Source organism: Typha angustifolia, chromosome 10 (assembly GCF_048772165.1).
Source record: "Typha angustifolia cultivar Huaian chromosome 10, ASM4877216v1, whole genome shotgun sequence".
NCBI lineage: Eukaryota > Viridiplantae > Streptophyta > Magnoliopsida > Poales > Typhaceae > Typha > Typha angustifolia.
This window is the reverse complement of record NC_133248.1, coordinates 5,882,628-5,954,716: the sequence shown is the minus strand read 5'-3', so window position 1 is coordinate 5,954,716 and position 72,089 is coordinate 5,882,628. Positions and strand designations below refer to the sequence as shown.

General features: G+C 39.7%; 2 protein-coding genes across 2 annotated transcripts; one reads left to right on the top strand and one right to left on the bottom strand.

The window, feature by feature from the left end:
- Positions 1 to 22,864: 22,864 nt before the first annotated feature.
- LOC140768398 (uncharacterized) lies at positions 22,865 to 23,692 on the bottom strand. Its single transcript, XM_073108661.1, has 2 exons — positions 23,484 to 23,692; positions 22,865 to 23,264 (listed from the first exon to the last, which is right to left on the bottom strand). Exons 1-2 carry the CDS (start codon positions 23,690 to 23,692, stop codon positions 22,865 to 22,867), a joined length of 609 nt encoding a protein of 202 aa, XP_072964762.1.
- An 8,153-nt stretch (positions 23,693 to 31,845) lies between these two features.
- LOC140768229 (uncharacterized) lies at positions 31,846 to 69,850 on the top strand. Its single transcript, XM_073108425.1, has 15 exons — positions 31,846 to 31,967; positions 32,212 to 32,418; positions 32,539 to 33,262; positions 36,596 to 36,680; positions 36,823 to 36,912; positions 42,465 to 42,538; positions 52,064 to 52,148; positions 52,225 to 52,314; positions 61,502 to 61,626; positions 62,332 to 62,413; positions 62,526 to 62,573; positions 66,519 to 66,591; positions 66,676 to 66,779; positions 68,992 to 69,159; positions 69,450 to 69,850. Exons 2-14 carry the CDS (start codon positions 32,307 to 32,309, stop codon positions 69,106 to 69,108), a joined length of 1,809 nt encoding a protein of 602 aa, XP_072964526.1. The 5' UTR covers positions 31,846 to 31,967; positions 32,212 to 32,306; the 3' UTR covers positions 69,109 to 69,159; positions 69,450 to 69,850.
- Positions 69,851 to 72,089: the final 2,239 nt, after the last annotated feature.

Sequence of the window (72,089 nt, the reverse complement as noted above, 5' to 3'; positions counted from 1 at the left end):
ATTTGTGGATGGATGCACGAGATCCTAGATGATGGTAGTTGGTGGTGGACCGACATTAATGGGGTGGCACCGGTGAAAAGTGGTGGTGGAAGGGTTATGGTTGATTAAAAGGTTAGGGCAAGTGTTGGATAGATTGGAAGAAGAGGGACGAGAGGGCCACCCCTAAAGGACTAGGGTGATTAGCCGGTCGAGGGAGGTTAGAATCGGCGTTGCCGGGATCGAGAGAACGAGAGCGAAGAAGACGAAGGAGGCAAGGCAAAAACTCAATGCATCAATAATGACTCTATGGTTGCCATCCACATCCTTTAGAGGCTAACCAAACAATTCAAAAATAACCCTAAATAGTACATTTTCGCCGACCGCGTTTGAATGTGCTCGATCACGTTCGAACGCACCTATTTCTCTCTTCTCTGGATTTGTGAATGCGATACAGGCGTTCGAACGCGCATCCGAGCGCACCTATTTCCCACTTCTATGGATTTGCGAATGCGATGCAGGCGTTCACAGTGCGTTCAAACACGGCATTTGAACGCACAATTCATACTCTCTGGATGTGCGAACGTGATGCAGGCGTTCACAACCGCGTTCGAACGCACTCCACCCGTGTTCCAACGCAACATACAGAAAAATTATTTTCTTAGGAATTAAACATTAAAACAAGAAACAAAGATACCCCTAAAGTGTATCCGTGCTCGAGATGACATCGATGAAGTCCGAATCGTATCAATCCACCATGCTTCCACAACCTTGTCCTCAAGGTTTGAAATTTAGGAAGCGATCCATGATATCTGACTCTAGCTCCCATGTAGACTCGTTAGTTGGTTTGCCCAGCCACTCGATTAGCACTTCGATCTCCGATCTGGATCCATGGCATCTTCTCCTATGACCTAAGACTCAAACCGGTTCAATTGGGCCATCATCTTCCATTGGTTCGGGCAAGGCCGAACCCACCACATGGTTAGGCCCAATCTAGGCCTTCAATGCCGATACATGGAAGATCGGATGTATCCTGGTTCCCTCAAGTAGGTCCAATAGGTATGCTACTAGAACAATTCGTTGTAACACTCAATACGGACCATAGTACTTGTTACCCAACTTCTGGTTCAAAATTGGCCTCAATGTGGATTGCCGGTACAGTTGAGCTCGAACGAACACCCATTGATCCACCTCAAACTCTCGCTCACGCCGGCCTTTGTCAAGAGTCTGCTTCATGCGATTTTGGGCTGTTGCTAGGTGAATTTTGAGCCGATGGTAGTAGTAGGAATACCCGATCAACCCCAAAAATCCTCTCAATCCAGTGGTAGTAGTAGGAATAAGCCAAGCGGTTATGCATGCAACCTATTGAGGATTCGTCACTACACCATCTGCTGAAATGATGTGACCTAAATACTCCACTTGTGGTACTTCCCATAGGCACTTAGACTTCTTGATCTTCAATTAGTTTTGCTTCAACAAATTCAACACATCTTCCAAATGCCGCCAATGCTCCAATTCAGTCCTGCTATACACCAAAATATAGTCAAAAAATACCAAGACATACCTTCGCAATAGAGGCTGAAATATATCATTCATGAGACCTTGAAAAGTAGCTAGAGTATTGGTGAGACCAAAAGGCATCACCCAAAACTCATAATGCCCGTCCGAAGTCCGAAATGCAGTTTTATGCACATCTGCCGGGTGAACTCTAATTTGATGATACCCGGCTCTCAATTCAAGTTTACTAAATATAGTCGCCCTTACAAGCTCATCTATCAACTCCTCAATAACCGAAATGGGATACCGGTCCATGACGGTAATAGCGTTTAGTGCCCGATAGTCAACACAAAATTGCTATGTCCCATCCTTTTTCCGCACCAATAACATGAGGGATGAGTATGAGCTATGACTTGGTTGAATGAGATCTTGCTCCAACATCTCGGCTACCATCTTGGAGATAACTTCTTTTTGCATATATGGATACCGATATGGCCTCACGTTCACCGGTGCAGTCCCGAGCACAATCTCTATGCTGTGATTCATCATTCTCCTTGATGGTAATTCATTTAGTTCCTCAAACAGTCCAACAAATTTGTCTAATAAATTAGACAACTCAATGGTAGTATCTAGACTCATTTGAGGCTCAACTCCTGCTGGTCCTAACTAAAGAAGATAGGCCAAATCACTTGCACATGGCAGCCCCACCATCGGCTGCATCAGAGGAATCGGTGGAGATCGAACGCTATCAAGTCACACATCTTTGTTTTCTTGCTTAAATTTTATCTACATGCTCTCAAAATCAAAAGTGACGGATCCTAAGCTTTGTAACCATTCAGTGCCAAAGACAATGTCTGCTCCTCGTAGCGCCAATGAATACAAGTCCACAATGATGTCGTGTCCTTGCACCGATATACCGACCCAACGACACAAGCTCTCTGCCTTAAGCTCTATGCCGTCTCCAATAGCAACGTCAAATCCTGTGATCGGTTCGGCATCCAAATCCAATCTCCTCACTAACCTCTCGTATAGAAAGTTGTGTGTACTCCCCAAATCAATGAGGATGTGCACACAATGCTTTTTAACGAGTCCGTCTACTCGTAACGTCCTCAGCGCGGAAGTACCCAAATATGCATACATTGGTATTTTAGCTTGGATATCTTTCTCTGCACCCTCCACAACGGCCTCCTCATGAACCTCCTCTAGACACTCTCCATCATCAACAACCTCATCATCCTCCTCAAGACTGTTGATGAGCATCACACTCCCGATCGGTTTGGAACACTGATGACCGGGGATGAAATGCTCATCACATCGAAAGCAAAGGCCTTCGCTCTTCGCTCCTCCACCTAGGCAGGTGTGATAGTTCAAACGGGGGGTCTTGTGCCTACTCTAACATCGGAGAAGGTCTCAAAGGTAGTCATGGTCTAGTACTCGCAGCGCTATCTTTGAACCCGTAGAATTTCCAACCGACATTCTAGGTGCCATCTTGAGAGCCTTATGCTTTTGCTTTATCCTCATGGCCTTCTCAAAGGCCTCCTTAAGAGTGGTAGGACATAGAGCACGAACATCCGCTGTATCTCCTCTCGTAGCTATGAAATAAATGTGCTCATCAATATCGGTTCGGGCCAAGATGGCTCATAACGACTACTAACTCTTTCAAATTTAGCTTGGTACTCCAATACAGTCATCCTCTGAATCATTTTGTGTAATGTGGTAGCAAAATCTTCATATGTCGCTGTCCCAAATCTATGTGTAATCCTTCTACAAAAGTCAGCCCATCCGATAAATCCTCCACCGCGAATACCCAATCTATATCAATGCAATGCCGTTCCTTGGAGGTGAAAGCATGCCATTCGGACCTTTGTATCCTCTGCTGTCCCTTGACAATCAAAATATTGTTCACTTGAAACACCCAATCCGTTGGAATACTACCTTGGAATTTTAGAAAGTCAAAGCGTGTGGTTCTCCCCCGAATAGCATTGTTGGGTTTGTGAAAGACCCTTAGTTCAGGTCTGAACCTTTGTGCATGTTGATCACTTTTTCTAAATCCTCGAGCACGTCTATCACCATCTCTGAAGGGATCAACCTCATCCTCAAAGTGCCAATCTTCCTCATCGACGAAGTGCACCGATGCCACACGCCTATTGGGTTCCACCACCGTCGGTCTTGGGTTTTGTAACAAAGGTGGGGGATGATGTGTAGGCATAGGTAGGAGGGGATCATTGACACTCACATGTCACACCTAGACCTGTGGGGTATCGGTTCGATGAGGTTCCATCGCTGGTCCTTCTTGAGGCACCGATCATCGTCGAGGAGATGAAGAACCCGATCGGTTCATGACATAATCCTTTAAATCATTGTGATTCTTTTAAATTACATCAACTCTATGCAGCAATGTTTGGAACATGCCCCTAAATTCATCCGCTAAACCCATATTCACACCCATGGACGTTGGTTGACTCGGTCCTACCATGGTCACTCCAAAGGAATCGGCCTCACGGTTAAGGTTATCGTGGGTTGAGTCTTCCCTTATCAGTGTGCTCTCCATAGATCTCCTTGTTGATGTCATCTTCCTTGTTTTAACAATTAATAGATTTCTAAGGTTCCCCTAGCTTTGATACCAAATTGATGGGTTATGGTACCAAAAGATAGGTTACAGAACAATTCCTTTAAGATCTGGAATTATTGTAGGAAGTAGTCCGCATAACCGTAGAAAAATATTCTTCAAAAATTCTCCTATAATCAAAAAATTACAAAACCAAGTGTAATAGATTTAGAACTTCCTCGTCTACAACTTTTGTATTCACATCTTCCACAGATTCAAACTACAACTGGGACAAAAACATGAATAACGTAGGTGATGGTGGTGGTGACGGGTGGAGTGGATGTTAGGATTATGGATAGGTATGGAGATGAAGGTGGATGGTGAATGTGATAAAGGGATGTAGATGAAGGGAATAAAGTGGTCAAGATCTCAAATAAGAGGGGTGACTTGATAGACGAGGGAGATTAGAAGTTAGGAGAAACCTTGCCAACAGTAGAGGTGGAAGGTTGGTGAAGAGGGAGGACGGAGAGAGTCTATAGAGAAGATAGAAGGCAAAAAATTAATAATCTGATACACTTAGTTAGGATCTTTTCTTATTGCATTACGTATTTATTTTTATTAAAATAAAATTTCAGTAGGTCGCGTTCAAACACAGGAGGGGTTGCGTTTAAACGCCTTTGCTAAATACCTGCATTAGGTTCGCATATATAGAGAACGCATATTGTGTGTTCGAACGCGGTCGAGCGAGTTCAAACGCTTGCGTTCGAACGCCTGTACCGTGTTCGCAGAGATAGAGATAGAGCTTTTGGGGTGCGTTCAAACGTGATCGGGCGCATTCCAACATGATCAACGAGAATATTCTAGAATTAGGGTTACATATTGTTTTAGGACTTGTTGGCTAGCCTCTATAAATATGTGGATGGCACCCAACTTCATTATGCTATTGGATCGAGTCAACCAACATCCATGGGTTTGAATATGGATGAACTTAAGGGCATATTCCAAACATTGTTACATAGAGTTGACAACATGCAAAAAGATCATAATGAATTCAAAGAATATGTCGTGAATAGATTGGGTTCGTCATCTCCTCGACGACGAACGGAATTTCAAGAAGGACCAGTGGTGGGACCTCATTGAAACGATACCCTCCTACCTATGTCTTCACATCATCCCCCATCTCCGTTAAAAAACCCAAGACTGGTGGTGGTAGAACCCGAGAGGTGTGCGACATCGGTGTGCTTTGTCGATGAGGAGGATTGGCACTATGAGGATGAGGTTGATCTCTATGGAGATGGTAATGGACGTCCTCGAGGATTTAGAGAAGATGATCAACATGCACAAAGGTTTAGACCTAAACCGAGGATCTTTCACAAACCCGACAACGCTATTCGGGGGAGAACCACACGTTTAGACTTTCCAAAATTCTAAGGCGGTGATCCAACGGATTGGGTGTTTCAAGTTGAACAATATTCTAGATGGCAAGCTTTCACCTCTAAGGAACGGTATTGCATTAGTATAAATCGGTTATTCGTGGTGGTGGATTTACCGAATGGGTAGATTTTTATAGAAGGATTACGTGCAAATTTGGGATAGCAGCATATGAAGATTTTGCTACCACATTAAGCAAGATGGTTCAGAGGACAACCGTATCGGAGTACTAAGCTGAGTTTGAAAGAGTTAGTAGTCATTGTGAGCCACCTTAGCCCGAATAAACATTACTGACCACATTTATTTCGAGGCTGTGAGAGGAGATAAAAGCGGATGTGCGTGCTCTATGTCCTACTACTCTTGAGTAGGCCTTTGAGAAGGCCGTGAGGATGGAAAAAAAAGCATAGGGCTTTAAGAATGGCAGCAAAAAATAATTGGGGCAACCGAGATGGGCGGTTTGCACCTAGAACGCCGGCTAGAAATTATGCGGTTTCAAAAACATCGACTGCGAGGACTAGACCACGACCACCTTTGAAACCTTCTTCCAATGTTAGAGGATGCATAAGATGTCCCCCCTCCCCCTGTTTGAACTCTCACACCTACCTAGGTGGAGGAGTGAAGAGCAAAGGGCATTTGCTTTTGATGTGATGAGCATTTCACCCTCGGTCATCAGTGTTCTAAACCGATCAAGAGTGTGATGCTTATCGACGGTCTTGAGGAGGATGATGAGGTTGTTGATGATGGAGAGTGTCCAGAGGAGGTTCATGAGGAGACTATTGAGGAGGGCGTGAAGGAAGATATCCAAGCTGAAATATTAATGCAAGCATATTCGGATACTTCCACGCGGAGGACGTTATGAGTAAACGGACTTGTTAGAAAGCCTTGTGTGCACATCTTCATTGATTCGAGGAGTACACACAACTTTCTAGACGAGAGGTTAATGAGGAGATTGGGTTTGGATGCCGAATCGACCACTGGATTTGACGTTGCTATTGGAGACGACACGAAGCTTAAGGCGGAGAGCTTGTGTCACCGGGTCAATATACGGGTGCAAGGACATGACATCATTATGGACTTGTATCCGTTAGCACTGCGTAGAGTGGACAATGTCCTTGGTGCTCAATGGTTATAGAGTTTGGGACCCGTCACATTTGATTTTCGGAGCATGTTGATGAAATTTAAAAAGGAAACAAAGATGTGCGGCTTGATGGTGTTTGGTCTTCGTCGATTCCTGCGATGCAACCTATGATAGGGCTGCCTTGTGCATATGATTTGGCATATCTTCTTTAGTTAGGACCAGCAGAAGATGAGCCTCAAATGAGTTCAAGTACTACCAATAAATTGTCTAATTTATTAGATAACTTTTCTAGACTGTTTGAGGAGCCGTAGAAGTTGCCATCGAGGAGAGCGGCGGACCATCGCATATAGATTGTACCCGGGGCTACACTAGTGAACGTGAGGCCATATCGGTATCCACATGTGCAAAAAAAAGTTATATCAAAAATGGTAGCTGAGATGTTGGAGCAAGGCCTCATACAACCAAGTCATAGCTCATACTTATCTCCCGTTCTTTTGGTGCAAAAAAAGGACGAGACATAGCATTTTTGTGTCAACAATCGAGCACTAAATGCTATTACCGTCAAGGACCGATATCCCATTTCGGTTATTGAGGAGTTGATGGACGAGCTTGCAGGGGCGACTATATTTATTAAGCTTGACTTGAGGGCCGGATATCATTAAATTAGAGTTCACCCGACGGATGTGCACAAAACTGCATTTCGGACTCCGGACGGGCATTACGAGTTTCGAGCGATGCCTTTTGGTCTCACCATTTCTCTAGCTACCTTCCAAGGCCTCATGAATGATATATTTTGGCCTCTCTTGCAAAGGTATGTCTTGGTATTTTTTGACGACATTTTGGTGTATAATAGGACTGAATTGGAGCATTGGCAGCATTTGGAGGATGTGCTGAATTTATTGACTCAAAACCAATTGAAGATCAAGAAGTCTAAGTGATTATGGGGAATACCATAAGTGGAGTACTTAGGCCACATTATTTCAGAGGATGGTGTAGCGGCGGATCCACAAAAGGTTGCATGCATGACCGCTTGGCCTATTCCTACTACTACCACCAGATTGAGAGGATTTTTGACGCTGACCAGATATTATCGACGCTTCATCGCTGGATATGGCAAGATCGCTGCTCCTCTCACTTCTTTGTTGAAGAATGACTCTTTTAGATGGACGGATGAAGCCACTTTAGCCTCTAAAAAATTGAAAACAGCAATGAAGACGGCACTCATTTTAGCGCTACCAGACTTCACCAAAGAGTTCATTGTGAAATGTGATGCGTCGAGTGTTGGCATAGGAGCTGTACTAATGCAAGGAGGACGTCCCATAGCTTTTCTTAGTAAGGCTTTGTCACAAAAATCTCAGCAATTATCGACTTATGAGTGAGAGATGTTGGCAATTCTGCATCCGGTGGCAAAGTGGAGGCCTTATTTGATCAATAGACGATTCAGTATCCGAACCGATCAAAGAAGCCTTCAATACTTTATGGGACAGCGTATTCACACTCCGGCATAGCAAAGATGGGTTACAAAATTGCTGGGGTATGATTATGAAATCCAATACAAAAAGGGAAAGGAAAATAGAGCGGCGAATGCACTATCGCACCAACCCGATACCGCAAAGCTTGCAGCCTATTCTTCTCCTACCTTTCCCTTCCTTGATGAGCTGAGGTATGCATGTACATCTTACCCAGATATTTTGAGATTGTTGCAGGAGGTGATGGATGATCCGGAGCGCCATCCCAAATTGGAGAATCAAGACGGTTTGCTGCTGGACCGCGGATACATTCGGCTGGTGATGAGGGTGTCTTGAGGACTTATAGGACCACATCCACCACACTCTAGAGGCTGGTGATGAGGGTGTCTTGAGGACTTATAGGAGGATATCTCAGAGATGCACGTGGCTAGGATTGAGGTGGGATGTGAGGAGTTTTGTCCGTACTTGCTATACCGAAGGGCTAAAGTAACCACCTTGAAATCGACCGGATTACTACAGCCATTACCTATATCGGACCGTGTTTGGGAAGACATTTCTATGGACTTCATAGAGGGTCCTTCACTGGTATGTGGTTATTTCGTTATCTTTATGGTGGTTGACAGATTGAGCAAGTATACACACTTTTCGACATTGTCACATCCGTTTTCAGCCAAGTCGGTGGCTGAAATTTTTATTAGAGATGTTGCTCAGTTACATAGCATGCCACGCACAATTATCTCGGATCATGATCGTGTATTTATGAGCGACTTTTGAACTGAGTTTTTCAGATTATAGGGGACTCAATTGAACTTTTGTTCGGCCTACCATCCATAGATGGACGGCCAAACCGAGATGGTCAATCGAGGCATTGAACAGTATTTGAGGTGCTTTGTGGGAGAGATGCCGAGACGATGGTTGGAGTTCTTACTATCAGCGGAGTGGTCTTATAACACCACCTACCATAGCAGTATTGGCATGACTCCATTTGAGGCGGTGTATGGACGCTCGGCTCCAACGTTACGCGCTTATGATTTAGTACCATCTGCAGATCGGACAGAGGTGAACTTAGCGTTGATGGATAGAGAAGCCATATTGAGGAGGTTGCGTGCTCATCTTAAACTTGCTCAAAACTGCATGAAGCAATTTTTTTATCATAGCCATAGGGAGCAGGAGTTCGACATTGGCAATTGGGTGTTTGCGATGGTACAACCGTATCGATAGTTGACCTTACATCCAATGCTTAACCAAAAGTTAGCACATCGCTACTTTAGTCCGTTTCGGGTGTTGGAGCATATTGGTCTGGTTGTATATCGTTTGGAGTTGCCGGAGAGGTCGAGAGTGCATCCTATCTTTCATATTTCATTGTTGAGAGAGCGCATTGGAGATCATGAGATTGTTGTATTAGTTCTACCGAAGCCATTGGAGGAGATAGAGATCGTAGAGCCAGTTCGAGTACTTGCTAGAGGTCGACGATGACATAGTACCAGATTGGAGATTGAGATTCTAGTTGAGTGGCTTGGCAAGCCATCTGATGAGGCGACATAGGAGTTGGAGACTGATATCTTGGAGGGTTTCCCCGACTTTTCACCTTGAAGGCAAGGTGGGGGAAGCGTGGTGGGCTAATACACCTAGTTAGGATCTTTTCTTATTGCATTAGATATTTATTTTCATTAAATAAAATTCATGTAGATCGCGTTCGAACGCAAGAGAGGTCACGTTCGAACGCCTATATCAGATTCGCAAATACAGAGAATACATATTGTGCGTTCGAACGCGGTCAAGCGAGTTCGAACGCCCGCGTTCGAACACCTGTACTACGTTCACACAGACAGGGATAGAGCTTTTGGGGTGTGTTCGAACGCGATCGACAGAATCCTCTAGAATTAGGGTTACATATTATTTTAGGACTTGTTGGCTATCCTCTATAAATATGTAGATGGCAGCCAACTTCATTATGCTATTGGATTATTGATTTCTTGCCTCCTATCTTCTCTGTAGACTCTCTCCTTCCTCTCTCTTCGCCATCCTTCCTCCTCTACAGTTGGCAAGATTTCTTCTAACTTCTAATCTCCCTCAATTGTCGAGCCACCCCTCTTCTTTGGGATCTCGACCACTTCGTTCCTTTCGTCTACTTCCCTTAATCACTTCCACAATCCACCATCATCTCCATACCCATCCATAACTCTAACATCCACTTGTCACCACCATCATCACCCACGTTATTCTATATTTTCGCTCCTGGTACAGTTTGAATCTGTGAAGGGTGTAAATACAAAAGTTATAGATCAAGAAGTTATGGACCTAACTCAATTAGTTTCGTAATTTTCTGACTACAGGAGAATATCAAACAAATATTTTCTCACAGTTGTGTAGACTAATTCCTATAATACATTCAGATCTTGAAGGAATCGTAGTGTAGCCTATCTTTGATTCCAGATTTTATCAAAGTGGTATCAGAGCTTATCAAAGTGGTCTTAGAGCCTATCATAATCCAAATGTTAATGGCAGCAACAATAGGATCATACTCAGGACCATCATCTTGAGTAATCCGATTATTCTCATCAACTAGTTTTACTACACTCGCAAGTGACAAGAACGTAGCAATAGACATAGCCCCTTTGATGATAGACTGAAGCTCGGTCACCTTCTCCAACATGATCCAAAAGTCACGACTAGTTTCCTTTTTGATGACCAGAGAGAAAACCTCACCGGACAAGGAGTTTAGCCACCCCGACACCAATTGGTCAAGCCTCTCCTATTTTGTTGTTTCTAGAGTATCGGAGGTGGGTGGTTTCGGGTGATACCATTGACGAAACTCAGTAGACGATGACGTGAGCTTTCTAGAGTAGATAGTTGGAGGTGTGTTATGAATCAGTCGAGATCGATTAACCCACTCACTTGGATTCAACACATGAAGAGAGTTAGGGGTTTTCGTATCCAACCCCTCGCTAGTTATCTATTTAATTTTACTCTTGCATTTGTCTTTTAGTTGCTTTTTCTTTTAGACCCTATGTTAGGTGCATTTACTATTTAGTCCCTTTTTCTTATGTGTGAGAGTTGGACTCAAGCTTGTCGAGCTGGCTAGCAAGGTCTAGGGGTGGCAAATATTAACCCGACCCAATAACTCAACACGATGACCTACCTGTTAATCAGGTTTAGATTTAGTCTAATGAGGTTTGAGTCATAAACTAGTCAACCCGCCTAATCTAATTAATAATCTCATTGTGTTCGGGTTTATATAGCTAACCTATTTTGACCCGTTTAACCCATTTAAGTATAAGGGTCAGATCAAGTCAACCTGCCAACCCTTACTAAATAAACTAAACTCTAAACCTAGCCCTACCTCTCACATAATCTCTCACTTCCTCACCCTCACACCAATTCACCTAGCCGCCTCCAATATTACCCCATCTCCATTAGCCATAGCCTCTCGCGTATCTCCATCGCCCACCACCTCTATTTTAAGTTCTCAGCTCTTGTCGAAAGCCCTCCATTCTCCACTATCACCCATGCCACCTTGGATATTCACCCATCTCCACTAGCCACCACCTCTCACCTCTCGCCTATTTCTGCCAGCCACCGCATTTGTGTCAAGCCCTCAACTCTTGCCAAAAGCCCTCCACCTCACACCATTATTCATTCCTATTGAAACTCTCCACCTCATGCTAATCGGCTGGCACCCTCTTCCTCACGTCTGTCGTTGTTGCTGCCTACCGAGCCCTCATCGTTGCTTCCTACCAAGGGTTCCAGCTATATAGCGTATATCTCAGGTTATTACATTGTGAAGTTTTCTAACTAATTATCAAAATTTATTTGTTTACTACACTACTGTGGTGGACTAATTGTAATAACCTGAGTAGTAAAAGAAAAAAAAATCATTAGCTACGCACGACGTGATCGACCATGCTGTGGCTGGCCTCATGCCTAGCATGCTATGGCAGCAGTGGAGGTGCCACGCACCTCCACCGAGCCACTTTTCTCCACGTTGCGACAACGCGTGGAGGTTCGACCAATCCGCCACTGCTATGTGACCACCCTGATCTCTCTTTATTTCTCTCTCTCCAATTTTCTCCTTCCTCTCCTCTCATTCTCGCGATCTCTCTCTCTCTCTCTCTAATTCTCCCCTCTCACTCCCTCTAGTTCCCCAACAGCCATCAACCGCCGAGAAGAGCCGTCGTCGGCCTTCTACCCGCCAGTGAGTCTCTCTCTCCCTCTCTCTTTCTTTAGTTCTTATCGTTTCCTCTTGGGGCCACTAAAGATTGAGCTACCGGTGAGAGGCCGGCCGTGGAGTGGCCACCAACAGCTGTATTCCTCCCCTACGGCCCAGCCCCCTTCCCCTTTCCTTCTTCTTCTTCTTCTTCTCCTCTTATTTTCTCCTCTTGGGCAGGTTGCACCCAGTAGGTGCTGGGCTCGACCCAGCACCCTGCTGCGCATTGACCCAACACCTGTTGTGTTGAGTTGTTGGGCTGAGCTTAACACTTTGTATAGTTTTTTTAAAAAAAATAATATTAATTACTATTTAAATTATATTTGATTATATTATTAGTTATTTAATTATTGTAGTTAATCTAATATATTTAATTTATATAAATTAAATCTAATTATATCATGGTTATGATACGATCTCCCATTGGGCTAAGGTTTGATCTATTCCGTTGGAAGAGGATTCTAAAAGTTATAGCCATCAGATCAACATAAAAGTTTGATATGTTGTAACACTGGAAAAGCGCTTTCCAATGGATCTAATTTTAGGAAAATCAGACGGTAGGATCTGGAGATATTGTTAGATAAGTAGATAAACATCAGGGAGTCTGTCTATGGATCTGTGGATGGAGGCACGAGATCCTAGATGGATTATGGAGGTGGTAGGCCAACGATAATGGTGTGGCACCGATGAGTAAGGTGGTAATGGAGGGACTATGGATGACGAAAGAGCTAGGGTAAAGGTAGAGAGATTTGAAGAAGGGGGAGGAGTGGGCTGCCCTTAAGGGACTAAGGTGAGTGGCCGGTCGAGGGACACTAGAAGCGGCCGAGTCATTGAATGAGGGAACAAGAGAGAAGGAGAAGTAGAAGATTATGGCAAAACTCAATTCATTCAATAATCCCTTTTTGGTTGTCATCCATACCTTAAGAGGCTAACCAAACAATTCAAAAATGACAATTATTAACCCTAGAAACAGTGAATTTTCATTGACTGCGTTGGAACGGGGTTGAATCCGTTCGAACGCCCAAAAGGCGTTCTCTGTCAATGTGAAACTGATGCAGGCATTAGAACGCACCCGATCGCATTCAAACGCACATTTCACGTTCTCTGTTTTTATGAACCTACTACAGGCGTTCGCAAGCTCGTTCGAACGCACCCACCTGCATTCGAACATGACCGACGGAAAACTTATTTTTCTCTAAATAAAACACTAAAATAATAAAAAAAACACTCATAAAGTGTATCTATACTCGAGACAACATTAGTGAAGTCTGAATTGTATCAGGTTAGTAAATAAATCTAATTATATCATTTTAGCAAAATACCTACAACATAAATTACTATATTAATTCTAGCTAGGTATAGGAATTATTAGAGTTATGTACGTATATTCTTATGTAATTATTTACAGTAAGTAATTTAATGCTTATTTTCTTAATTATCAAAGAGAATAATAGGCAGATAATTTTGTTTTATATACATTATTAGATAATATAATTATGGTTAATAAATAACAAAATAAATATATGTACGGTTTCGCAAGGGCGTTCGAATGCGACCCTTGCCGCATTCGACCGCGACCTACAGGAATTTTATTTTAATAAAAATAGCTAATGGAATAAGAAAAGACCCTAACTAAATGTATCAGCCTATCACGCTTCCCCCACCTTGTCCTTAAGGTGAAAAGTAAGGGAAACGCTCTAAAATATCAGTCTCCAACTCCCATGTTGTCTTATCGGATGGCTTGCTAAGCCATTAGACTAGAATCTCCATCTCTAATCTGGTACCCTATCGTTGTCGATGCCTAGCAAGTACATGAACTGGCTCTATGATCTCTGTCTCCTCTAGTGGCTCCGGTAGAACTGATCCAACAACCTCATGATCTTCAATCTGCTCCCTCAGCAATGAAACATTGAAGACAGGATGCTCTCGACTCCTCTAGTAGCTCTAAACGATATGCAACTAGACCTATACGCTCTAACACCTGAAACGGATGGAAATAGTGATATGCTAATTTCTGTTTTCTCATTAAACGCAAGGTCACCTGTCAATACGGTTGCGCTCTCACAAATACCCAACTATCAATGTTGAACTCCTGCTCCCTATGACTGCGATCATAAAATTGCTTCATGCAGTTTTGAGCAAGTTTAAGATGGGCACGTGATAGCTCTGATACCAAAGTGATAGGCTCTAATACCAAATTAATAGGCGTTGATACCAAAGATAAGGCTCTGATACCAATTGATGGGCTTTAATACTAAATGATAGTCTCTAATACCAAATTGATGAGATCTGGAACCAAAAGATCGGCTACGGAATAATTCCTTAAGATCCGAATTTATTGTAGGAAGTAGTCCGCACAACTGTGGGAAAATATTCGTCAGATATTTTTTGGTAGTCAGCAAATTATAAAACAAATTGAGTTCGATCTGTAACTTCTTGATCTATAACTTTAATATTTATGCTCTTCACAGATTCAAACTGTAGAAGGGACAAAAATACAAAATAACGTGGGTAATGGTGGTGGTGACGGGTGGAGTGGATGTTAGGGTTATGGATTGGTATGGAGATGAGGGTGAATTGTGGAAGTGATTAAGGGAAGTAGACTAGGGGAATGAAGTGGTCGAGATCCCAAAGAAGAGGGGTGACTCGACAAACAAGGAAGATTAGAAGCGAAGAGAAACCTTGCTAACCGTAGATTTGGAAGAATGGCGAAGAGGGAGGAGGGAGAAATCTTGAGAGAAGATAGGAGGCAAGAAATCAAGAATCCAATAGAATTCTAAAGTTGGTTGCCATCCACATATTTAAAGAGGCTAGCCAACAAGTCCTAAAACAATATGAAATCCTAATTCTAGAGAATTCTCGTCGATCGCGTTCGAATGCGCCCGATCGCGATCGAACTTACTCAAAAAGCCCCTTATCTGGATTTACAAACGTGACACAAGCGTTCGAACGCGAGTGTTCATAGCGTTCGAACACGGGCATTCATAAGGCGTTCACAAACGCGGGCGTTCACAAGGGCGTTCGAACGCGACTCCACCTGCGTTCGAACATGACCTACAAGAATTTTATTTTAATGAAAATAAACACCTAATGCAATAAGAAAAGATCCTAACCAAGTGTATCAAATCCATAGAAATGTCCTCCCAAACACGGTCCGGTATAAGTAAAGGCTGTAGTAATCCAGCCGGTTTCAATGCGGTTGCCTTAGCATTTTAATAGACTTCACAAATCTCCTCACATCCCGCCTCAATCCTAACCACGTGCAACTCTGAGATATCCTCATATAAGTCCTCAAGACACCCTCATGACTAGCCTCTGAAGTTTGGAGGAAATGCTCCAACAATTTCTGTCGCAATCCATCATTTGTGGGCACCCGAATGCATCTGCGGTCTAGCAGCAAACCACTTCAATTCTCCAACTCGAGATGGCACTCCAGATCATCCATCACCTCCTGCAACAATCTCAAAATATTTGGGTCAGATGTACATGCATACCTCAGCTCGTCAAGGAAGGGAAAGGTAGATAAAGAATAGGCTGGAAGCTCGGCGGTATCGGGTTGGCGCGGTAGTGCATCCGTCGCTCTATTTTCCAATCCCTTCTTGTATTGGATTTCATAATCATACCCCAGCAATTTTGTGACCCTTCTTTGCTGTGCCAGAGTTTGTATTCGCTATCCCGTAAAGTATGGAAGGTTTCTTTGATTGATTCAGATAATGAATCGTCTACCAATCAAATACGGCCTCCACTTTGTCAACATCTCTCTCTCATAAGTCGATAATTGCTGAGATTTTTGTGACAAAGCCTTAATAAGAAATGATATGGGAAGTCCTCCTTGCATTAGTACTACTCCTATGCCAACATGCGACACATCACATTCCAAAATGAACTCTTTGGTGAAATCCGATAGCGCTAGAACGGGTGCCATCGTCGTTGCGGTTTTCAGTTTTTCAAAAGCTATAGTGGCTTCATCTGTCCATCTAAAAGAATCTTTCTTCAACAAAGAAGTGAGAGGAGCAGCGATCTTGCCATATTTGGCAATGAAGCATTGATAATATCCGGTCAACCCCAAAAATCCTCTCAATCTGGTGGTTGTAGTAGGAATAGGACAAGCTTCCGCCACTACACCATTCGCTGAAATGATGTGGCCTAAATACTCCACTTATGGTACTCCCCATAGGCACTTGGACTTCTTGATCTTCAATTAGTTTTGTTTCAACAAATTCAACACATCCTCCAAATGCCGCCAATGCTCCAATTCAGTCCTGCTATACACCAAAATATCGTCAAAAAAAACAAGACATACAATCGCAATAGAGGCCAAAATATATCATTCATGAGGCCTTGAAAGGTAGCTGGAGCATTGGTGAGACCAAAAGGCATCACCCGAAACTCATAATGCCCATCCGGAGTCCGAAATACAGTTTTGTGCACATCCGCCAAGTGAACTCTAATTTGACGATACCCGGCCCTCAACTTAAACTTACTAAATATAGTCACCCCTGCAAGCTCATCCAGCAACTCCTTAATAATCGGAATGGGATACCGGTCCTTGACGGTAATAGCGTTTATGATACGATCTCCCCTTAGACTAAGGTTCAATCTCATTCAATTCTCTGATCTAGACTAGATTTAGCACGGAACTTTGTAATAAGATCCCAAAAGATACTACCATCGAATCGATGTGAAATTTGGATATATTGTAGCCCCTGAAAAGAGTTTTCCAACAAGTCAAGCTTTAGATGAATCAGATATGGGGATCTTGAGATATCGTCCGGTTAGTAGACAAACATCAGGGTGGTCTAATCAGGATCCGTGGATGGAGGCACGAGATCCTAGATGATGGTGGTTGGAGGCGGACCGGCGTTAATGGGGTGGCACCAGTGAAAAGTGGTGGTGGAAGGGTTATGGCTGATGGAAGGGTTAGGGCAAGTGTTGGATAGATTGGAAGAAGGGGGAGGAGAGGGTTGCCCCTGAGGGTCTAGGGTAATTGGCCGGTCGAAGGAGGTTAGAAGCGGCATCGCCGGGGATTGAGACAACAAGAGCAAAGAAGAGGAAGGAGGCAAGGCAAAACTCAATTCTTCAATAATGACTCTCTGGTTGCCATCCATATCTCTTTAGAGGCTAACCAAATAATTCAAAATTAACCCTAAACAATACAATTTCGCCAACCGCGTTCGAACACGCCTGATCGCGTTCGAACGCACCAAGTTTGCTCTTCTCTGGATTTGCGAACGCGATGCAGGCATTCAAACGCGCGATCAAATGTGCCTATTTCTCACTTCTCTAGATTTGCGAACGCGATGCAGGCGTTCACAGTGCGTTTGAACACGATGTTTGAATGCATAATGCACACTCTCACAACCACGTTCACAACTGCGTTCAAACGCACTCCATCCGCGTTCGAACGCGACTTACAGAAAACTTATTTTCTTGGAAATTAAACATTAAAGCAAGAAATAAAGACACTCCTAAAGTGTATCTGTGCTCGAGACGACATCAGTGAAGTCTGAATCATATCAGTTTAGTGCTCGATAGTCGACACAAAAACGCCATGCTCCGTCATTTTCTCGCATCAAAAGCATGGGGGATAAATATGAGCTATGACTTGGTTATATGAGGCCTTGCTCCAACGTCTCGACTACCATTTTTGAGATAACTTTTTTTTAGCCATGTGAATACCGATATGGCCTCACGTTCCCACTGGACACTCTCTATCATCAACAACCTCATCATCCTCCTCAAAACTGTCGATAAGCATCACACTACCGATCAGTTTAGTATACCGATGACCGGGGGTGAAACGCTCATCACATCGAAAGAAAAGACCCTTCGCTCTTCGCTCCTCCCCTTGGGCAAGTGTGAGAGTTCGAACAGGGGATCTTGTGCCTCCTCTAACATCGGAAGAAGGTCTCAAAGGTGGTCATGGTCTAGTACTCGCAACCACTGTTTTTGAAACCATAGAACTTCCAGCCGGCGTTCTAACTGCAAACCACCCATGTCTGTTGCCCCCAATTGGTTTTCGCTGCCATCTTTAAAGCCCTACGCTTTTGTTCTATCCTCACGGCATTCTCAAAGGCCTCCTCAAGAGTAGTAGGACATACAGTACGAACATCCACTTGTATCTCCTCTCGCAGCCCCGAAATAAATGTGCTCCTCAATGTCTGTTCGGGCTAAGGTGGCTCACAACGATTACTAACTCTTTCAAACTCAGCTTGGTAATTCGATACGGTCGTCCTCTGAACCATCTTACTTAATATGGTAGCAAAATCTTCATATGTCGCTGTCCCAAATCTGTGTGTAATCCTAATACAAAAATCAACCCATCAGGTAAATCCACCACCACGAATAACCAATCTATACCAATGCAATGCCGTTCCTTGGAGGTGAAAGTATGCCATTTGGACTATTGCATCTTCTGCTATACCTTGACAATCAAAATATTGTTCAACTTGAAACACCCAATCCATTGGATCACCGCCTTAGAATTTTGGAAAGTCTAAGCATAGGTTCCCGAAAGATCCTTGGTTCAGGTCTAAACCTTTGTGCATGTTGATCACATTCTCTAAATCCTCGAGCATGTCCATCACCATCTCCATAGGGATCAATTTCATCCTCATAGTGCCAATCCTCCTCATCGATGAAGCGCACCGGTGCCGCATGCATCTCGGGTTCCACCATGATACATTTCGAACTTCACCGATGTTGTCTCGAGCATGGATACACTTTAGAGATGTCTTTGTCTCTTATTTTAGTGTTTAATTCTAAAAAAATAAGTTTTATGTATGTCACGTTTGAACACGGGTGGAGTGCGTTCAAACGCGCTTATGAACGCCTGTGAACTGTCCGTTCGAACACTGTGTTTGCCTGCATCGCATTCCCAAATCTAGAGAAGTGCGAAATATGTGCGTTCGAATGCAGTCGGTGAAAATGTACTGTTTAGGGTTAATAATTGTCATTTTTTAGTTATTTGGTTAGCCTCTAAAGGTGTGGATGGCAACCATGGAATCATTATTGTTGAATTAAGTTTTTGCCTTGTCTCCTTCGTCTTCTTCTCTTCTGTTCTCTCATTCCTCGGCGACGCCACTTCTAACCTCCTTCGACCGACAAATCACCCTAGTTCCTTAGGGGCGCGGTCCACTACTCCCCCTTCTTCAAATTTATCCATCACTTGCCCTAACTCTTTCATCACCCATAACCCTTCCACCACCACTTATTCACCGGTGCCACCCCATTAACGCTGGTCCACAACCATCCACCATCATCTAGGATATTGTGCCTCCATCCACGGATCATAAGACAGACCCCCTGATGTTCATCCACTAATCGGACGATATCTTGAGATCCCTATATCTGATTTGCTTGAAACTTAATTTGTTGGAAATCTCTTTTCTGGGGCTACAACATATCAAAATCTCATGTTGATCCGACGATGACATATTTTGGGATCTATTTCCAAAGTTTCGTGTCAAATCCTGCCAAATCTGAAATTCGGAATAGATCGAGCCTTAGCCTAAAGGGAAGATCGTATCACACCACCGCCGATCTTGGATTTTATAACGGAGGTGAGGGATGATGTATAGGCATAGGTAAGAGGGGATCATTGACATTCATATGATGCACCTAGACCTGTGGAGTATCGGTTCGATGAAGTTCCATCGCTGGTCTTTCTTGAAACTCCAATCGTTGTCAAGGAAATGAAGAACTCAATCGATTCATGACATATTCCTTAAATTCATTGTGATCCTTTTGCATGTTGTCAACTCTATGCAACAATATTTAGAATATACCTCTAAGTTCATCCATATTTGAACCCATGGACGTTGGTTGACTTGGTCCTACCGTGATCACTCTAAAGGAATCGGCCTCACGGTTAGGGTCATCGTGGATTGAGTCTTCCCTTGTTGGTGTGCTCTCCATAAATCTCCATGTTGATGTCATCCTACTTGTTTCAACCATTAATAGAGGTCTGAGAATCACTTGCTCTGATACCAATTGTTAAGCTCTGATACCAGATGATAGGTTCTCATACCAAAGATAGGCTATGCTATGATTCCTTCAAGATCTAAATGTAATATAGAAATCAGTCCACATAATTATAGAAAAATATTTGTCAGATATTCTTTGGTAGTCAGAAAATTATGAAACTAATTGAGTTAAATCTATAACTTCCTAATCTACAACTTTCATATTTACGCCCTTCTCAGATTCGAATTGTAGCAGAGATGAAAACATGGAATAACATGGGTGATGGTGGTGGTGACAGGTGGAGTGGATGTTAGAGTTATGGATGGGTATAGAAATGAAGATGGATGGTGGATGTGATTAAGAGAAGTAGACGAAGGGAACGAAGTGGTCAAGATTCTAAAGAAGAGGGGTGGCTCGATAGTCGAGAAAGATTAGAAGTTAGGAGAAACCTTGCCAACTGTAGAGGTGGAAGGATGGTGAAGAGGGAGGAGGGAAAGAGTCTAGAGAGAAGATAGGAGGCAAGAAATCAATAATCCAATAGCATAATGAAGTTGGCTGCCATCCACATATTTATAGGGGCTAGCCAACAAGTCCTAAAACAATATGAAACCCTAATTCTAGAGGATTCCCGTCCTGCATTCGAACGCGACCTACAGGAAATTTATTTTAATGAAAATGAACACCTAATGTAATAACAAAAGATCCTAACTAAGTGTATCATAGTCTTATCCCATAGACGGCTATATCAAATTAGGATATATTATATAATTATGTATATGCATGTTTTGGCCTCCAGCATGATTATATGACTTTATCTAGAAATGATTTCAGTTGAACATATTTTATCATACATTCGATTAGGCTGATTTAGGATATAAGTACATTGGTGATATATAGAGATGATTGGATATGACTATATTGTCATGGTTTTATGCCGAGATGATCTCTATCATGAGTGTGTATATGATAGACTAGCAGGAATATGCATGTGTTAGATACATGGTTAGAGATCACATTAAATCATTTCCTCTTGGCTTCTTTACCACCTAAATTCCTGATTTGCATAATCTATTGTAATACGGAATATATGTATATGATCTATCATGTATTAGAAAATCATGAAAATACGTGTGTATGTGATGTGATGGTTGGATGATGGAAGGGGTTAGGGCAAGGTGATAGATAAATTGGAAGAAGGGGAAGGAGTGAGCCGCCCCTAAGGGTCTAGGGTGAGTGGCCGGTCGATGAGGGTTAGAAGCGGCGACACTGGGGAATGAGAGAACAAAAGAAGAAGACGAAAGAGACTAGGGCAAAACTCAATTCATTCAATTATGATTCCATGGTTAGGATCCACACCTTTAGAGGCTAACTAAACAATTCAAAAATAACAATTATTAACCCTAAAATAGTAGATTTTTGCCGATCGCGTTCGAACGTGCCCGATCGCGTTTGAGCGCATATTTTGTGTTCTCTGTATGTGTGAATGTGATGCAGACGTTCACAACCGCATTCGAATGCATATTTTGTACTCTCTGTATTTGCGAACCTGATGCAGGAGTGCGTTCAAATGTGACATACAGAAAACTTACTTTTCTATAAATTAAACACTAAAATAAGAATAAAAGACATCACTAAAGTGTATCCATGCTCGAGACGACATCGGTGAAGTCCGAATCATATTAGGAAAATCTTCGATTTCTCCATGTTAACTTTTTGGTTGGTTAGCCAAGAATAGGTTGTGAGGCAATCAAGCACACAGCTAGCATTTGACTCCATTGCTTGAACCGTGATTAGAAGATCATCCACATAAAGCAAATGGGTTAGCGTAGCCTCCCCCACTTGAAAGCTTGTGAGTAATCCTTGTTCCATCTTCTCATTTAGCAACCTAGATAGGTTTTGCGAGGCCAAGATGAATAGGTACAAGGAAAGAGGATCTACTTGCTGTAGCTCGCGGCAAGTCTTTAGCCACGATGACGGCTCACCATTTATAAGGAAAGCAAACGTCGGAGAGGTGATACATGCTCTAATCCACAAGCACCATTGCATTGAGAAGCCCATGCAGGACAGGGTTTGCATCATGGCCTCCCAACTGACATGTCATAGGCCTTTTCCATGTCCATCTTGAACATCATCATCGGCGGAGCTCGTCAGTCATTTGCCATTGAATGATCCACCTCTTGAGCAGCTATAGTATTGTCTGTGATGTCCCTACCGACCATAGACGCCACCTGTTCTGGCCCAACCAACCAAGGGAGCAACCTTTGCAATCGATCAACCAAAATTTTAGCTATGAGTTTATAGCTAACATTACGCAAGGAGATCAACCGATAGTCTTTAACTTGGGTGGGAGAGTCTCTCTTCGAGATAAGTGTGACATAGGTCTTGCCCCACTACTGTGGTAGAGATGCATGCCTGAAAAAGTGGCTCACTGCTGTGCATAGTCTGTCATCCAGCACCGCCCAAAATTTAATATACAACTCCACTTGGAGCCCATTCGGCCCTGGTGCCTTACCCTGAGCTAAGCTCCAGAGCATCCTTTTGATCTCTTCTTTCATCATCAGGCTGATCAACTACTCCACTTCCTCTAGGGAAATTGTAGGCAGGGACGGCCACTAGGGGTTACCCTCCGAAGGCCCCTATATCTTTTGGTACGAAGCTTTGAACACTGCCTCCACCCCTTCCTTGTCACTGACCTAGGTCCTGTCTTCGTAAAAGATGCCCAAGATTCGATTCTTGTGTTGTCGGATAGACACCATAAGGTGGAAGAACTTAGTGATCTTATCACCCCCCTGCATCCATTTGAGTCGAGCACGCTGCAGCCACTTGACGTTGATCTGCCTACTGAGTGCAGTCTTATGGTGGTAGAGGCTTCGAAGCCTCCCCAACCCACCCACATCTAGGCCAGTCGTCGCATCCATCTCCTCCAAGGCTTCAAGTTCCTTCCTCACCTCCACAAGTTTGGCTTCAATATCTCCAACTACATCTCTATTCCACCTTCTCATTGCTCTTTGGAGCGTGCAAACCTTATGCATGAGAACATGCATGGAGTTTCCCCTACCCCTTGGGGCCCACACATCCTCAACAATGTGTTCACTATCTTTATACTCAAGACAAAAGAGTTCATAGCAAAAATGGCGAGCGATCTGCTGGCTTGACAGAGGGATAGTGAAAAGAAGTGGTGCATGGTCAGATGTTGCGTGGTCAAGATGGGCCACCCTGCCAAGCGGATGTAGGCCTAACCACCTCGTGTTCACGACCACATGATCCAACCTCACCCAGATGCATCGATCCCCACACTGGTTGTTGCACTACGTGTAAGGCAAGCCATCAAACTCGATGTCACATAGCCCTGCGGAGTTGACAAAGTTTGCAAAGGCTTTCGACTTCGGGCCAAGCTCCATTGCACCTTGGCTCCTCTTTTCATTGACGCTGAGGTACGCATTGAAATCCCTAGCCACCATCCAAGGAATCTCAATGGCCGAGAGCCATAGAAGTTTCTCCCACAAGCTACATTGTTCCATCAGATGGTTGCTGGCATAGACTGCACTAATCATACAAGTCTTTGATAGGTTCTACGGTACCAAATTGATAGGCTCTGATACCAATGAAAGGGCTATGGAATAATTCTTTCAAGATATGGATTTATTATAGGAAGTAATCTGTGCAACCGAGGAAAAATATTCACCAAATATTCTCCCGTAATCAAAAAATTACGAAACTAAGTGGAATCGATCCGTAACTCTCTGATCTACATTTTTTGTATACATCCTTTGCAAATTCGAAATAAAACTAGGACAAAAATATAATATATTATAGATCATGGTGGTGGTGACAAGTGGAGTGGATGTTAGGGTTATGGATGATAATGAAGATGAGGGTGGATGGGTGATGTTGTTTAAGTGATTAAGACGAAGGGAAAAAAGTGGTCGAGATTCCAAAGAAGAGGGAGGACTCAATAGACGAGGGAGATTAGAAGTTAGGAGAGATCTTACCAATGGTAGAAGTGGTAGGTTGGTGAAGAGGGAGGAGGGAGATTAGGGTAGATAGATTAGAGAGAAGATAGGAGGCAAGAAATCAATAATACAATAGCATTATGATTTTAGCTACCATCCACACCTTTATAGAGGCAAGCCAATAAGCCAAAATACAATTATTAACCCTAATTCTAAAAGATTCCCGTCGATTGCGTTCAAACGCACCTAATAGCGTTCGAACGCACAAAAGGCATTCTTTGTATGTGTGAACGCGATACAGGGATTTGAACGCGTATTTCATGTTCTCTGTATTTGCGAACCTAATGCAGATGTCTACAAAGGCATTCGAACGCGACTTATAGAATATTTATTTTAATAAAAATAAATAATTAATGCAATAAGAAAAAACCCTAAGTGTATCAGCCCACCACGTTTTCCCCACCTTGTTCTCAACATGAAAAAGTTAGGAAAACGCTCCAAAATATTCGTCTCCAATTCCCATGTCGCCTCATTAGATGACTTGCTAAGCCACTCGACTAAAATCTCCATCTCTAATCTGGTACCATGTCATCATTGGCGCCTAGCAAGTACATAAACTGGCTCTATGATCTCTGTCTCCTCCAATGGCTCTGGTATAACTGATCCAATGACCTCATAATCTCTAATCCACTCCCTCAGCAATGAAACATGAAAAACAAGATGCACTTTTGACCTCTCTAGTAGCTCCAAACGATATGCAACCAAGCCAATACGCTCTAACACCCAAAATAGACAGCAGTAGCGATGTGCTAACTTTTGGTTTCGCATCAGACGTAAGGTCACCTGTCGATTCGGTTGCACCCTCACCAACACCCAACTGCCAATGTTGAACTCTTGCTCTATATGACTATGATCATAAACTTGCTTCATACGGTTTTGAGCAAGTTTAAGATGGGCATGCAACCTCCTCAATGTGGCGTCTCTATCCATCAAAGCTAAGTCCACCTTTGTCGGATCTACAGATGCCACTAGATCATAAGCGCGTAATGTTGGAGCCGTGCGCCCATACACCACCTCAAATGGAGTCATGCCAATGTTGCTATAGTAGGCGGTGTTGTAAGACCACTCCACCTATGGTAAGAACTCTAACCATCGTCTCGATATCTCTCCAACAAAGCATCTCAAGTACTGCTCAATGTCTCGATTAACCACCTCAGTTTGGCCGTCCGTCTGTGGATACTAGGCTGAATTGAAGTTCAATCGAATCCCTTGTAATCTGAAAAACTCCATCCAAAAGTTGCTCATAAATACACGATCACGATCCAAGACAATCGTGCGTGGTATGCCATGTAACCGAACAATATCTCTAATAAAAATTTTAGCCATTGACTTGATTGAAAATGAATGTGATAATGCCAAAAAGTACACATATTCGCTCAATCTATCAACCACCACAAAGATAACGGAATAACCACATACTAGTGGAAGACCCTCTATGAAACCCATAGAAATATCTTCCTAAATACAGTCCGGTATAGGTAAAGGCTGAAGTAATTTAGCCGATTTCAATATAGTTGCCTTAGCCCTTTGATAGACTTCGCAAGCATGGATAAAGCTCCTCACATCCTGCCTCAATCTTAGCCACGTGCAACTTTGTGATATCCTCCTATAAGTCCTCAAGACACCCTCATGACCAACCTCTAGAATTTGGTAGAAGTGCTCCAATAATTTTCACCACAATCCATCATTTGCGGGCATCCGAATGCATCCACGGTCCAGTAGTAAACCACCTCGATTCTCCAACTCTAGATGGCACTCTAGATCATCCATCACCTCCTTTAACAATCTCAAAACATCTGGGTCAGATGTACATGCATACCTCAGCTCGTCAAGGAAGGGAAAGGTAGGTAAAGAATAGGCTGCAAGCTTAGCGGTATCAGGTTGGCGCGATAATACATCCGCCACTCTATTTTTCGTTCCCTTCTTGTATTGGATTTTATAATCATACCCCAGCAATTTTGTGACCCATTTTTGCTGTGCCAAAGTGTGTATTTGCTATCCCGTAAATTATGAAAGGCTCATTTGATCGATTCAGATAATGAATCGCCTACCGATCAAATAAGGTCTCCACTTTGTCGCCACATGCAGAATTGCTAACATCTCTCTCTTGTAAGTCGATAATTGCTGAGATTTTTGTGATAAAGCCTTACGAAGAAAGGCTATGGGACGTCTTTCTTGCATTAGTACAACTCCTATGCCAACTCCGGATGCATCACATTTCACAATGAACTCTTTGGTGAAGTCTAGTAGTGCTAAAACAGGCGCCGTCATTATTGCTGTTTTTAGTTTTTCAAAGACTGTAGTGGCTTCATCTGTCCATCTAAAAGAGTCATTTTTCAACAAAGAAGTGAGAGAAACAGCAATCTTGCCATACCCAGCAATGAAACAACAATAATATCCGGTCAGCCCCAAAAATCCTTGCAATCCTGTGGTGGTAGTTGCAAGAAGCCAAGTGGACATATATGCTACCTTTTCTGGATCTGATTCGCCGCTATACCTTCCGCTGAGATAATGTGGCCTAAATACTCCGCTTGTGGTACTCCATGTAGGCACTTGGACTTCTTGATCTTTAGTTGGTTTTGCTTCAACAAATTTAGCACATTTTCCAAATACCGCCAATGCTCTAATTCAGCCCTATTATACACCAAAATGTTATCAAAGAATACCAAAATATACCTTCGCTATAGAGGCTGAAATATATCATTGATGAGGCCTTGAAAAGTAGCTGGAGCATTGATGATACCAAAAGGCATCACCTTGAACTCGTAATGCTCATCCGGATTCCGAAATATAGTCTTGTGCACATTCGCCGGGTGAACTCTAATTTGATAATACCCGGCTCTCAAGTCAAGCTTGCTAAATATAGTCGCCCCTGCAAGCTCGTCCAGCTACTCCTCTATAACTAGAATGATATATCGGTCCTTAATGGTAATAGCGTTTAGTACTCGATAGTCAACACAAAAATACCATGTCTCGTCCTTTTTTCATACCAATAGTATAGACGATGAGTATGAGCTATGACTTAGTTGAATGAGGCCTTGCTCCAACATGTGGATATCGATATGGCCTCACATTCACTAGTGCAGCCCTGAGCATAATCTCTATGCGATGGTCCGCCGTTCTCTTTATTGACAACTTCTTTAGTTCCTCAAATAGTCCAGCAAATTTGTATCCGACATAGGCACGTGGCTCACGCAACAGGTCAGGCGACGCCTGTCATGCAACAGATACACTTCTGTGCACATATAATCATGACATCATCAAATAATACTTGCTAACATATTCATACTCACATAATCCAACACCAAATAAATCTGTTAACATATGAATATCTAAGTCCACAATAATATACACTAGACCACTACATAATCTGGTAGGACCCACATAGGCTACAACAAACCATCAAGATACAACTAAAATAACTAATATAAGAGTACAGTATGATTTGACTTGTATTATACAAATTATCGTCTAATACAAAAGAGTTTTGAATATCAAATACTAGTACAACTCAATTTCTATATAAACTATCATCTATACCATTTTGCATCTATAGCTTACCTCATCATCACTTTAAAATATCTTCTCAAGATATCTCAAGTTGCTATCACATACCACATATCTAAGGGGGTTAGAAAAAAAATAAAGAGAGTCATGAGCTAAAAGGTTTAGTGAATAGACCTTACCTCGAATTAGTGATGTCAAATAGAGAGTAAATCATGTACTGGATAATATGAATTAGAAAGAGCATCATGTCATGAATAAGTATATGAATGTGTCCTCAATAATACATAAATGAAAGGTAAATAATATGTCATAATTGATAAAAGTATATAGTCCTCAACAATGAATAAATAAATCTCCATGTCATATAATTATCATAACTCTCTCTCAAATGTGACACATGATGCATGCCGATCATGATCATGCTATGATATTAAATGCAACATATATGATATATATTGATCACTCGATAATTAGGTAATCAGATGATAATGAAAATCATATGCATTTCTCAACATCTCAGTCATCAATGTCAACTCTATATGTTATCATCATACTAGACCACTGTGCACAGTCAACACTAGGTACCCGGTCTCAACATTATGCCCGAAGGCTCAGAGCATACTCTGCCATCCGCTAATGGTATCAACATCTATCCAGACCGGACACCCTTCTAGCTGATAGAAAACTCGTAAGGATAACTCGCCACATATGCCATAGCGAACGACATATGTCCGAATGTCTATTGCGCACACAGACTAACGACCTCGGACGTAAGGCTACAGGATTGCGACTATGTCGAGCAATCAATCATCTACCAAGCGTGTCCTAACCCTCGCGCCCACTTGGGTATCCTTACGCTTTTCTATCAACTATCCTATCAATCATATTTCATGCTTTCCTTCTAAATGACAAATCATATGCATATATCCAATATGATAACAAGTCAATGCATAATAGAAATTTAGGTGGAATAGGAATTAAGAGAAAATGATACAATGCAGTCTCCAACTATGTAGCTAATACATGTATACTCCTGCTAATCTATCACATGCATACTCATACTAGAGATCATCTTGATATAGAATCATAACAGTATAATCATCTCTAATCATCTCTATTTATCATCATCATACTCATATCCAAGATCAGTCTAATCATATGCATGATAAAAATATGCTCATCTATAATCATTTTTAGATAAAGTTATATAATCATGCTGAAAGCCAAAACATGCTTGTACATAATATATAATATATCCTAATTTGAGAAAGGCGTCTAAAGATAAGACTACTCACTCTTGATCAGAAGACACGAACCACGCAACTCTCACGTCCGTCAGTCAGACATCAACTCAACGTTAGGGTCCACGGGGTCTCACATAAGGGGTTCGGGGTCTGAAAATATTTAAATAGCATGAAGTTAGCCGTTCATCTAATTAAAATCCGTTCATGTAATATATGATGATTTAGATGGTTTTAGAATTTCTACTTATCTTTATAACTAGCTAGATTTTTAATTACAGATAAAAAATAAAATATAAATATAGATGAAAACCTAACTATAATTATATCTTGATTAATTAGAGATTACTTTATAAAAATAATAAATAAATACATAAGCCTAGTATTTTATTTGTTACAAAAATAACAATATATAATAAATTAATAGAATTACTTAAAATGTATATCATAAGAATATTAGAATATAAATCTAATAATTATAATTTACAAATCTATCTATTAATCTAATATACATATAGGTAAATAAATAAATATAAGTATTACCTATATTTATGTGTAATAGTTTATAACCTAATTAATCATTAATTAATTATAATTAACAATAATCATAATTATGAATATATATTATTGTTAAAATAAATAATGTCTAAATCTATTTGTATAAATTAAGACAGAAATACCTAAATAAATAAATAATAAAATTAAAAAGAATAAGGGATTACTAGTACTAGTGTTGGGCCGAGCCCAGCACTGTTGCAGAAAAACAAGAAGAGAAGAAGCAGCTGAGGAAGAAGAAGAAGAAAGGAAGAAGAAAGAAGGAAGAAGAAGAGAAGAGAAGAAGGGAAGGAAGAAGAGGGAGGTGCAGACCCGGGCCGGTGAGGAGGGCATCGGCCGCTGCTAGCCAGCCAGCGGTCGGCCTTTAGCCGACAGCTCGGCTTCGATGAGCCCAAGCTCGGGGCAAGAGAGAGAGAGAGAGGAAGAAAAGGAAAGAGAGGGGGAATGAGGGATCTCACCGGTGGTGGCGACTTCAAGGAGGTGGCGGCAGGCCGACGTTGACAACGAGGAGAGGAAGCAGTGCGAAAGAGAGTGGAGAGAGAGTAGAGTGAGAGAGAGACTGAGAGAGACATAGATAGGGAGAGAGGGAGATTTAAAGAGAGAGAGGGAAGGCGGTGGAGGAGGGGGCTCCAGCGATAGCGACGAGGCCCACCGCGCCAGTTGGCCGCAGCCGGTTGGCTGCGACAACAGCAGCTAGGGCGCATGGCAACCCCCCACGTAAGTTGCTCATGCAGCTTGCATGGGCATGAGGCCGGCCACAGTGTGGCTGGCCACAACGTGCCCAAAATTTTTATTTTTTATTTTTTTATTTTTTATTTTTAAGGTCGAGTTGTTACAAAATTTGTCCAATAAATTAGACAACTTGATGGTAGTGTCTAGACTCATTTAAGGCTCATCTCCTACTAGTCATAATTGAAGAAGATAAGTTAAATCACTCGCACATGGTAGCCCCACCATCAGCTGCATCGCTGGAATCGATGAAGATTGAACGCCATCAAGCCGCACATCTTTGTTTCCTTGCTTAAATTTCATCCACATGCTTCGAAAATCAAAAGTGATGGGTACCAAGCTTTATAACCACTGAGTGCCAAGGACAATGCCCGCTCCTCGCAGCGCCAATGGATACAAGTCCACATGATGTCGTGTCCTTGCACCCATATACCAATCCGGCGACACAAGCTCTTTGCCTTAAGCTTCGTGTCGTTTCCAATAGCAACGTCAAACCTCGTGGTCGGTTCAGCATCCAAACTCAATCTCCTTATTAACCTCTTGTTTAGAAAGTTGTGTGTACTCTCTGAGTCAATGAGGATGTGCGCACAATATTTTCTAACGAGTCCGTCTACCCGTAACGTCCTCGGTGTAGAAGTCTTGAATATGCATGCATCGATATTTTCAGCTTGGATATCTTCCTCCGTTTCCTCCTCAACGGCCTCCTCATAGATCTCCTTTGAACACTCTCTATCATCAACAACCTCATCATCATCCTCGAGACCGTTGATGAGCATTACACTCCTGATCGATTTGGAACACCGATGACCGGGGGTGAAATGTTCATCGCATCGAAAGCAAATGCCCTTCGCTTTTTGCTCCTCCACCTGGGCAGGCGTGAGAGTTCGAACGGGGGCCCTTCCCTTTCTTCACTAGTGGTGTTCCATTCTCTGTCGGGTTCTGTTGAGTTCTCTCCTCTTAGTTTGTGTTGATTTTTCCTTTAGCTTGGTGCTCTCTTTCTTTCCTATAGGGTAGAGATCTAGCTTGTGCCCTATCATTCCACAATTATAGCATATCATTGGGATAGATCACCCATTGCTCCAGCTCGTCCTCCTTCATCCCTAACCACACTGCTGTCTTGAGAGGTTTTGACTGGTCTATCTCTATGCATACTCGGGCAAACTGACTTCAAGTATGGTCTAGAGTTATTTCATCCACATAGAGCGGTTTGCCAAAGTACGTCGTCACTAGGATTAGAGCTTCTAGTTCCTAATACTCCTTTGGGAGGTTTGGTAGTTGATCCACATTGGAGCAGTTTCGAAAGCCAATAGGGAAGGTCTAAAATTGTTCCTCCACGGGATCAACTTGGGGACTTTCCCCATTACTATCCGGGGCTCGTTTTGGAGAGCATACTCTATATCCTTCTCATTGTCAAACCTGAACATATAGTATCCTTCGTCCATGTCAGAAACCGACAACCCCTCTAGTCCTTGCCATAACCTGGCCAATAGGCTCTTGAGTCTCTCCAAAGGGATACCCCTTCCTAGGAATCTCCTAAATAGGGATCTCTTCCACTTCTCTCTACATCTATCCAACACCTCTGCTTCCACGATAACGCAGTCTTCAGTTTGTTTCTTCAGTTTAGCTAATATCTCTACTAGGATCTTGTCGTTCAGCTCCTTTGGCCGTCCACTCCTGCAGCAACTGCAGCAATCGCAGCCCAGGATCTGGCTTGAGGTCCTCACGCTCTCCTGTTGACTTGGCCCAAGCTGGTGAGGGAGGCTCTTTCCCTACTCCATCGTCAGAGCTCATAGTGCTTTTTCCTCTCGCATGCTTAGAGTGGTTAATGCATGAAATTCGGCTTGAATTTATTAGGCTTAATATTGCTTATTAATATGCTTTTTTAAGCTCCAGCTAGACTCAAAGCTAAAAATGAACTTAAATTAAAATGACACTGATAAAAAATCGATGCTCGAAATTATTTTCAATTCAACACCCCTAATCGGACGTTTTTAGGTCTAGATAAACCTCGCTCGCTCTCCCGGACTCCCCAACTCCTAGCAGATTCACCGTTAAACGTCATCTCCAAAGCTATCACCTCAGCTACACCAATGGCGGAAAGCACGGGCGTCGGAGTGGGCGGCGACTCTACTCGCCGGAGTACTAAACCTGGCATCAAGCGCCTCCTCCTCACCCTCTCCGTCCTCCTCTCCTTCCTCTCAGGTAAATCAATCCCCTCTCCTTCCGCCTCTATTTCCCATTTCTAGGGTCTCTCTCTCTCCAACTATAATTCTAAATCTCTCTCTCTCTCTCTCTCTCTCTCTCTCTCTCTAACTTCTCCAGGCCTCCCATTTCTACTGAAATCCACAGAGATCTACCGCTCTCTTCTCCCCTTAGATTCCATTTCTTCCCTCTCTTACCGCTTCCAATCCAATCCGCCCTCCATCCCCTGCCGTTTCCATGCTGTTTTCCTCCGCTCCGATCGCCATCACCCCGACCCTTCCCTCGCCGATCGCCTTGAATCCTTGATCTCCAAAGAAATGCGCGGAAGAATTGGCCACGACGACCCCTCCTGTGGCAGCTGCGGGAAGAACTTTAGTGTCTCGGTGACGGTCGATTCGGGAACGGGCTGTGCGCAAAGCCAGAATGGCGCAACTGACGAGTGCCTCTGGAAGTGTGGTGCGCTGGGTTTTTCTAAATTAGCCGATGTTGGCGATGAGGTCTTCGACGAGTTACTGAACTCGGCTCTGAATAGAGGACAAGATAATTGTTTGGGGTCTGGTGGTGGGAGAGTTTACACTGTGGTTGTGATGGAGGAGGCTGATGAGAGGGACGCGAAGTTCGTCATTGGGAAGCATCGACATGCTTGGATAGTGGGGAGGACTGATGAGACAGATGCGGTTTCAAAAATAGGAAAGATATTTGTAAAGTTTTTCATGAATGGTGGGATGGTTGATGGCGAGATGGCGAGGGGGAAAGGAGAGTTCATGCCGGTTGGATCAGATGGGAGCGTTGTTCTTTCATTTAGTCTGTTGCATGCTGATCCTAATGACTGGGTTTATGATTGGTAAGCAAAAATAAAGAAAAAGATAGAATTTTCAATTTTCTTCTTTAATTGTCAATATCTATGCAATTTTTCTCTATTTTGTTGTGAATATAAGAGATATGTCATAGATGGCAGTATGATGGGGAAGAACTATTTAAGTTTGAGTTGTGGAGAATGAGGAAGATATATAAAGTTTATTCTTCCATTCCATGAAACTTTTTATTAAGTTCACATCCATATTATTCTTATTACTGGAGATCTCTCATTGTACTTATAGTACAGAAAAAGGGTTAACTTAGGGCTAATTTGACATATAGGTATATTTTGCATGAAGCATGCTTGGAGTTATAGAGTTAGCATAAGGGAGATGCTTAAATACTTAACCAAAAGATGACAAAGAATGATGCATGTAAACATTTAAGTAATTAAAAAATAGTTCTGAAAGCAAGTTTATATAGCATAAGAGAGATGCTTCAGTGAGTAGCTCAACTTCTAGCTGATAATCAATTAATGAACTCAGATAAAGCAACTGATTTTGCTACAATGATAGTGAAACCAGAAGGATTTATCAGATTGGAAGATCATAAATTTGTAGGTTGATTTTGGAATAATATATACGCTTTAGGGAAATAAATTACTAAGGGGTATTGCTTATTTGAAAAAAATAAAATAATGCTAACATAATGGAATGGTTCAAACTGTAATAACAGATAATACAGTGACAAAAAACTTAGAAGAGAAAAGAATGAAAAAATTGATAGCTAAGTTTAATAGTGAGGAAAGATGCTCTTTTGATTTGTTCTTTTATGCCTCTCCATGTGCTCTCTATAAAGAGTGAAGACTGCAAATGAAAATAACTAAGACCAAGATGGTGAGGTGGATAGGAGTCAAGGAAGATGTTTGGATGGGTTCCTATTCTTTGTTCTCTTTTGCTCAAACAGGAGTATCAAGCTAGCGGGAAGTACCAAAATACTTTAATATTGCAAGAAAGCATAAAGGGTTGGCAATAATCAGTATTTGGAGGATGGTACCCTAAAGTCATTAAGCAATTTGATTACCTGATCAAATAATGCCATTATAAAAATAGAAAATTAGAAAGTCAATCCATTAGTTGATATGATACAAATAATTTACCAAGTGGACATGGACACCATTAAAGCACATAGATCTAATTGTCAATATAAGGAATAACATCTCAAATTAAGCACATGCTTACCTCTCCAGCAAGTCAGTGGAGATAAATAAAGACAGTACAACTTCTAATCTCTATATCTCACTAGCATTTGGGCCATTCTCTGCAGCTTTATCAGCCATAGCTCTATATTCTAGAGATTTAGCTCTCATTTCTTATAAAGCTTTTTTTTTCAATGTTCTTGGATTTTTATTCCATGATAAATATTGCAACACAACTTTCCATTTATCTTAATCAATAATTTTCTATTTATTTTAATCAATTTTCATAGTACTTGATTAGAGTATATGGATAAACTAATAGAAAGAATAAAAATGGTAGAAAATTGCCGTCATGTTTCTAGTTCCATTTGATTAAACGTCTCTCAATGGAGGGCGTTTTCTAAAGGACTGGAACAACTATTCACATAGACTTCGGCCATATTCTTTGTCGACTTGAAGCTTCTTGGGTAGGAAATACACAAATATGCAAGTGAGTACAATCTGAAACCTTTGTTGTTAATCGGAGGCACTTTCTTGCAAATAAATCAATAGGATAGCTTATGGGTCATCTCATTCATATCTATGTCTCCTATGCATATCTGACATTCATATCTATGTCTCCTATGCATATGTGATATTCATATTTAACATTTGACAAATTTGTTAGAATATGAGATTTGCTAGAGGATTGGACACAAGTACAAATAACTACAGTTAGCTTGCATATATAGTTGGATATATTGCAGTGGTCTAATGTTTTAGAATTTTCCCCTATTACATTAAGTTGTAATTTGAACCACCAATCCTGTAATATGGATTATGGAAGTTTTTCAATGCTTCATTTTTATTAGTTTTTCTTACCTCCCCTATAGAATTTTTAATTCTCTATCCATCTAAAGAACCTCTTGTATGAGCGCAAAACTCATTTCTATCCTACTCGTCCTGCAATTTTCCAGTGCTTTTACTTCAGGAGGTCATAAAAATTTTGGTCTTTTTCTCACTCTGTTCCTTTACAGAGCTCCTTTTCATCAATCTCTCTCTCTCTCTCTCTCTCTCTCTCTCTCTCTCTCTCTCTCTCCAAGAAAGTCAAGTCCTGGTCTAGTCACTCTTATCTCCAGTTTAATGTTCCTTGCCAAACTGTTTTCAGGTGACTTTTCATTTTCATATTGCGATCTTCCTATTGATCTATAGTAGTTGTAGTTATTGATAATAAAGATGCTGACATCTAATTTTGTTTACTTTGAGAAAAAGAATATCACTCCCTTTCACTACCATGTGTTGCATTAACTATATTTTGTCTTGGTGGCACGCAAGAAATGCCTATGCTTTGTTTTAGTTAAATTGCTGATTCTCTACAGAGATCTAGCAGTGTAGTTAGATTAAATAGCTTGGGCTTTAACAATTTGGTGATTAGAGCTAATTCTGGTTCTGAAAATGGTTCATGCCTTACATGAAATTATTGGCATCCCTAGTAATTTTATGGTTCTTTTAAGCAACTTGATTCTACCTTTTGGAAATAGAAGCATATTGCTTAGCTGAAAATGGTAGAAGAATTTGGAACAGGAAAGTGTAGGAAGTTTGTTTGTTCTTTTCTGTTGGATCTACATACTCTATTCTGCATATGGAATGCCAGATCTTATTAAATGTTTTCTGATAAGAAAGGCACATACAAACTTTTGAAATGTATGAGCCAAAATTCACTGACAAATGTTCCAACACTTAATCACCTTTTTCTGAAGATTAAACTTATCCCTAGAAAAGCTTGAAATGTGATATACTGTAAAGTAGGTAATGTTTGAAAGTGATAGGATTTGTTATCTCATTGTGCAATTACATGGCACCAACAAAATTACTTGCGTATGTCCAAATTGCTTGGCTAAACAAGGCCACTTATTCATTTACAATTCACAGCTAGATGGCCAATTAATATAAGAGAGTGCAAATTTCTTAACCAGTAAAATAAAATGGTTATTTAGCTTTTCCTTCTATTTCTTCTTGATACCCGTGGCCCCTGGCAAGTAATGAGGTGCCAATTCTTGTTAACCTTTGCTTTCTTATTCAAAAATTTCACTGATTCTTGAAAGAAACATATGCATATTACATAATGTGTGTCTTTATACGGATAATTACTTCTTGCCTCTAATTATTTAGTATCTTGATAACTATACCTTCTATGTTCAGGGAGTTTGAAAAGATAGGCCAGGCCATGTTAAGTCCTGTGGTACAGGCCTTGGCACCAATAGCAAACATAAGCATAGAGAGTCAGGTGGGAGCTCATTTTCAGTTGTGAATATGTGAAATACAACTGAACTTCAATCATATGTTGTTGCATTTATCTTTTATTTTCTTTATTTATGTTTCCAAAGAGCTTCATTTTTTTCCTACTAATCCATTGCTTCTTTTTCAAGATTTTATACCACACTCCGAAGTCATCAATTTCTTCTTGGGATGATAAGCTGGATTGTTACACACTTAGTCTGGGAGACCTTCCTTTCTTTGTATGTTTTTAACTTGCTTTACAGAAGATATTTGATCCATTTCTGGGTTATTATCGTATTACAATGTTACATATATTTCATATTTCATGCACTTATCTCTATCCTTATCATTTAAATCAAATATATTCAATGTTATTTTACTAATTAATATTTTATCAGTTAAAGAGAAATATTGCAGGATGAGAAACTTGATAACCAATTTTGTAATTTTTCTGTTATTATTGCATTAGATGAGTAATCCATGAAAAAATGACATGAAAATTAAATGTGATCATTTGAATATTCTACATGCATTAGCTAATAGTTTTTCAAGATCTACAAAGGTCCATGAGCAGAATAACGATAAAATGTAACATAAGACTTTTTGAATAACAATAAAAGTAACAAAAGACATTCTTTCGGGCCATAGTTTTCCATCGAGTTATTACTTCACAGTTAATATTGTCAGAAGTGTCCGTGGTATGCGGGTGGTCAAGCCTCCACATAACACACATGCAGTATGCTGGCACATATGCAGATGCATATGTGATTTAGCAATACAATTATTTATGCTTATATAATTTACCTATTGAGTGATAGAAAGAACAACAAAATCGACAAATCCTAGCCCCCTGGTTAGTACAGCCAACCTAGAGAGAGAAGAAATAGAGGAAAAACTGTACTTGACCCAATAACTCAAAGAGACTTAAATCCAAATTGACTAATTAAACCAACTAAAGACTCATTCACTAAGGATAGACTTAGTGACAAATAGATTAATCAGATTAATTTGGCCAAACCATCCAACTCTTAGCCGTCCCTTGTGTCTGTCGCCATGTCTTGCATGTCGTTGAACCATGGATGGCCGTGCCCGTAATGGCATAGCACTTGGCGCGGGGTGTGCCAATGGCACACCCTCGTGCTGAGCCGTGCCACCGGCACGATTGTGTGTTGTCCAGCGTGTCGGTTTGGCACGGCTGTATGTCGTCTAGTATGGTCACATGTTGATTGATCATTGTGTCATGTGGAGCCTTTTTTTTTAATTTTTCTTATTTTTATTAATAATTATCAGATTAACTAATCAGTTGATCATTTATAAGACTTAGATAAAATTAATAATAATGAGAGTAGAGATGATAATGATGATGGTAATAATAACAATACTCAGTCTAGTTCAGTGATAATGTATGAGACACATTTTTGTTATATAACTTTTTTAGAGAGTATAAATGATTTGAGTCTGTAAGTAGCAAAATATCAGGAGAGGTGCACCCACAGGATAATATGAGTTCATTATATTATCATCATATCAATCACACTCACCATAACCAGAACACTCTTATTATACTCTATATCCATAATCTGCATATGCTTATAGTGTATTTATGTCTACTTGGTGACGTTAAGGGTGAAAATAGATCGGATATGGATCGGATAGTGCTTAATCTATATCCGAATCCATATTTTTAATCCGGATACAGATTCAGATACGGATATTAGACGGATAGCAAAATTTAAAACCATATCCTAACTAAAATGATACGAATAATTTTCGGATAGAGGATCGGATTTTAAACGGATATTGATTGAATTTAAAAGAATTATAATATTTTATTTAGATATAATTAACATAAAAATATTAAGAGTTTTACAACAAATAAATTTTTTGTATGTCAAATATATACAATTTGAGAAATTAATATCTATAAATATATATAACGTATTATTAGTAATAATATTAATATTTACTATTTAAATAAGCAAACTAAAAATTGTAAATCATTTAAAAATGTGGGTAAACGGATATCCGATATCCGTATCCTAATCCGAAAAATATATCTGACCCGTATCCGAATTATTTTCAAAAACTCTATCCGTATTTGAATCCGTATTCGAATCAGATAGAAATTTTTTATTCGAATCCGATCCGAATCGGGTCAGATAGCGGGTCGGATCGGAGTTAATCCGACCCGTTTTCACCCCTTGGTGACGTTCATTTTCGTGCATGTTCAATATCTATATTATAAGAGAATTATAAAATTTTCTATTTGTTTGAAGGCTATGTGAGATGTTACAATGAGCAATACTATCAAGGAATGAGTTTTGAAGAATATTGATAGTATTTAATGCAACATTCTTGTGTTATTTTTATTCCGACAAATGAAGTCTTTGATCCTCCTTGTCATTTTACGTTCAACTAGATATTATAGAGTGTTCAATGATTAATATTAGTTTTAATGAATATCTTCAATCATAATATGTGTTGAATAATATTTATATTTAATTGTTGCTTTATCTTCAAGAATAATGGTAACTCTATCATTAACTAGTTTATTTTTATTTATTAATTTCATAGTAATAGAAATATATGTCCTACCGAGATAGAATTTGTAACTTGCTATCCTCTTGCCTAGCAGGCAAAGATCTACCTCTGATCCTACTTACACTGGACCTAGTGCTCAGGTAGTTTGGCCAGTAGTAGGTCAAAAAATATTGAACTATGATATGGGCGGGGTTTTTGAGGAATACAAATAAGCTTGTTTTTTTTTTTCCTAAAATAAGTCATTTACAAAAATAATCTAAAGATAAAACATTATAATGTAGGTTTTAAATTTTTAATACATATATTTAGACCAAAATCTAAAGATTGACATATTGAGGACCCAAAAACATCTTTAAATATCCTAAAAAATTTATTAAAAGTATTATAGATATGTGCCAATGGCATGTGGGGGCATGCCACTAGCATGCAAGAGTGTGCCATTGGCATGGTGGGGTGTGCCGATGGTGGCACGACACGGCACGTGCCATTGGCACGACCATCGTTGGTTTGAACCGTCTCCATTGATTGGATACCATCACCTCCTGTGATAGATGAACTAGAACAGAACGACTAGACATCTAGTCATATCACTCTCTTCCTCTTGAAGACAAACCTTGTTCTTAAAGTTCAAATGCAAAAACCTCAACTTCAGCTCCTTAAAAGCCTCAAACCTCTCACATAGCATCCTCCAATAGTAATCCTTTTCAGTGGACTACCGTCTCCTCCACTAAGACACCCCAACATTTGACCTAGCGAAATACCTGGATCTCATTCGACTCCAAAACAATTTTTTCATTCTCAGTAATCTTGGATAATTGTGGTACACTGCGCTACTCAATGCTTATTTGCTTAAGTTGGGACACGTGGAACATCGGATGAATGAGTGATTACTCTAGAATGCGTAGACGATATGCTACTGGTCTAACTCGTTCAATGACCTAAAATGACCCATAAAACTACATTGCCAACTTCTTTCTTGCTCGCATTTGCACCGACGTCTACCAATTTGGCTGCAACTTTAGATAAGCCTAGTCTCCCACTTAAAGCTCTAGCTCTCGGTGATGTTTGTCCTATTGGATTTTCATCCAGTTGTGTGCAATCACCAAGTTTTTGTTTAGAATATGTAGGATCTAATCGTGGCCTTTTAACTCTTGGTCGACCATCGCCACCCTTGTATAAACCATATTCATAGTGATGTATAGTTGGTGGCGGTCGGCCATACACTACCTCAAAAGGTGTGATCTGCCAAGCTGATTGAAAGGATGTGTTACACAAAAACTCCGCTAAGAAAACCATTTCGCTCCTTGCTTTGAAAGGGTTCCCGCTAAGCACGCAGATAATTTTCTAAGTAGCAATTTAGGACTATATTCTGTAGATGACAAGTGGTACTCATTTTTAACTTGGTTCTCGGCAAACAAAAACATTTGTGCTATAAGCTGCTAACAAAAACAAGGTCTCTATCCAAAACAATTGATCGTCGCTCTCCACGCAAGTGGACAAATTCTTGGCAAATGCCTAGGCGTCCAACATGGTTGTGTATAGGTGTTTGAGTCCCAAAAAGTGCCTATATTTAGACATGCAATCAATTACTAGAAAGATGACTGAATCCTTGTGAGTTGGATAAACCCTCGATAGAATCCATTGCGATATCTTTTTAAATATGATTTGGAATCAGCAACGGCTGCATGACGCATTCATACTTGTTCCTTTGGCAATTATCGCTTGCTTGGATATATCGATAAACATTTGCCCGCATCCCATGCTACAAGAAACTCTGCCGAATGTTTATTCGTCCGTCACACTCTTTGAAACAGCCTAGGCTCGCCATTTGCCCTTCACATGAGGCTGCTCTCATGTTAGACCCACGTAGAGGTTGGAAAGGCTATCAACATAAATATTATCATCTAATAACACCAAAATAGCGAAAACTGAAGAAGGGCTTGAAGGCCACAAGTCTATCTATAACATAAAAGCAGGTAGAGTCTCCTAATATAAAAGTATATGTTAAAACATAAGATACAACAAAAGGGAAAATATGCCCCTTCTCGTATCACTACTACATGATAGGCAATAAAAAAGGGTGTAATGCCCCTTTAAGTGAATTGTTGCATTGGCTCCTACCACAACTATAGTCCATCTGTAACACATATCGAAATGAATGAGCCTAACGCTCAACAAGTACCCCTAGCATGGCAATATATAATGCATATCACACATGATTTACCCATCATGATAAATAAAGGATGAAGTAAATGTCACATCATCCTACAAAATACAATTATTAGGTCACATATTGTATTCAACACTAGGTCCATCGACTATCACCCATATTCATTCCCAGCTAAATACTTTTAAGATAGAGGTTAAACCCTAGCGGTAGAATTGGCATGCTTATCACCTAACAAACAACTGACTGATTGTTTAACCTGGATCTTAGTTGTAGGTTCATCGCTTTTACCATGAGTTGGCATTACATCCCGATGCTCCCCACACGAGGCCTCGGCTCACAATTGTACCATGATCTTACGTATCGGGTATTGCTAGGTCTACACCATTCTATCCTCCTACCGCTTTTTTAGTATCTTAAGGGTTTTCACTCTTGTCAATCGATAGTATATCGCTTGCTAAGCCTAGCAAAGAACCTCGATTAGTATTTCTCTAGATACTCCGTGTTAAATCTAAATGCTGTAATCATTAATACCTTTGTCTCATTCATAGAAAGCAATGAGATACATGTTACCTGATTGTGCTTTTTGATAGTCAAGCTTGAAAGTTTGTCATCTACAAAGTTGTAGGATGTGATAGTTGAATTTAGAGCTCAATTAACTTAGATAGATGCTTCTTCCTTTTGATGAGAATGAGTCACACAACCATCTTGTCAGCATGATAAATGTAGAGTTTTCCCTTGTATCATTGGGGCATGTTGAAATTTGTTTGATAAAAATCATGGTGAGTTAATCAGGAGAGATGCATTATTCTAAGGAAAAGGTAGAAGAATTTCTAAAGACAAAAGAAAATGCGCAAAATAATCAAGAAGAAAAAGGTAAAAGAGTTTTGAAGACCTACTCAAGATTATATTATAACATTGTGACATAATAAAGATCTATTGATGTCATGAATTTTCACTCTTTTGATATTAATGTATGCATTGTAGAATTTATTGATATCATGAATTTCCTCCATTTTGATGTTTATGTGATACTTCTCATAGATTCAAAGGGATTCATATGTTGTTCAATAAAATTGATAGGTAAACTCAAATGAGTGGCATTTGGATACATCAATTTCAGCTACGGGACGATCAAAAGTTCTACAATTTGTGGTGTAAGTTTTTCTTTTCTCTTGTTGGCAATTACTACTTAAAGTTGTATAGTTTGCTGTCTTATTTTATCTTTATTTTAGAACTACTAGTAGAGTTACGAAAGGTGGGTTATGGTGGTACAAGGTATTGTAAGGGGCACCGATGTGCCTCATCCAATATGCATTTCAATGAAAAGATCCTAAAAATGTGCATGATGTGTGTGCCATAGGCTAACTTGAGACAGGAAAATGACACTTTTATGAAGAAAAGCCACTTAAGACTTACTTTTGAACTAGATCTCAGTTGATGCAGGACTGATACGATTCGGACTTCACCGACATCGTCTCAAGTTTGGATTTACCTTAGGATAAGATTGAGTTTTAGGATAAGATTGAGTTTTAGGATAAGATTGAGTTTTAGGATAAGATTGTGTTTTAGGATAAGATTGAGTTGTTGGTTAGCCTATAAAAGTATGTGTAGGGCAACCAAAATTATTATTGATTATTGAGAATTGAGTTTGCCTTGCCTCCTTCGTCTTCTTCGCTCCCGTTCCCTCAATCTCCCCGGCGACGCCGCTTCTAATCTCCCTCGACAGGCCAATCACCCTAGTCCCTTAGGAGTGGCCCTCTTCTCCCCCTTCTTCCAATTTATCCATCGCTATCCCTAACCTTTCCATCATCCATAACCCTTCCACCATCACTTTTACACCGGTGTCACCCCATCAACACCGGCCCTCCACAATCCACCATTACCTAGGATTTCGTGCCTTCATCCACGGAATCCAAAACAGAGTATCCTGACGTTCGTCCACTAAACGAACGATATTTCGAGATCCCCATCTCCGATTCGCCTGAAACTAGATCCGTTGGAAAGCTCTTTTCCGGGCCTACAACATATCAAAATTTCACAGCGATCCAACGGCGGGATATTTCGGGATCTGATCTCAAAATTCCGTGCAAGATCGTATAAATCTTGAATCAGAGCCATAGCACCAAAAGAGGGTTCGTATCAATCTGGTATCAGAGCCTATAGCCGAGGAAGGATCGTAACAAGCTGGTATCAGAGCCACCGTTCCTCGGACAAGCGCTTCCAATGACGATCACTCGATCTAATAGGAATACGGAAGAACCTAGCGTTCTATCCATGTTGGGGTCTATTTCCAAACAGATTGCCATCAACAAGCAAATAATGATGGAGATGATGCAGGAAATACGGGCATGGACGAAACCTTTTTCAACAAGCAAGGCAATCACAAGACAGCATTGGGAACCCTCCACAACATACCCAACATCCTCCACGGCCTTCCCGCTCATCACAAAAATAGGGGAGAGTTCGGCTATCCGGCAAGATCGAGATTCTACACCTCGACCCATGGTCAGCCGCAACGAACTGCCACCGGCTACAATGAGATCCTCAACCATTGTAGCAGCCCTCGGAACCTCCACATCTTCCCATGCACCGGAGACCTCGTCGACAAACCGCGAAGTGCTGGCTACCCCACACCTGGTCGCTGGATATCCCTCATCAGGAATCCTCATCAGTGGTGAAGGAGATGATCCGAAATCGCGAATTTCGACACTTGGGCCGCCTTTCACTAGCTCCCTTTGCAACCATAGTGAGTCGGCAACTAAGAAGAAATCGCATATGGCCTCCAGCGATCTTCTACCATTCTCCTCGGTCAATCGACAGTCGACCACGACAGCTTCATCACCAGCGATGACGTTGCAGCTCCCTGCCAAGCTACCACTCAAAGGAGAAGGCCACGATCTTCCACCCATGGCAGCTGAAAGTGCAGATGTGGCTGGACATCGAGGAGAAGAAGTTGAGGAGCAACATCACGCGGAGGACACGATGGCCAAAATCTCCCTCCACGCCTATTCGGGGACGGCGGCACCAAAGACATTGCGGGTGAACGGAGTAGTCAAGAAGACCACAGTAAGGATCTTGATTGACACTGGGTCCACCCACAACTTCATTGACAAGAGGCTCCCTAGGAAGATTGGGCTCGAGTCGGAACCCACGGAGGGGTTCGATGTGACTATTGGAGATGGCACCACTTTGCGAGCAGATTCTATTTGTGGAGGTGCAGAATTGAAGGTGCAAGGCCAAACTTTCACATTGGATCTTTATCCGTTGGCCTTGCAAGGTGCCGATATTGTTTTGGGGACCCAATGGCTTCGGAGCTTGGGGCCCGTGACCTTTGATTTTATAAGCCTCACATTGACCTTTTGGAGAGATGATCAGAGAGTGTTGTTGGATGGAAGTAAACCGCTGCTTGAACTTTCAAAAGAAAGGGAGCTCGCTTCTTTCTCGGCACCCACTTTTCCTTTCTTTTCAGATCTACGAAGAGCCAGTGCAGAGGATAGTGATCTGGTCCGACTCATGGAGGAGTTGAGAGCGAACCCCTCAAGCAACCCCGAGCACGAGGAGCGCAATGGGTTAGTACTAGAGCACGGGCGAATCAAGGTACCCCGAAACGAAGAGTTATGGAGGCTATTGATGGCACACTTCCATGATACTCCTATAGCAGGTCATGAAGGGGTATTACGTACTTACAAGCGGCTGGCCCAAAACTGTACTTGGACTGGGATGAAGACGGACGTGAAGAAGTATGTGCGTGAATGTCAAATCTGCCAACGAACCAAATCAGAGGCACTCAAGCCTAGCGGGCTACTGCAACCACTACCGATACCAGAGCGTATTTGGGAGGATATCTCCATGGACTTCATCGAGGGGCTGCCGGAAGTTCGAGGACAATCGGTGGTGTTTGTTGTGGTGGATAGACTGAGCAAGTATGCACATTTCATAACATTGTCTCACCCGTTTTCAGCAAAAAGGGTTGCTGAAATTTTTGTTCGGGAAGTGGCACGCTTGCATGGGATGCCTAGGACAATCGTGTCAGACCGGGATCGCATCTTCATAAGTGAGTTTTGGTCCGAGTTCTTCAGATTGCAAGGGACTCAAATCAATCTTATTTCAGCTTATCACCCCGAGACGGATGGCCAAACCGAGGTGGTGAATCGTGGACTAGAGCAATACTTGCGATGCTTTGTGGCGGATCGACCAAAGGATTGGGTCAAATTTCTTCCCTGGGCTGAGTGGTCATACAATACCGCTCATCACTCAAGCATTGGCATGACCCCATTTGAGGCGGTTTATGGGCGCACTCCCCCTGTCTTGCGTGCCTACGATAGACTCGCGGCGACGGATAGGACTGAGCTTGACTTGGAGCTTGCTGATCGAGATGAAACATTGAGACGGCTCAAGACTCACCTAGCCACAGCACAAAACCGCATGAAGCAAACGCATGACAAAGGCAGACGTGAGCGAGAATTTGAGGTGGATCAATTGGTGTTCGTTCGAGCTCAACCGTATCGACAATCCACATTGAGACCCATTTTGAACCAAAAGTTGGGATATAAGTACTATGGTCCGTACCGAGTGCTACAACGAATCGGTCCAGTAGCTTACCGATTGGACCTACCTGAAGGAACCAGGATACATCCCGTCTTCCATGTCTCGGCATTGAAGGCCCAGATCGGGCCTAACCATGTAGTGGGTTCGACCTTACCCGAACCAATGGAGGAAGATGGCTCCACTGAGCCGGTTCGAGTCCTAAGTCGTAGGAGAAGACGCCAAGGATCCAGATTAGAGACTGAAGTGCTGATTGAGTGGTTGGGCAAACCTACTGACGAGTCTACATGGGAGCTAGAGGCAGACATCATGGATCGCTTCCCAAATTTCAAACCTTGAGGACAAGGTTGCGGAAGCGTGGTGGATTGATACGATTCGGACTTCACCGACATCGTCTCAAGTTTGGATTTACCTTAGGATAAGATTGTGTTTTAGGATAAGATTGAGTTGTTGGTTAGCCTATAAAAGTATGTGTAGGGCAACCAAAATTATTATTGATTATTGAGAATTGAGTTTGCCTTGCCTCCTTCGTCTTCTTCGCTCCCGTTCCCTCAATCTCCCCGGCGACGCCGCTTCTAATCTCCCTCGACAGGCCAATCACCCTAGTCCCTTAGGAGTGGCCCTCTTCTCCCCCTTCTTCCAATTTATCCATCGCTATCCCTAACCTTTCCATCATCCATAACCCTTCCACCATCACTTTTACACCGGTGTCACCCCATCAACACCGGCCCTCCACAATCCACCATTACCTAGGATTTCGTGCCTTCATCCACGGAATCCAAAACAGAGTATCCTGACGTTCGTCCACTAAACGAACGATATTTCGAGATCCCCATCTCCGATTCGCCTGAAACTAGATCCGTTGGAAAGCTCTTTTCCGGGCCTACAACATATCAAAATTTCACAGCGATCCAACGGCGGGATATTTCGGGATCTGATCTCAAAGTTCCGTGCAAGATCGTATAAATCTTGAATCAGAGCCATAGCACCAAAAGAGGGTTCGTATCAATCTGGTATCAGAGCCTATAGCCGAGGAAGGATCGTAACAAGGACAAATTCCTTGATCGTAGATTTGAGAATGAACATAGCAAAAGTAACTAATCCGGAAAATTCACTGACATTGGAATCAACTAATAGAACACTCAGTAGATCAAAATTCTCAAAATATTCATTAATTGAAAAGAGAGGACTGCAAATTTTTATATTGGCAAAGTAAAGCAAAAGACCAAACTAATCATAATGCTCTAATAAGCAAAAAACAAAAATAACTTAATAAGTAAAAATAATGAAAATAGCCCTACATGGCTATAGTTTAAACTCTCGTTAAGCTAGAGAGCCATGGGTGCAGCTCTCTTGCGCCTACAAGAGTAAACATGTCGGATAACTCTTCCGAGGTAGAAGAAACTTGACCTAGTCAAGTAAGGGTGTGGACGGCTATGATAGTACTCCATGATGTTATGGTCAAATTGCTGTAACACCTAGCAAGGGATCCACATACAATTACTCTAGTTGACCTTGCCAGCGAACTAAAAAACAGTAAACTCCTTCTGCAGTAGATGTTATTTGATCATCTAAAACAATTTTTATCTTTTCTTATAGTGTGAATAGAAAATGAGAAGTGGTGGGTGGCATATCAGGTATATCTAGACTAGTAGTAGCAGATGTAGCTTATAGTTCAGTGACGATGTTCGAGCTTATAGTTCAGTGACGATGTTCGTAGGCGGTTTGTAAGCCACTAAATTGTCAATATTAAAAATAGAATTAATGTCGTAATCGAAGGGAATATTAATGACATAAACATTAGTCCTTATACATTTTAGAACTTAAAAGAGGTTCTGCACTATGAGCATGCAACTTTTGAACATCTCTTGAAGGGAATCATTTAAGTTTGATATGAATTATAACATGATCTCCTCTATTAAAGTTCTTGACACGCTTGTGTAAGTCGGCATATATTTTATACTAAAGATTACTTGCTTTATGCTTGGTGATCTCCTGATGCAATGAATGAACATGATGTGTAAATATTTCTGTAGACTCAGAGACTTTAGCATGAGATGACATGGGCAAAAGATCTAAAGATTTGCGTGCTTTAAAACTATGAACAACTTTAAATGGACTCCTATGGACCTACTAATAAAATTATTATATGCACATTGGGCTATAGGAAGAATGGCATTCCAATTTTTGTTATGATCACCCATGAGTGGCAATGAGGGTGGCGGAAGAAGATCGACTGTCGACGATGGCGGGCAACGATGTCGTTCGTGGAGATCGGTGGCATTATCGAGTGGAGCAATGGCTTCAATGCAGATGAGGGTGGCGGGTGGCAATGTCATGAGTGGCAAGTGCTGGCATAGAGAGTGGCGGCGTTGTCGACGAGAGCGTAATTGGTAAAGGTGATGACAGTAGGTGGAGGGGTGTCATCACTTTTTGATGACGTTGGCATTGCCAATGGGGGAGGGTGTTGTCGGTGTTGCCAATGGAGGAGTGGCAGCGTGGAGGTAAGTGAAGGGTGGCGGGGCTTGATCTAACGGTGGAGGCTAGGGCTAGAGAGTAGAGAGGAAAAAGATGGGAGAGATTTGGGTGTGGGATCAACTAGGGTAAGTGTTGATGGAGGATGGTTGTCATGACCCGAGATAGGAATCATGATCGGCCATACACTTCAATATGCTTGAGATACATGAAGCCTTATTAATACTTTCTAATTGTACGATGACAAAAATAAATAAACAAAGAAGATTTGCTTTATTAAATTTAAACTAATTGCAATAATTATAAAATAATGTCATTATTTTTGAGTCTCTAAACGAAATAAATTTAACTTCTAATTTAAAGCATAAAATTTAAAAGAGCGGAAAAGTAAATAAGTGGATTCTAAGTAGAGGTGGAATCCGGGTACATTTCGCTCAGTCATCACGCTGACTATTACCTGAGATAGATAAAAAAAAAAGAAATCCATAAGCCAATAACTATAGCTCAGTGAGTAAAATTCGCTCGAAAATCAAATAAATTTTAAATTTTATTAATGTTAAATAAAATTAAACTAAAATCAACAATATACATAACAATTTGCAATAGACATGTTCTTTAAATTATGATAATAATAACAATAGAGAGTCGTAACTTGTAACATTGCACAGTTTCAACATATTAACATTTTTTCAATATTTATACTGTCATGTCTCAATGGGTCTATACTCTGTGGATCCACATCAACTAGAAGTCACCTCGAGATGACGTTCGGGACTTTTCTTCATAGCTGATCCGGTTAGGGTCATCAGATGGTATCATTATGTGATCAACACACTCTGTCTTTTCCACTAACCGTTGAGAGAAGTTAGAGTTACCTAGGAAATTTCTCATTCATCCTAGGACTGTTCCCTAACCCCGCCAGAGTCACCTAAGAAAGTCACCGCAGTGATTTAATTTAGGATTTTCCTCTGGACTTCCAGATAGACTTGAATTACGACGGAAAACCACAAGCGATTTATACCGAAACTGTTCTCTAAGTCGTACCAATACTAGTCGCATTTTTTTTAACTAAAATTTAATATTTGCAAAAGGTATGGTGATGCACTGAGTATAATGATTAAATGCACACAGAAAATATAATAATTAAATTTTGCACGTAAGGATGAAATAAATAAATTTGCACAGAAAATTATATGGTTTGACAAGGTACGAAATGTAATAAAAATAAATATGAGTGAACCCACTCACCTGAGTTTAGACAAGACAACCGAAATCTCAAATCTCTAGTTCACGTACTAAAAATCACCACCTTTAAAAATAAATAATAATAAATTTTTTAATTTAAATAATATCAATATTTCTAAAATTTTAAAAAATTAAAAAGAACTAAAATGAGTTAAATTACCCATTGAATTGGGCTGGACTACTGTTAGCTTAGCCCACTCTAAAAAAATAAAACTAATCGGGCTGGGCTAAGGCCTAACCAAAATAATGGATTGGGCTACGGGCTAACCTGCAGCCCATCCAATTCGGGTCGGGTCTTTGGATCCGAAATCCAAATCCGAACCCGAACTTGAACCCGAGACTCATTAGAAAAGGGTTGGCTCGGGTTAAACCTGAGCCCAACCAAATCCCTTTCTTTTCGCGACCGACGTGAGGAAGGGAAGAATTGAGGGAGAGAGTGACCGCTGGCGGTTACTGCCGACGACGGTCCATCGGGCCGCACCCTAACCTCCCCGACACTCTCGCGACCTCGTAGACCACGAGAGGTGGAGGAGAAGCCGTAGATGACGGTCGACAGCTCGACTCCATGGCCGGTCTCTACCACACATTGAGCCACAAAGACTTCAGGGAAGCGTGCCTGCGATATGAGGTCGATGACGTGAGGCTTTGGCATACAAGTAGCAGCGACCCAAAGCCGTCAGCTGGCGTGAGTCGCCGGCGAAGCCAAAATCCTGCAAATTAGGTAATTTTGTTCTAACTTATTAAACTAAAATTAAAATTGAGGAGTGGGAGAGGGCTTACCAAGGAGTCACGTGGTGGTCTCTAATGGCTCTGGCGGCATTCCGGTAGGCTGATTTCGACGAGCGGGGGGAGAAGGGGGGGGGAGGGAAGAAGAAAATGAAGGAGGAGAGAAAAGAGAGGAGGCTGAGGGGGTTAAGGAGAGAGAGAATTAGGGTTTAATTTATAGATTAAAAGAAAATTCAAATCTAATTTGATTCGGATTAGGTGAGATTTCCGCTGCGCCTCGTTGCATGCCGGAGAGGGAGAGGGGAGGGGGTTGCACGTGCACCCTCCTCTCTCAAACGTTTTTTTTTTTTTCGTTTCTCCGGTTCTCACAATGGTCACATGAGGGTTTGGGTTAAGTGGGGTGATGGGTTAAGTGAGAAAGAGTTGGTGGGTTTGGGTTAATTGCTTGAGTAGGGTTTCGGCTTAAGCGATGGTTGTTTGGATCGGTGGTTTTGAGCTTTGGGTTAATAGGCGTGGGTTGAGTTTGGTTTGATTTAAGTTAGTGGATTTGGGTTTGACTTGGAGGGGAAAGAATGTATTTCGAAATTTGAAAAGATAATTTAGAATTTGGGAGGTTTGGGAAGTTTAGGAAGTTACAGTAAAATAGATATTAACCTCAAAAATAAGGAAACTGTTTGAGACAACTAAGGAAAAAAATCTTCTAAATTTGAATTTCGAAATTTTGAAATTCTAAACTTAGAGATAAAAGGAAACGAAAAGATTGAATTTCGGTTTATCTTATTTTATTTTTAAAAGAGACATTCTCTATTCTTCATCATTTTTTGTGCTTTTTTTTTAAATTTTTGATCTACAGCGAGAAGGGAGGGTGATCTATTGAATAATACAACAACTTAATTTTAATCGTTTTCAACCTCACATGGAGAGTTAACGATGGTAATGGTTTCTTTTTATCCTTAGCTAATGGTGATCTCTTTGTGCAACTTGTATTTGGAACTTGACGTCGACGTGCATCGGACTTCGTAGTGCTCTGATATTTGTGGAGCAATTGATTGGGAGAAAAATAGATGCGGTGCGGCGTAGAATCCAAGAGGTGGATTATCCATAAATTGGGAACTTGTGGCTCTGATATTAAAGTTAATGCAAGACAAATTCCTTGATCGCATGTATGAGAATGAATGTAGCAAAAGTAACTAACTCAGGGAATTTACTAACCGGGGTGTCGGGATCCATCGACTTTGGAATCCACTAATAGAACACTCACTATATTAAAACTCTCAAAATATTTATTAATTAGAAAGAGAGGTTATTACAAGCCTTTATATATGTAAAAGCAATGAAAAAGAACGGACTAACCATGATGTTTTAATAAGCAAAAGACAAAAGTAGCCTAATAAACAAAAAAGACGAAAATAGCCCTGCAAGGCTAGTTTAAACCTTTGGTAAACCAGAGTTACATGTCCAGCTCTCTTGCACCTACGAGAGTAAATATGTTTGATAGTGGTATCCACATAATTAGTCATACTCGGTATCAATTTAAGAGTGTTTCTTTGATATATTTTATTATATGCTTTTCAATGTTGAGTAAGGGAAGCACATAGGTCAAGGATATTGGGACAATGTTAGATTCATTACTAACTGTAACACTTATGTAGAACGATTTATCTAAAACTTTCTCTTATTATCACTAGATATGTACCATCTGCATGGGAATGCCCTCTTTATTTAAGACTTCCAGATGGAGAGGCATCAAAGACTAATGCATTTATATCTCCAGTAAGTGATTTTGCTTGTTTCTTGACTTTTTTAAATTGATTTTCAATTACCAAAGTTTTCATTAATAATACCTTAGATGTGGGGAGGAGTCATTGTTTGGAACCCTCCAAATTGTTCTGTGCATGATCAGAAGACACATACTGCCCAGAATACAATATCTCCCCAGGTTAGTGTTAAACATCTACATAAGAATCTTTTATTTGTTTGTTTACTCAACACTTGTTTTCAGATTCCATACACCTCAAAAAGCTATGGCAAAAATTTAACCCATCTGTATTGTTACTATGCATTTGTTGGAGGCTGTACTCATTTTGCTGTTTGTAAGACAATCAGCAAATCAGCAAATCAGGCTGGCTAAATGGTTTCAATAATTGACTGAAAAGGATCAAGTTCTGTCAAGAGCAGTCTAAACCAAGGCTGAGGCTCACTAATCAACGCCTAACCAAACTGTTCAGGTCTGGTTTGAGCCTTGATTTTGGACCATTCTCATCTGAAGGGATCTGCTTCGGTCAGAATGTTTCATTCTTTAGAAGAACTGGAAGGGAACCAAAAGTTCCAACCATGCCTAATAAAGATTGTCTATTGTTCATTTTGCATTATAGGCTTTCAACAGTTTAGTAAGAGCAGTGGCTGAAAATAGTAGGGTGATATATAGTCTGTTATAACATATCCATGTAAAATATATGTACATTATGTAAATGATGTGATCGTTTGATTACTTGGTATTCCAACTTGAGATGGGTGATATTTCTGTGACCCTCATATGTTCTTATGGCATGAGATGGTACCCCTATTAGTTGCAGTAATTTAGTCTTTACTCCTTATAAGTTACTAAAAATGTGTTACTAGAAGAGAACTGCCAAATGGAATATGCATAGAAACCTCATAATGTACACTATTCAATGGTTCTACCACAAAGTAGAATACTTTGGTGCTTTCATTATAATGGTGTAATGTGGAAACTGGAAGCGTAAAGACTTCAGCTTTCCTTTTCTAACAGACATGAAACCAGTCATCTTGTTTGAGCATGCGAGTATACATTATTATCTGAGTTGTTATGAATAAATAAATGACATTAGGACTTCGACTCCATTGATAGAGCCTTTGTATATATGTGCAAACATGTATGTGAACCAATTCATAAGTTGTCTGGTGTGAATCAAATGTTTTCAGTTTTCTTATCTGATGACTGCTAGTAAATTTTCTTTCACTTAGTGTGCTTATTCTCTAGTCTGGTCTCTTCCTCTAAATTTAGGAAGAGACCATTTAACCTTCTAAGTGGTCTTATCATAGCCAAATAGAACCGTCCCAGCCCTCCCTATGCATTTTTTGTTGTTAGAAACTCAAAATATGCTCTTAGAAATGTGTCTACGCTAATGTTCCAAAACTCAATATTAGGATTGGGATTTGCCATTCGGAAAATGATATGTATCGGTCGCTTGGATCGGACTAGATAATTTTTTAATTACATAAAAGTTTAAATATTATTTAAAAATATATGAAAACTTCTAAAAATTTAGAAAAAATGACAAGAAAATAAATAATTACTCAAATATAAAGTTTAAAACTTTTGAAAATTTATTAACTTAAAACTTTGATGATGATAGATGTCGGGCCATAATCCAAAACTAAATATAGATTCCGAAGAGCCCAAATTTGAACTTAGAATTAGATTTCGAGGAATATTTAGGATTTCGAAATCTATCAAATGAATATCGAATTGACTATCATAAATTTTTATGGTCTTCATCATTATAATCACCATAAGTTTGTAAATAATAATGTCTAGGGCCTAATGCTCTAAAAAGTGATTGCATCATATTAGTTATATTATATGGATCTTGTGTCATAGGATACTGAGAATAATAACCATCATATGGATCTTGTGACGGTTATTCGATGTACTATAATCATAGGGAGTAACTTCTTCATAACGACGTTATTGATATGTATGTATATTCTCAATTTCCATCTTCAATCTTTGTACCTCGACTTTTCTCGGTAAATATGGAAGGGATGATTTCACCATCATATATATCTCAGATCATTAGGGTTATCATTGGTACTGATAAGTGTACTATCTCTCGTTGTCGAAGGACTCATACCAGCATTTGCCCTCGTGGTCTTTTCCAATATCTCATCCAATAATCTGTCATTCATTTCTTTAATTCATTGAGTCAAGGAGTCTTTATTAAAAACATGATTTAAATCAATTAGTTGATTGTTTTCCTTAAATTTCTTTCTTAATCTTATATTATAATGACAGAAAATTAATTTTTCCAATCTTTCCATCATTAATTTGTTACGTGTCTTGGTATTGTCACGACCCGAAATAGAAATCATGACCGGCTATGATCTCAATATGCTTGAGATATACGAAGCCTTATTAATACTTTCTACGTGTACGATGGCAAAATAAATAAATAAAATGAAGATCCGCTTTATTAAATTTAAAACTAATCGCAATAAAACATAAAACAATGTTATTGTTTTCGAGTCTCTAAACGAAATAAATAAATCTTCTAATCTAAAGTATAAAATTCAAAAGAGCGGAAAAGTAAATAGGTGAATCCTAAGTGGAGGTGGAGTCTAGGTATATCTCGCTCAGTCGCCCTACTGACTATTATCTGAGATAGATAAATAAATACAAAAAAAAAAAATCTATGAGCCAACAACAATAGCTTAATGAGTGAAATCCACTCGAAAACCAAATAAATTTTAAATTATATTAATGCTGAATAAAATTAAACTAAAAGCAACAATATCCATAACAATATGCAATAGGCATGCTTTTTAAATTATAACAATGATAACAATAGAGAGATTGACAATTTGTAACCTTGCACAGTTTCAATCATATTAACATCTTTTCAATATTTATATTGTCATATGTTTCAATGGGTCTAAACCCTGTGGATCCACATCAACTAGAAGTCACCTCGAGATGACGCTTGGGACTTTTCTTAATAGTTGATCCGGTTAGGGTCATCAGATGGTATCACCATGTGATAAACACACTCTGTTTTTTCTTCTAACCGTTGAGAGAAGTTAGAGTCACCTAGGAAATTTCTCATTCATCCTAGGACTGTTCCCTAACCCCGCCAGAGTCACCTAAGAAAGTCACTACAGTGATCTAATTTAAGATTTTCCTCTGGACTTCCAGATAGACTTGAGTCACCACGGAAAATCACAAGCGATTAATACCGGGACTGTTTTTTAAGTCGTACAAATACTAGTCTCATTTTTCTTTCACTAATTTTAATATTTGCACAAAGTATGGTGATGCATTGAATATAATGATTAAATGCACAGAAAATGTAACAATTAAATTTTTTGCATGGAAGGATGAAATAAATAAGTTTGCACACAGAAAATTTACATGGTCTGATAAAGGTACTAAATATAATAAAATAAATATGTAAGTGAACCCACTCATCTGAGTCTAGGCAAGACAACTGAAATCTCAAATCTCTAGCTCACGTACTAAAAATCACCACCTTTAATAATAAATAATAATAAAATTTTTAATTTGAATAATATCAATATTTCTAAAATTTAAAAAACTAAAAAAAAGAACTAAAATGGGTTTAATTTACCCATTGGATTGGGCTGGGCTACTTCTGGCCTGGCCCAATCCAAAAGAATAGAACTAATTGGGCTGGGCCAAGGCCCAGCTAAGAAAATGGATTGGGCTGCGGGCTAACTTAATTGGTTCGGGTCAGGTCTGTGGATTCGAAATTCAAACCCGAACCCGAATTTAAAAGAAAAAGAGGTTGGCTCGGGTTAAACCTGAGCCCAACCAACCCCATATTTCTTCCTTCTCGCGTCCGACGCGAGGAAGGGAGGATCGAGGGAGAGAGAGAGTGGCCGCCGGCGACTCTACCGGCGGTGGTTCACGACCGGCTCCCTCTCTCTCTGTCTACTTCGTCGTCCTTACGAGGTGGAGAAGAATCCATCACCGACGGCCGACTCCAAAGCCTACGACTACTGGAGCCACGAGGGCTCTTCTAGAAGGCAACCATGGCGCAAGGCCAACGGCTTAGAGCTCTCGAGCACGAGCAGCAGTAGCCCGAAGCCGTTGGCCGGCGAGAGTTGCCGGCGAAGCCGAATCCCCCAAATTAGGTATTTCTAATTTACTTTATTAAACTGAAATTAAACTAGAGGGATAAGAGAGGGCTTACCAATGAGTCACGTGGTGGTCTTTGTTGGTTTCGGCGGCGCTTCGGCAGGTCTATTCCACGGCATGACTCTGACGGTGAGAAAAAAAAAGAAAACGAAGGAGGAGGGGAAGAAGAGAGAAGGGGGAGGGGGCTGAGGGGATTATGGGGAGAGAAAAATTTAGGGTTTAATTTATAGATTAAAAGATCAAATCTAATTCGATTCGGATTAGATGAGATCTTCTCTACGCCTCGTCACGTGCCGGAGAGGGAGAGGGGAGGGGTTGCACGTGCAGAGCACGTGCACTCTTCTCTCTCAACCCCCAAATTTTTTTTTTCTGACTCTGATAGGTATGGATTAAGAAGTAGTCCAATTTCTTTCACACTGTGATAAAGATACAATTTGGTTTTAAATCTTCATTATTAGTGTCAAATTTAGTATTTCCTATTCATAAATAGATCGTCATTCAGCTGGACTGTTACGAGTTAGCTATAGTAACTTTAGTAGTATTGATTATGTTGAAAGTTAAAATTAAAATAAATAATTACACTTTTTGATTGAATCATAACCAGAGTTCGAAAAATTGAGATCGTGATCAGGATTGGCCTCCAAAAAAAATGATACGAATTGGCTGTATCGACCATATGCCGCATATCGGCTGCTCTGATCGGATCGGGCTATTTTTAATTACATAAAATTTTAAAATTATTTAAAAACGTAGGAATATTTATAAAATTAAAAAAAGAGAAACATTAGAAAATAATAATTATTCCCATGCGAAACCTAAACACTAAAAAATGTACTAACTTAAAACTGTTGTGACGAAGGAGAGAGTGGAAGTAAAAAGAAAAACTCTGCCATAGTGAAGGAGAAGAAAAAAAAACTATAGTGAAGAAATAAGAGAAGAGAGAAGTAATAAAACAAAAACAATTATATACCTTAGGTCGTCGAAGATGGATCTGCATCAGTGGAGTTTGCTAGAGCTAGGTTTTTGCATTGAAAAAACAATAGCTTTGGTACGGAGAGAGAAATAGTGAGAGAGAAAAAAAGTGAAAGGAGATCGATCCGGATCGGTCGATCTACTTGATTCCACTCGATCCTAATCAATTGATCGAGATTAGGTGTGGATTGGGGTCGGGTATGGCTGATCTTTCAAATTATGATCATAACTCACTTCTCTATCGCAAAAGATGTGCTTATAAATATTGGGCTCATGTCCATTAATTATTTTTCTAACTCCCAATAAGATTTCATCATTATTATTGACATTTGCTGAGAACCGAGATCTTGGATTAAGAAATATTCTATAGAAATTTGTGATTCAAAATATGTAAGCATTCAAATTTAAAATATTTATAAATAAAAGAAACTTAGTAAATTAAAAGCATGTCTATAAGCAACGTTTGTATATATCTCTATGTAGTTGTCTGTTCCATCTAGAATTAATCATAGTTCATATCTAACATAAGAAATTATCCATCTAGAATTAATCATAGTTCATATCTAATATAAGAAGTTATCACTTTTGCCTATATTTTTTTTATTGATTCTTTTGCTATGTCCATAGTCTCATATAAAAAATTCATCTCAAATTTATCACTGTCTATAAGTCGTAATATCTTCACAAGAGATTGAAATACTATTGTGGCTATCTTTGATCTTTAAGTTTCATATTTTTAATTTTTATAGATCACTCCTTGATTTAAACATTTATATAATATCATTCTTATAGTGCATGATGCTTTTTAATGCTAGAAAATGAGTGACAAATTTAGTAAGGCTAGTTTGATGATCTCTTTATTATTATTTATCTGACTAAATAAATTCCCAACCATGTAAGTTTATCAACTTTTAACCTTCATGTTTGACTGTGCCAACATAAAATTAATATAATGTGTAGTGTATGATGTCTAATATCAATGGTGTCTCTTCGTCATAAGTAATTTTTCAATAGTCTTATAATTGGCCCAATTATTAGTAACCACTGACTATTTTTTTTACACCTACTTTTTTTATTACCTCATCCATCAATTGACAAATATAATTTGTACTTTTGAAATGAGTAATAGTATTCACAAACTTTAAAAATATTGTCCAGAATTTAAGTACACCAAGAAATTAATTATATTTCTTTTATATTGTATAATCTACCCATCACACATTAGTATACAATCAAATTCATCCCAGTACCTTTTAAATATTTCAATGTAAGCTCGGAGTTTATCTACTTCTGACACGAGATATTTAATAGCAATATCATTTGAATTAGTAGGAGGAATACTTGTCCTTGCTGATTGTATAGAATCCATCATAGTATGATAATAAGGACTATTAGTTATATTGAAAGAAATATGATTGTAGAAGAAAATTTAGAGATAGCTCTACTAATATGCTTTTTTACATTTGTAATTCTTTTAAGAGTAGGCTTAGTAGTGGTCTATATATGATCCTTTTTTGCTAAAGATATGTATCTATTGTTCTAATATATCTAGACTTTATTGTAACACCTAGAGTCTTAGGTGTGAATTACTGCCCTCATATTCTTTTTCTCTCTGTGTATCAACTGATTTAGATCTCTGAAAACTACTACCGCTGGTTCTTTTTGTCTTTTTCTCTTCTCTATGCATATTTATATTTTCTTTCATTATCCTCCTTATCTGTCTTTCCTCATCACCCTCCTCATTATGCTCACTGCTATCATTTTCCTCAGTCAACTCACTGTTATTATTATTATCCTTCTCACTCTGCTCATTGCTATCATTATCAATGTTTATAGGGTTATACATCAATTCTTCACGAACTATTGCCTCTCTTTGTTGTACAGATTGTATATATTTTTTTACCTATTAGATGATCCAACATTTGTTTTTTAACTTCTATGCGCACTTGATACAGACTGTTATATTTCCTTGCCTTCCAACCAAATGTTCTTTCAATTGGATAATACCGTCACTTATTTTCTTTCCACACTAATTGTATTTGGTATATCTTTTATCTTACCCAAGAATGCTGCAATGTTACAACTCGATGTCGGTATTGTGGCACTTCTCTTTTAAGTTATTTTAATTTTCAGTGTAAATAAACCTAAATAAGTAAGCAAGAATCAAAATGAAAGATAAAAGAATTTTAGATATAAAAAATAAAACCTCCTCTCTATCTTCCTCCCTCTCTTTGTTACTGGCTTATTGCCCTAACTCTTTTTTTTTGGTTTTGTCTTTTTTCTCCTCGTCTCTTTTTTATCTTTCCCTCCTCTCCCCCTCTCTCTCTCTTACTGTCTCATGGCAAATATTAACTTTTTATAATATTTTTTCTTCTCTACCTTCTCTCTCTCTTCCTCACTTTCTCGAATTCTTTACTACCCTTCCCCTCTCTCTTTCTCTCTCTTCCTCCATCTTCCTCTTAATGCCGCAAGCATGGTTTGGCACTTTTTAATTTATTTCTCTATTTCTTCTCTCTTTCCCTATCTCTCTCTCTCATCCTCTCTCCCTCCACTTTCTCATGTCTCTCTCACTGTTACTGCAGCAGTAACAGTGACAAAGATAGAGAGAGAAAGAGAGAGAGAGAGAGAATAGGGAGTAGGCTCGTCCGAAGGATGTTGTTAGATGTTGAGGTCACTGGAGACCTGCTCGGGCATCGATGGGTTGGGTGGGAGTACAGAACAAGAGAGAGAGAGAGAGGGGCACGGGGACATCATTATTGATGTCTCTAGGTCGGATTAGGGTTGGATCCGATCCATATCCAACCAATCCCACTCATATCAGGCCGGATCAGATCTAGCTGATAGTAGGCTGAAACCAGTCACTGACTAGTTTAGGCCCTGGATCGAGATCGGCTATGACTAATCGTAATCTGTTTCAACTGATCCGGCTCAGGATCGATCGAAACTAGTTTCCATGGTTACAGGGTGTTCTATGAGTTTCAAGTTCTTCATATTTAGGAGGCATAATTCCACGATTCTTAGTTCAGGTCAAATTCCATTTATATAATCATGAGTGATCTACTATATTTTTTTTCAAGATATGATGATGCATCCATTCTCAGTCTGACGTCAGCCTTTCTAGGCCTCGTTCACATATGGAGTAGGGTTGAAATAGGGATCGGCTGATCCCGATCAGTTTTGGCCGATCCTGATTAGTTTCCGCCAATTCGGGTTGGATCGGCTGAAACTAGCTTCCATGTTCTGCACACGAGGGTAAAAGTAGTAAATACTTCAATAATCATAACAAATTTGTTTGAAACTTGAATTTCTTCTCAACATATGTGAGATAAAATGGTCGAGGTGGTTATGACTCATGTTTGATTGCCACAGGAATCTAATTTGATTTGTATGCGAGAAGAAACTAGAACTTGCTATCAGATGGAGAGATTAGGGAGCTAATTATGTCAATAATCTTTTTCTTCCAATATTTACTGTTAAAGATAAGGAAGAAGCATGCCAATAATGAATTTGGTTGATCTCAGACACTACTGTAGAGATTGGCTGCACAACAAGAATAAGAGATATTTTATGTTTACTTGGATAACATTAACAAAGACTAGTTTAGGATACATGCTTTTTGTCAATAATCTTTTTCTTTCAATATTTACTCTTAAAGATAAGGAAGAAGCATGCCAATAATGAATTTGGTTGATCTCGGACACTATTCTAGAGATTGGTTGCACAACAAGAATAAGAGATATTTTATGTTTATTTGGATTAACATTAACAAGTTAGACTAGTTTAGGATACATGCTCTTTTGTTTAGATGATTAATTCCTCTTGTTTGGTTGTGATGTATAGTAAATCAAATGATAGCGTTTTTAATTTCAAATGGTTGCAACTTGCAACCACCTGGAAGGAATAATGTAGTTCCCATTTAGAGAACATGTGTCTCATATGTTGTGCAATTTTAGTTCCTTATTTAATGGGATATAGCATTGTCATATTCTTGAACAAATGGAGATTTCCCTTGCTTGTAGTTTGCTTATAGAGAAAAATTAACGCCCATACTTTACTATCCCTTCTGGCGTAGCTCTTTTTATTTGTCTAGATTAAAATACTTGGTGATATAAAAGCATAAGCTTCTTGCTACTGTTGCGCATGAACAGTAACAAGGACTAGTTGTGTTCTTCAATTCTTCTCTGTAAAATTAGTTCTTCTATCCCAGATGCTCCTAATAATTGTTTGTGGTTTACCAATGAATGTTCATAAACAGGACCTCCAGAAATTAATTGAAGTCTTCATTGGGCAACTCCGGGTTTTATTTGGTGTCAGGCCAACTTATGTTGACAAGGCTGAAATATCAAAATTTATAGTCAGTGAAACAGGCTTCACAGAATGGTGAGGAAGTAATTCTAGTTTCTTTCATGTCAAGAGTATTTGTATTTATCCTAATGCTGCAAAATTGTTATGCTTTTCGACCATTCATTTGATACAATTAATATTTTCAATATTCTAGAGGATATATATTGTAGGACACTATAATGCCAATTGTTGTACTGTCTAACTTCTACAGATTTTGCAAACCTCAACATATTATTTGGCAGCATTTATGGTTCTTTTATCATTTCATTATTTGCTTAAATTCCAGGATGCATTTGCTAAAGACTAAACTCAAATTTAGGAAGTTCAAAATGTTTTCGACAATTGTTGGAACAAAGCGTTCCAAGAAAAAAAATTAATGGGATAATATGGGTTATCTGGATGCAATCTTGATGCTCTAAAGGAGTTGTAAATCTGAACTATGATTTCGTTTTTAAGAAATCTTCTTAAAAATATTATTCCAACAGGAAGAATTTGTTATTTTGAAGTATTACTTTTTTAATATTAAGAAAGTATGTTGATATGAAATATAGTAGTCACTTCCATTTGCTGTACATGATACTGGATTGAACACTATTTCTTTCATGAAGTTAGTCATTCTTTTCTTTGAATTCTTTTTTTGGTTCAGTTATCACATTCTTACAAGTGAGCTTTTGTAGCTCTCAGAGCATTTAAAATTTTGGGAACTGACCGTCTTAACATTTATTGTTCCATTGTTTGCAGGGAGTTGGATATGTTATACCGACATCATGCATGTTTTAATCTTCGGTCATGTCTCACTACCCTTGAGTCTCTTTCCAGCTTAGTACGTACCACGTTTTCTCTGTGGACTTTGTTCTGTTATAGTTCAGAGCAATACATATATTTATTTCATTCTTTACAAACTTCATGTTTTGAATTTGTGATATATTATATAGGTCCAATCACTTCCGAGAATGATTGTTATGGACGAAATAGGAAAACAGGTGCGTCTCACATCTTTTGGTTTTTCACATCCCTGTTCTATATTGTCTGCTTAAGAAATAAATATTGTTAGTGCAAGCTGTTCTGAGAATTCTCCTTATACTAGACACCTGTACTGATCTTATCTTGTGAATCAATTGAAAATTTGTGAGCAGCTTACAGTCTAAATTCCTTTTCTTAGAATTGAGATTGTAGACTGAAAGTTCTATGAGGCCTTGATGCTAATTGAAAGATTGAGAATCTAAATACCTTGATATTGAAAGATTCTTCTAGCCCACTAGATATGAATCAAATGTAGAATAATCACAAGTACGCACCACCTAGAGATCTATTAATTTCATGAACCACAACTAGCAAGTATAATTAAGGAAACCTATACATACTAATTGATCATGTCAATTATCATGTGTATGATCTAAATCATAATAAGCAAGATAAACAATTAGATAACCTTCAGTCCTTCACAACACGAACACAACGATTTTGACTTGGTAGACTTTTCTATTTCTAGAGAAGAAAAAAACCACATATTCGATTACACATGGATCAATCTGTTGTACTAATAACATAGATACATGATTCACGTACAATCCCTATCATTAGACACTCGCAACTATTAATTGAAGTTCGTCTCTTGCTTGCTAAACCCCACAATGAACTACTCCTATCAAAGTAGATTGACCCCGGTTGATGTCCTATAACTTGGATTACCCATATCTAACTGCGTCGAGACGTTGAAATCACTGATGCAGAATGCGTAGATGAAGTGCCGTTGAGATGTTCTAATAGAGTTCCCGTAGTGATGATGATCTCTGATGTAGAATGCGTAGATGAATTGCCGTTGAGATCTTATAATAGAATTCCGGTAGTGATGATGATCTCAGATGTGATATGAACTCCTTTTCTTTAGGCTTCTAGGGCTTCTCTTGTCTAGAGGGATGTAGAGGGAATGGGGGATAGTCCTTGAAAGAGCCTTAATAAGTTATAACCCTTATATAGGTGAGGAAGCCAAGTTCAAACAGAACCAAAAGATCTTCAATAGTAAGTCGTTGTCCAGATTTAATTTTGACCAAGGGATCACCTTTACTCTCAACCAACTTTGGTAAGCATGTGGATCAACTGTGGTGAATCTGTGATAGCTTTGATTTGGACCATACAATCAGCAAAGGAAACTCTTGTTCAAATTTGATGTCATCCTAAATGATCCAACCTTGAAAGCCTTCCAAAACTGATTCTGCATGCATGTCATTTGAACACCCACTAATCCATTCAAATGGCTCTTAAATGGAATTCACAATTTCTGTGCTGGCGTTTGAACGCACTTTGATGCCGTTCGAATTATGGATGGTCGTTCTAACGAGGTATCGGCACATGGCACAAGGGTTGCCGCATGATACCTCTCTTAATGACTTCGCCGCACGCCATCAACTTTGTCGTCGAGCTATCCATCGCCGATCGCTGCTTGCCTTCGCCATCACCGTTGCTCGAGCTTCGTCGGGTGCGGCGATCGGCGACTGCAAAGGCGAAGGTGAGTATCCCTTACCTTTTTCTCTCTTTCTTTTATGGCACAACTGATGGTCGGCATGATCCGTACCTATGACATGGCCATTGCTGGTTTGAACATTGTTTTGAAATCTCTACTGTGCTGCTAATTTGCTATATGATGTTCAAATGCTCTTCGAGTAACCGGACCCAATGTTTTGGAAAAACTATTCAAAGGTCATTCTGGATAGAGACAAGAAGGAACATAGCTATTATCTTGTGGTTTGAATATCTGGTTTTGATCACTAGAATACAAAGACATTTTGGTCATTTTCATGGTAATCAATCTTCTTTCAATCTAAAAAACTCAAGAAATTAGAAAGACGCATAACATTATAAAAAATGTGAACATGTTGGTGATTATTGTCACTATATGGATGTGTGTAGAGAGAGAGACTAGTATATAAAGAGTATAATAGAGACAAGATAGGAGAGAGGGAGGGAGTGGCGAAGGGAGGGAGGGAGGAAGGGAGAGAGATGTGTTGGATTACTAATGCATAGTATATAATAGTGTATAATGGAGATGAGATAGTAGATCATATACTTGGCCTAAGTCTGTAAGTGGAAAAAATTGCCCTCTAGGGCAAAGAGGAGTGAGGTTAAATGAATTAGATTTAGGCCACGTATAACCCGTTAATCTTTGTGAATCTATTCTTGTTTCTATTTATTTTCCATCGTACCACGCCAAATGTAATAACTTTTAAGTAATGGGATAAATGTTAGTTTCGTATACGTAGGGTTCATGCCAAGTCTTGCTGGGAGTCTGAATCATATTATCATACTAAAAAGAAAAGGTATTGGGTACATTTTGGCTGGATGCTAGCTGCTAGTTTCAAGACTAGCCTTGGATCCACAACCGAAACCATGAGAACAACACTTCCGTATGAGACTTTGAATCATATTTTGCCTGATATTTTTCTAGAAATGATCTCCAGTTGTCCATTCAAGTGGGATGCCATCAAACAAATTTTCGTCGACACATGTTTACACATTGTAAGATTCAGTTTTGAGTGCACTCAAATAGGCAATGCCTGAAACTGATATGGATGACATTTTCCAATGTCTACAGTTGGTCAAGTGCTTTTCTTTGTGTAGATCCTATTCCAATATGTTGATCAGAGGAGGAAGAGAATGAAGGTATGGCTGGGAAGGAGGTTTCCCAACTACAATGTGTATTCGACGGAAGTCATAACTACAAACTATCTAACCATCAACAATATATGGTAGATCATACATAATTAGGTCCATAAATTCATATGCTGGAGCCAATTTATGTTGTGGAAGAGATATGGATGACATTGTCCTATAAGTTTTATGTATATAGTTGGTGGTCATATTTACAAACTATCCAACCATCAACAATATATGGCGTCATACATAACTTTGTAAAAACATCATTATCCATTTTACGCAACGCATTAAGTGTCCTTTATTCCCTTTTACATAAATTACAATCTATTGGAGATATAGTCCTGCTTTCTGTGCCTTGAATTATCCACTTCTTGCAAGCAAATTTGTATGCTACACAATTTTCTTTAAGGTTAATAATTAATTACATTTTGTTCCCTTGAACTACGATTTGGTATCATTTTCACCCCTCAAGACAAAACTTTCACAAATACACCCCTTCCAATTTTGGCCCTATCTGAAATAACATGGCAATGGAGAGAGATTTAATTTAGTCAAGCATTCCTAAAAATGATAAGTGATTGCCATTATTTTGCAATCTAACTTTCAGCATTTTGATCAAGTGCTATATTTAGTTATTTATTAAATGCAATTTAGAAAAATGCGGGCATCGCTTAGTTTGATTTCAAGTTATGTTCTTTCCCTCCAAAAAGTCGTGGATTCAAGTTTTGGAAACAACCTCTTAAAAATTGAGAGCATAGGTACATACGTTGCCCCTCCCTAGAACCTTCTAAAGAGGAGTCCCATTCAGTGGGCGTCACTCTGTTTGACTGGAAGACATGTTCTTTGCATTTAAGAGGTTATGGGTTCTAAGTCTTAGAAACAGCCTCAAAAAATGAGAGTAAAATTGTGTGCTCCCCTTCCTATTCCCCCTTTGAGATAGGAGCTTCATGCATTAGGGTGCCCTTTTAAAAAAAATGATAGGTAGCTGTTTACAAAAGATTGCTGTGCTGCTATGCACAATGTCTCCACTGGCATTTGCTAGCATGAGAATTACCATTGTATGGTGATCTGAAAAGTAGGAGAGAGAAACAAGGTTGAGGAGGCGAAGAGTGTGGATGATTGGAGTGAGATAGGAGGAGGGGTTAGAAAATTGATAGGGAATAGGAGTTGAGGAAGAAGATTATTTGGCCGAGGCATCCTGACCTGAGATATTAAAAAACTCATGGAGATCTTACACTGTCTTATATTTTTTGCTTTTGATATTTGTTATACAGGTAAAGCTTTCACTTCAAGCTGCAAATTTAGCTGAAGGAAATGCCTCTCTTGGTATAAATGATGCATCAGCTGGTGAGCTTATAAAAATTGTTCTTCATTCTGAATCATGGATAAACTGGATACACAATTTGCTTCACCGTTTATGTTGTCTTTCAGTGTCTTCAATGAAAGCAAGGGCCTTAGCTGAGGATGCATTTTTTCATCCTTCCATCATGTCAATAAGTTATTCATCCATCGAGCATTACTTTGCAATTTACATGGTTAGTTACTAGTTAATTAAATGCTTCTTTTATCTGTGGGTACTTTTAGTTTTAGTTATTGCATGAGAAACAGAACTGGCTATATAGTAACAAAAGGTATTTGCCTATTTGGTGATCTTATTTACCTATGTAGGAAAAAGGATTGGACCTTTTAAATGCAACATGTTGGAGTTTTCCTATTCTAATTCCGAAATTTGTATTGCATTATATCTATTTTTATTTCTTCACTGTACTTAATATTCATCTAAGGCTTCTAAGTCCTGTTTCAATCTTTTAGTAGTTTTGATGCCTTCCCTTATGGTGTTCTTTGTGAACACAAAGTTCCAAATTAGTATTTTCTCTAATGGAATTATCTTAAGCTTTGCAATGCGGTAATAATTTATCTATATGTTACTTATTTATATTCTCTTCTATGCAAGATTATTTTATTGGAATCAAATTTGAGTACTCTTTTTCTACTAGTGTGATGTTAGATGAGTATGCACTGAAAGCCTCCAAATCCCCATGTGAGCTTCTTATGAAGTTATGAATGATCATCATTCTGTGTTCTGCCTTGATTAGAAAATCCAAGCTTTATTCATTGAAATAATCTGATCATGAATCAACATTCTTCTTTGGAGAGTCATCGCTGTCTTTCAGTTAGATAGGAACTCAGGCCTGTTTGAATAGTTCAACAATCACTCGACTCTATTGATCAGCAATAAATTCCAGTTTTCAGTTAGATAGGAACTCAGGTCTGTTTGAATAGTTCAACAAACAATCACTCGACTCTATTCATCTGCATTAAATTCCATTCTAAGGTTATAACTAACTTGTCCATCACCTAGCCTTGCTAGTACGAGAATGGAAAACATTAAAATTGAAGCATCAAAACTAGATGTAAATAGATGAGCCCAAGAATCTTGAAGTCACATTATGGTGCTTGTAAGTTCCACTATTTTGAAAAGTGGAAAAGACGGCCGCCATGGCAAGGCGGTGCACTGCCATGTTGAAAGGCGCTGACAAAAGGAGGCCAAGTGCCTTGGCGGGCCAGTGTTTCGCTTGCCAAGTCGAGATACAGTTATTAGTGAGCAGGTCGGATTTTATAGTGGATCGAGTTTAATAAAACTAACCAATATGAAAAAAAACAAATGCCACGCTGATCTCTCTCTTTCTCTCTCTCGCGCGCGCTAGACATCTCTCACCGGAAAACCCTAGAACAAGCTTTTCCATAGTCGGCGGTAGCAAAAGGTGGTGACCACAATGAGGGCGATAAGCGGCTGACGGCATCGGGCGACACTGTGCAATGCTCTCTCTCCCACTCTCTCAGTTAAACTCTCTCACAGCAATACTCACCTCCTCTCTCTCTCTCTTAGTCTCTCTCAGTTTCTCTTCCTCCTTTTCTCTCCCATTATGAGTCAATGGGTTTACTGTTTTCTTTTCCCATACTTAAATATTCCCAATTTTCCCTAGCTTAATTTTTCAATTATTCTTAATCTGCAATGATATACGGTTATAGGAATTAATTAGAAATTAGAGGAGTTAATTGCTAATTGGTTTATGAATTATTGAATTAAGATTACAAGAAGGAATTTTTTTTTCACTATCATGCATTATTAATTGGGGGAATTACTAATTGCTTGCTATTTAAGTATATAATTTCTGATTAGAGGATTTTGAAGTGTGATTCATGTGAATAAACTAGAGTTAGTAATCAGATTTCTCAGTTATTCAATTATCACTAATAAGTAATTAGCCAATATGATTATGTTATTTAGTGTTTTGGTTTAGTGCACTATTAAAATTTCTGTATATACTATACTTATTTATTTATTTATATTAAAAATACTACACCGCCTTGTCACTTACTTTCTGCCGAGGCACTGGGCGGTGAGGTGACTGCTCACCACCCACAGCCACTTTTCAAAACATTGGTAAATTCTTTTCTTCATGTCTTCAGGTTAGGTACTGAAACCTAATTTCTTAAACAGTCCTATCTAATCTTTGTGATCCTTGCCATGAAAACACCAGTAATGAATTTTGTGCATAATAGTTCAAACAGTACTATGTAAACTTTGTGATCCTTGCCATGTAAACACCATTAGTTTTGTTTTTTTGTATATAAATAGTTCTCTTATGACCATACTGATATTTTTTTCCTGGCATTAACTTTCTGCAACTTGAATCATCTTCATTGGAACTAATGATTTTTCTTCTCATTTGATGTTGACAGCCTTTTTTTGCACCGGTTTCTTTGCATGTATTGCTGGCAGCTATCAAAGAACTGAAACGTTACAAGAGGGAGCGAGCAAAATATTTGGCATTTCTTGCTGATCAAAACATGTCCTAGTTGAAGATAGTCAAATGGTGATTGTTATTCTTGAGGAACTGGGCAAAAGAGGTCCTTCCCCTTCTCCACCCGTTTCTGCTTCTTGTTCGTACTGGAAACACGTCTTCCCATTCCATCTTTTCCGGAATCTCCCTTAACGGAAGAAATAGAATCCCGACTGTCCCAGCTGTTCGACCATTCCCTCGTTTATCTTTGGGAAGGAAGTCAATTCTGGCATTGAAACTTCCCAAAGATAAAAAAAAAACGTCAATGGAAATCCCATGATGAAGGCCTTATTTAGTAATTTAGCATTTTGTAGTTATGAGACTGCAATACTGATTGTCTTGTATAATCCTTGCTAGGGTAAAAGTGCTGCCATGTCAGATTTTCAGAGGTGCCTGAATTGCATGCCGCATAGAATCCACTATTCTCACCGCATTTGAGAAAAAAAGAAATACTCCTGACATATGCACAATGCAAAGAAAAGTTTGTTTGGTGGCTCTAGCAAAAGAGTGGCAGATGATAACCTGAGCTTATTCCTACTGGTCAGGTTAGCTCAATTTCTACGGATTTAAATAGCAAGATATGAGATAATATTGTCATAAGAATTCAAATCTGATCTTATTGGATCACAATATAGTGGTAAAAGTGAGCAGAGAATTCTGCGCAGCTTGTTCAAGGTCTGCACTGTAACCTTATAAGTTACATCTGGTTCTCACGTGTACACCAACTTCTGCTAAATAAAAGTCCGGAATTTGTTGAAGATGATCTACTATCCTGCTTGCCTGTGATATCTTTTCTGTGGATGTCGGTTCTGTTTTGCTTCATATGGACCATATGCAGACAAGGTCAACTTTCAACTTAATGGCATGTTTCTTATGTATTCCTTCAATTTATAGAATCCAGAGATCATTGAATGCTCTGGTATTACTTGCCTTATCAATAGGAAAGCTTCCGAAGTCCCGCTACTTGCCATTCACAATCTGTGAGGTGGGATAATTTCTCCAGGTCTGGTCTATTTTATATGATTGAACCAACCATTTGAATAGAAACAGTTCATGTATTAAGCACTTACTTGAAGTAAATGTTATTCACCCATCTAATTTGTTTGCTTGGTTGAGTTTCACAATTTTTTTTTCCTTCTTTTTTCTTTCTTTTACTGACTAAGAATGCATATTGTGTATTTGATTGAACTGAATTGCACACTTAAATTCTGATGGGTCATACTATAGGCGAGTCGCACGTTTCTCCTCAAATCTCCAACATCAATGTGACTTAACCAATCCACTTATTTACTCACCTGAAAGATGACAATTTTGAAAACTCAAAAATCAAACTTGAGATTTGCTCGACTCAAATTTTAATCTGCAAGGCCGTTGGACGGCTAAGATAATAAAATTAAAGTTGATCCAAAATCAATTTTATCCCGAACCATTCAAGTTAGACATGCAAAAAGACAAGTCGATCTTTTTCAGATGGTCTCAAACAAAAGACGTTATTCACCTAAGTTGGTTATACAAATTTGGTTTTTTTTAAAAGAAATAATTGGAATTTAATAACCTCCTAGTTAAATTGGTGTCGTAGGGATTTGAATCTGGGTTGGGTAGGCTCATTCAATTAGAGGCCTCTTTAATAACCTTCTCATTCAATTTGAGCCTCTTTCAAAATTTGAGCACCATCAGCATTATATTACAATTTGAGTTACTTAAACTATAGTCGGATCTACGTTCAGTCAAATTGGAATATTGATAGGGCTACGGAATAATTCCTTCAAGATCTGAATTTATTGCTGGAAGCAGTCTGCGCAACCGAGAAAAAATATTTACCAAATATTCTCTCTTAGTCAGAAAATTATAAAACTAAGTGGTATCGATCCGTAACTCCCTGATCTACATTTTTTGTATTTATGCTCTTTGCAGATTCGAATTGCAATTGGGACAAAAATATAACATAGTATAGATGATGGTGGTGGTGATGGGTGGAGTGGATGTTAGAGTTATGTATGATAATGGAGACGATGGTGGATGATTAATATTATTTAAAGGATAAAGACAAAGGAGAAAAAGTGGTCGAGATCCTAAGGAAGAGGGAGGACTCGACAAATGAGAGAGATGATACCTAGTCTTTTCTTATTGTATTAGTTATTTGTTTTTATTAAAAAAATTTTTTGTAGGTCACGTTTGAACGTAGAACGGGGCGTTTTCGAATGCCTTTGCAAACGCCTGCATTAGGTTCACAAAAATAGAGAATGCGAAATGCGCGTTCGAACGCGGTCAAGCGCATTCGAACACCGCGTTCGAACGAACACCGCGTTCGAACGTTTGCATCAGGTTCACATCGATAGAGAATGCCTTTTGTGCGTTCAAATGCGATCAGCGAGAGTCCACTAGAATTAGGGTTAATAATTGTTATTTTGGCTTGTTAACTAAGGCTTTATAAAGGTGTAGATGAAAGCCAAAATCAAAATGCTATTAGAATATTAGTTTCTTGTCTCTCTACCATAATCTCTTTTCTCCCACTTCACCAACCTATTACTTCTACCGTTGGCAAGGTCTCTCCTAACTTCTAATGTCCTCGTCTATCGAGCCCCCCCTCTTTCTTAGGATCTCGACTACTTCTTCCCCTTTGTCTTTATCCCTTAAACAACATCAGCCATCCACCCTCACCTCTATTATTATCCATAACACTAGCATCTACTCCACCTGTCATCACTAATATCATCCGCACTATATCATGATTTCATCCCAGTTGTAGTTCGAATCTGTGAAGGACGTAAGTACAAAAAGCATAGATCAAGGAGTTATGGATCGATCCCATTAGTTTCGTAATTTTCTGACTACAAAAAAATACTTAGTGAATATTTTCCCTCGGTTATGCGGACTGCTTCCTGCAATAAATCTAGATTTTGAAGGAGTTGTTCCGTAACCTATTACTTTCATCTTTGGTCGTGCGACAAGCAACGCTCGCCACACTTCTAACACAATTGCGCTTCATAATGGTTT

Excerpts from the sequence above, each read along its gene's own strand:
- LOC140768398 (XM_073108661.1), bottom strand. The coding sequence starts at position 23,692 with ATGGAACAATGTAGCTTGTGGGAGAAACTTCTATGGCTCTCGGCCATT. Across the intron at positions 23,265-23,483 it reads TTTGATGGCTTGCCTTACAC|TGAACACATTGTTGAGGATG; the intron begins GTAGTGCAACAA and ends GTATAAAGATAG.
- LOC140768229 (XM_073108425.1), top strand. The coding sequence starts at position 32,307 with ATGGCGGAAAGCACGGGCGTCGGAGTGGGCGGCGACTCTACTCGCCGG. Across the intron at positions 33,263-36,595 it reads AATGACTGGGTTTATGATTG|GGAGTTTGAAAAGATAGGCC; the intron begins GTAAGCAAAAAT and ends TTCTATGTTCAG. Across the intron at positions 61,627-62,331 it reads GAAACAGGCTTCACAGAATG|GGAGTTGGATATGTTATACC; the intron begins GTGAGGAAGTAA and ends CATTGTTTGCAG.